The 71,718-nt window shown below is 50.1% G+C and overlaps 1 protein-coding gene across 1 annotated transcript; it reads left to right on the top strand.

The window, feature by feature from the left end:
* The first annotated feature begins 23,073 nt into the window (after nt 1-23,073).
* LOC101112483 (epididymis-specific alpha-mannosidase) lies at nt 23,074-61,452 on the top strand. Its single transcript, XM_042251090.1, is given in 25 exon segments — nt 23,074-23,131; nt 23,450-23,549; nt 25,915-26,137; nt 28,281-28,424; nt 30,828-30,933; nt 35,144-35,316; nt 36,982-37,070; nt 37,950-38,013; nt 39,940-40,029; nt 42,160-42,266; nt 42,268-42,350; nt 45,291-45,478; nt 46,568-46,706; nt 48,000-48,139; nt 49,961-50,132; nt 50,135-50,204; nt 51,518-51,521; nt 52,963-53,150; nt 53,493-53,745; nt 54,866-54,976; nt 55,053-55,245; nt 56,725-56,862; nt 59,312-59,424; nt 60,824-60,926; nt 61,355-61,452. Coding segments are annotated over 25 exon segments (3,147 nt in total).
* Nucleotides 61,453-71,718: the final 10,266 nt, after the last annotated feature.

Here is a 71,718-nt window from a genome sequence, read left to right as displayed (position 1 = left end):
ACTCCCCTATCAGAGGCCGTGTGGAGCCCAGCACTGGACCAGGTGTGGGTAAAAAGGAGTTCAGTTCAGTCGCTCAGTCGTGTTTCACTCTTTGCAACCCCATGGACTGTAGCACGCCAGGCTTCCCTGTTCATCACCAACTCCTGGAGCTTGCTCAAACTCATGTCCCTCGAGTGGATGTTGCCATCCAACCATCTCATCCTCTGTTGTCCACTTCTCCTCCTGCATTCAAACTTTCCCAGCATCAGGGTCTTTCTAATGAATCAGTTCTTTGTATCAGGGTAGCCAAAGTATTGGAGCTTCAGCATCAGCCCTTCCAGTGAATTTTCAGGACTGATTTCCTTTAGGATTGACTAGTTGGATCTCCTTGCAGTCCAAGGGTCTCTTAAGAGTCTTCTTCACCACCACAGTTCAAAGGCATCAATTCTTTGGCGCTCAGCTTTCTTTATGGTCCAACTCTCACATCTATATATGACTACTGGAAAAACCATGCTTTGACTAGACAGACCTTTGTGGCAAAGTAATGTCTCTGCTTTTTAATATGCTGTCTAGGTTGGTCATAGCTTTTCTTCCAAGGAGCAAGCGTCTTTTAATTTCATGGCTACAGTCACCATCCGCAGGGATTTTGGAGCACAAGAAAATAAAATCTGTCACTGCTTCCATTATTTACCCATCTATTTGCCATGAAATGATGGGACCAGATGCCATGATCTTCATTTTCTGAATGTTGAGTTTTAAGCCAACTTTTTCATTCTCCTCTTTCACTTTCATCAAGAGGCTCTGTAGTTCTTCTTCACTTTCTGCCATAAGGGTTGTGTCATCTGCATATCTGAGGTTATTGATATAAAGGATAAACGGCATCCAGTCCCATCACTTCATGGCAAATAGATGGGGAAACAGTGGAAACTGTGGCTGACTTTATTTTTCTGGGCTCCAAAATCACTGCAGATGGTGATTGCAACCAGGAAATTAAAAGACACTTATTCTTTGGAAGGAAAGTTATGACCAACCTAGACAGCATATTAAAAAGCAGAGACGTTACTTTGCCAACAAAGGTCCGTCTAGTCAAGGCTATGGTTTTCCAGTGGTCATGTATGGATGTGAGAGTTGGACTATAAAGAAAGCTGAGCACTGAAGAATTGATGCTTTTGAACTCTGGTGTTGGAGAAGACTCTTGAGAGTCCCTTGGATTTCAAGGAGATCCAATCAGTCCATCCTAAAGGAGATCAGTCCTGGGTGTTCATTGGAAGGACTGATGTTGAGGCTGAAACTCCAGTACTTTGGCCACCTGATGCAGAGAGCTGACTCATTTGAAAAGACCCTGATGCTGGGAAAGATTGAGGGCAGGAGGAGAAGGGGACGACAGAGGATGAGATGGTTGGATGGCGTCACTGACTCAATGGATATGGGTTTGGGTAGACTCTGGGAGTTGGTGATGGACAGGGAGGCCTGGCGTGCTGCAGTCCATAGGGTCTCAGAGTCAGACACGACTGAGCGACTGAACTGAACTAAACCTCAAGTCAGTTTAGAAATACTTCCAGGCCACTTTAGAGCCCCTGTCCTCCAGATCAGGATGGGACCCCGCCAGCTGTGGAACCTGGGCACACCCTCCACCTCTCTGAGCCCCAGTGTCACTTCCTGAGAGCAGGCAGGGGAGCCCAGGTCTCAGAATGACCTCAGGTGCTGCCTAATGAGCTTAGTGAGCACAGCTGAATTCCCCATCCAGCTTGTGTCCAGGGCTCACGCAGAAGCCAGCACCATGGGGGCAGAGTCCACCCCACTGCTGATCCTGGTGGGGAAAACTTTCACTGGCAATGACAGCCTCATGGCAATGCCAGGGCCAGAGGGGCCTGGATGAGTATCCAAGGGATGTGCCCTCAGAGGCCAACAGGGCCATAATCATAGATGCTGGCCTTTCTACTCAGGATCCCCAGAGCCACAGGCCTCTGCGTGGCTAGAGCCACTGATGGATGTCTTTCCAGCTGGAATAAGAGCAACAAGTGGCCAGACCTTCCCCCTGCCCAGAGTCCTGGCTTCACTCTGACTGGCCCCTTGGCCATAGGCAAGTCACTGGCAGGTTTCCTCTGTACGATGATGTGATGCTACTTGGCTGGCAGGTGGGGCAGAGATGGATGGAGGTGCCTGCCAGGCTCATGTTAGGTACCCAGGCCTTTGTTTCTGCTTCCCTTTCCTTCCTGTCTTTCAGCAGTCTAGTGAGGTGAGTGACCCAAAGTATAGGGGCCACTTGGACACAGCCCAGCCGGGTGGGGGGTGGCCTCTGTCACTGTAACAAACTCACCTGGCCCTGTGGGTTCCTTTTCCTTGAGTCTTCACCACCGTCGGCCAGTAAATACCAGCACTTCCTTGAGTGCACAGAAGGAAACTGAGGCTCAGAGAAGTTCAGTAACGGTCTGAGGCCACACAGCTGTCAGCGGCAGAGCCCCAGAGGTCTGTGTCCTTCTCAGGCAGCCTCCAGTTCCCCTGGGTTTGCTCCGTCCAGGCAGACATTTCTGCAGAGGCAGAGGTGGTCGGGGGGCGGGCTCTCTGGGGGCTTCAGGTGGGTTCTCAGAGCCCCGATTGGTCTGGTCGCCTCTGTCTCCCCGTGGCTCCCTCCAGCCTCACGGCCCCCGCGGGCTCCTGCCCTGACCTCTCACCTGCTCACACTGAGCTCCCTCCTGGTCCCTGGACGCATCTGTCTGCGTCTCATCTCCCTGCCCCAGCCTGAGGGTTTGCTCCCACCTCGAATCCCTTCCTCTGCTTCTCCATCCCAGGAGTCCCCCTCACCCCTAGAAACCCTCCTGACCCTCCCCTCCAGGGGCAGGACTGCACCCATCATGTCTGCAGGACCAGGACAATGCTTCCAGGAGTGACCATGCCTTCTCAGTGCAGAATCGCCGCTGAATATTGACGAGTGGGTGCGGAGTGAGGGAATCAATGAACGACACGTCGTCTTTCTCTGCTCTCCATAAAATCGGTGGGCAGGCTAGCTGTCCAACTTGCCCCATCACTCTCTGAAGCCCCTGCAGAGCCTCTGTGGGCAGGCAGGAGGTCATGGAAGGTCCTCAGCCTGGGAGTCGGACACGGGATCTGAGCCCCAGAGTGCGGGTGTGAGTGTGAGTGTGAGTGTGAATCCAACGCGGACATATTGGAAAAACACTAAACCCCAGGATGGCAACAGTTCTAGTGTATGTACAAGTCTAGGACAGGGACGTGTCCTCTCCTAATTTCTTCCAGCCCAGCTCCAGCAACTATGTGGAAGTGCAGGCGGTACTCTGGTTTGGGGGTGACCCAGTACAGGGGTTTTCTCCTTTTCAGGGACGTTCTCCCATGTGGAGTCTAAGTCAGCAGGTGAGAACTCAGAGGTCTTGAATTCTTTGGGAGAGAAAAGGACTCCTTTCAAATCGTGGGAAAGGACTCTGCTTGGCTGAGCTAGGGCCATCTTCCTATTGGCGGTCATTTCTGTCCCCATGGACAGACTCACTGATGGGCCAGAATGTGAGGGTCAGTGATTCTTCCCCAGCCTCTGAGGGTTGTTGGCAAACTTTTTCCTTCTATAGCTGGTAGGTACATCTTCCCAGCTTTGACCTTCATCTTCACACATCTTTCTACCTAGGTCTGTGCATCCAAAAAGTGTTGGTCACTCAGTCATGTCTGACTCTTTGCAACCCTATGGACAGTAGCTCACCAGGCTCCCCTGTTCATGGAATTCTCCAGGAGTGGGTTGCCATTCCCTTCTCCAAATTACCTGTCTTACAGGGACCCAATTCTTATAAGAGCAGGGTCCACCTGAATAATCTCATTCAGACTTTATCATCTGGCTAAGGACCCTCTTTCCAAACAAGGTTACATTCTGAGGATGAGGGGTTGTGATGTCAACTTAGGGAATTGGGGGAACATAGTTCAACCCATAATGCTCAACCTCATAATTACCCCCAGAAGGTTTTTGCTTCCTATCTTCTGAGTGCAGCGCACCTGCCTGATTTGGCACCAGAATTCTGGGTTGGAATCTGAAGAAGTGGAGAGCTGGTGATGTAACTCAGTCCAAGACCAAAGGTCTAGGAATTGGTGGGTGATGGTGCAAGTTCTTATCTGAGTCCAAAAGCCCCAAAAGCAGGAACACGGGTGTCTGAGGGCAGGAGAGTTTGGAGAGCTCCAGGGGACAGAGACTTCACCCTCCCCCACATTTGTTCTGAGCTTCCCTGACAGCTCAGTTGGTAAAGAATCCACCTGCTGTGCAGAAGACCTCAGTTTGATTCCTGGGTCGGGAAGATCTACTGAAGAAGGGATAGCCTACCCACTACAGTATTTTTGGGCTTCCCTTGTGGCTCAGCTGGTGAAGAATCTGCAGGCAGTGCGGGAGACCTGAGTTCGATCTCTGGGTTGGGCAGATCCCCTGGAGAAGGGAAAGGCTACCCATTCCAGTATTCTGGCCTGGAGAATTCCATGGACTGTATAATCCATGGGGTCACAAAGAGTCGGACACGACTGAATGACTTTGATTTCATTTCATTTCATACTTGTTCTATTAGGCCCTCAACAGATTGCATGAAGCAATCTGCACTGATGTCTCTGACTCAGATGCTAATCTCCTCCGAAACTCCAACTAGGAATGGGTGGATATACATAAATGTACAGGATCCCAGCAGAGGAAATTAGACCTCAAACTCTACAGCTGATTCCAAGGAATTGTTGCTTTGCCAGGTGTGATAACGGAATTGTGTGTGTAAGAAACACACATGATGTAGTGAAGAGGTGATTCCACTGAAAACCCTCAAGGCAAGGAATGTGAGCAATGGAAAGAAGTGAGAGATGAAACCAGTGAAGCAAAATCTTGATAATTTTTAAATGTGAGTGATGCCGTGGTTGAGTATGAGCCAGTGTTTTCATAATGCTAGTTCTGGGTCCCCTGTCCAGATTCTCAGATGAAGCGAGTCCTGGAGAACATTTGGAGTGACCGCTTTCCTATGATGGTGGGCGTTGTCATTCCCTCCTGCCATCTCTTCGTTTCCCCCTTCCTATGCCAACCCACTCTTTTCTAGGACGGGCTGACCAACCTGAGAGCCCGTCTCATGGCCTGCTGGTTTTCATAATGGCCACCAGAGGGCGCAGTGGCCTAAGGCAGCTGCTGGAGTAGGCCCTGAAATTTATGACAAGCAGGTGGAACTGCTTAAGTGTCCATGAGTCTTGGGGGCAGAAGCCATGTCAGCTGTTCCTTTGAAAGACATGTATTTAGGTTCAGTCAACATAGCATTTTGGGCTTCCCTGGTGGCTCAGCGGTTAAGAATATGCCCGCAGCGCAGGAGATGTGGGTTGAATCCTTGGGTCTGGAAGATCCCTGGGAGAACGAAATGGCAACCCACTCCAGTATTCTTGCCTGGGAAATCTCACGGACAGAGGAGCCTGGTGGGCTACAGTCGGTGGGGTTGCAAAGAGTCAGACATGACTTAGTGGCTAAGTGACATTAAAAAAAAAAACCCTAAACATAGGAATTTAGCTTCCTATGCTTTCGTCTTTGACCTTTGCATCTTTGAGGCTGGAAGAGGAAGGACAGTGTAAACCCACAGTGATTACCATGGCTGCCTCCACAGCTGGTCATCTGCTGTGACCCCACCTCTCACCCCGCCATCCCTGGTCCCTTACCTCACTGGATTCTGAGTCAGTGTCTGAGGCAGGTACATGGGCAGGCAGAGCTCAGGTCATGTGCCTGCACCATAGCACGGGGAGAAAGGATGTCCAGCATCCTTTTACTTCACTAGTATGGCGGTAAGAGAGCTTGGCTACATAAGGTGGAGCATTTCCCAAAGAAAGACGGTTAACTTATAGGAGGTAGAGGAGAATAGACAACTCAAAGAGGCATAGATAGTGCCCTGGGGTGGGGAGGCAAAAGGACCTTTCTCAATTGCTGACTCTGGATGGTGCTGGTCATTTCCTGGCTCCATGGAATCCTTGCAGCAATCCAGGCAGCAATGCAGGCAGGTGGGAATTATCTTCATTTCACAGATCAGGAAGCTGAGGCAATGCATCTGCACAGTCTGAGCTGCAGGCTGGGGCACAGGCCAGGATGCATGGCTAATATTTTCTCACTAGCATCAGAGTCAATCACAGTTCTCGCCAGGTAACTTCAAAAGTCTTGCGGTGCTTGTCTTTAAAGCCCCTGACTCTCTCTTTCCTGGAACACTCTGGAGGTTACCTGTATCTGCATCTCCTGAATTGCTTTCTAAAGACCAAAACTAAATGCTTTTCTTATTTGCAACCACCTGCATTAACGTTTTTAGTTGATATTAGAAGGGGAGAGGAAGGAGTAAAAGGAAGATGGAGATAGCAGGAGAGGGGAGACAGGCAGGAAGGACCCCTAATTTTAGGCTCAGGACTAGCTGTTGAGCAGTGTGAGACCCACTCCGGAACTGATGCTGTCAGACTGAAGTGGGCCTGCTATATCTGGACACAGAGACCACCAGCCTGATCCCTGAGAATGGTGGGGCTAGGTGTTTAAAGAGTACAGAGCTTCTGTTTGAAAGTGAAAATTGCTCAAGTCGTGTCTGACTCTTTGCGACCCCATGGACTATACAGTCCATGGAATTCCCCAGGCCAGTTCTGGAGTGGGTTGCCATGCCCTCCTCCAGGGGATCTTCCCAACCCAGGGATCAAACCCAGATCTTCTGCATTGGAGGGGGATTCTTTACCAACTGAGCCACAGGGAAAACCAAGAATCTCTCCAGTGGATCTTCCCAACCCAGGAATTGAACTGGGGTCTCCTGAATTGCAGGTGGATTCTTTACCATCTGAGCTACTAGGGAGCTTCTGTTCGGGAAGATAACATTTCCAGAAATGGGTACAGGGGATGGTTACACAACATTTTGAACGCACTAAATTCCACTGAACTGTTCACTTAAAAAGGTTAAAATGATGTTTCATGTCATATATGTTTTACCCCAGTTGAAAAAGGACATCTTCACATCCGTTATTCAGTTGCATCCTTCCAGGGGCCCAGGGAGTGGGCAGCCATGACCACACTTTACTCAGAGAACGCTAAAGCAGACAGGTGAATCGGGTTGTCCTGAGTTCCACGGCAGGGACATCAAATTTAGGGATCCATCCTGGATATTCCTGCTACCAAAAGGAGGGTGACTATCATTCAGAGGCGTACGCCAGTCACCTACCCTCATTGTCAGACTTGCTTTAATTGTTGCCTGAAAAGACTTGCACATCCTCCACGTGTTTCTTAGACTAAACAGTAAGATGCTTGCCCAAGTTGCTTTTCAGGAACTCGGAGTCAGTTGTGTCTAATGCATACTCCAGCCGATTAAGACGGCCCCTCTGAATATGCCCTGCAGAAGGTGGGTGAAGTCAATCGTTCAAGATTAAAAACTGAGAAAGATCACCATTCTCTGTGCTCCCCACTCATCAGACCAGATTTATCATCAGATAAACAAATGAGATTTATTTTATCTGAGCCCCTTCAGGTGGATTAGTGTGGATATAGTCTGTGTGTATGTAAAACTTTCTACTTTTATCAACACTGAATCGCCTAGAAGGCAATGGATTCCAAAAGAGATTGTAAGGTAACATTTGCATATCATATATAGATGATGTTACTCAATCATCTACAGGCTAGAGGTCAGCAGTACCCAGTTGTAGTTTCCATAAAGTGTAATTACCTTTGATGGGGAGCTACTGACGTTAAAAGATACTTCTATATCCAACTCAGATAGGAAGCTAGTCTTCAAGAAGTGGGAAGTTTTTAGAATGGGGTCACTCTTTAAGGTACCTGATCTCTTTTAAGGCAATAAGCCATTGACTATCACATTAAAGAATTCTGGAGCCCCAAGTTGAATACACTAGATAGCTTAGGCCTTTTAATTAGTAGACATACTTCTTGTAGTACTGAGTCCATACCAGATAGTACATTCTTTAACTAAGCAGCCTTTTTAAATTACACTATTTACTTTAATTTCAACTTCTGTATTGATCCATTAGGGCTTCCCAGCTGAAAGAATCTAGTGCCTTTTCAGTTCTGTTCAGCTCAGTCACTCAGTCATGTCCAACTCTTCGCGACCCCATGAACTGCAAGCATGCCAGGCCTCCCTGTCCATCACCAACTCCCAGAGTTTGCCCAAACTCGTCCATTGAGTCGGTGATGCCATCCAACCATCTTATCGTCTGTCATCCCCTTCTCCTCCCGCCATCAATTTTTCCCAGCATCAGGGTCTTTTCAAATGAGTCAGCTCTCCGCATCAGGTGGCCAAAGTATTGGAGTTTCAGCTTCAACATCAGTCCTTCCAGTGAACACTCAGGACTGATCTCCTTTAGGATGGACTGGTTGGATCCCCTTGCAGTCCAAAGGACTCTCAAGAGTCTTCTCCAACACCAGAGTTCAAAAGCATCAATTCTTCAGGGCTCAGCCTTCTTTATAGTCCAATTCTCACATCCATACATGACCACTGGAAAAACCATAGCCTTGACTAGATGGACCTTTGTTGGCAAAGTAATGTCTCTGCTTTTTAATATGCTATTTAGGTTGGTCATAACTTTTCTTCCAAGGAGTAAGCGTCTTTTAATTTCATGGCTGCAGTCACCATCTGCAGGGTTTTGGCGCCCCCCAAAATAAAGTCAGCCACTGTTTCCACTGTTTCCCCATCTATTTGCCATGAAGTGATGGGACTGGATGCCATGATCTTAGTTTTCTGAATGTTGAGCTTTAAGCCAACTTTTTCACTCTCCTTTTTTTCAATTTTTCACTTTCATCACAAGGCTCTTTAGTTCTTCTTTGCTTTCTGCCATAAGGATGGTGTTATCTGCATATCTGAGGTTATTGATATTTCTCCTGGCAGTCTTGATTCCAGCTTGTGCTTCATCCAGCCCAGCATTTCTCATGATGTACTCTGCATGTAAGTTAAATAAGCAGAGTCCCTTTTACTGGGAGGCTATGGCTTGAGTTGTCTTGTCTGTCGCTACAATTCCTAAAGTAAGAGAAAGTTTACAAGAGATCTTGGGGCCATAAGTTTAAAGACGGCAGCTTGGAGAAGATGTTTTGAGAGTGGCTGGTGATGCCCTTGAGTCTGATATAGTTCAGAAAATTCAGGTTCTCAGTAATATAGGAACATATCTGAATCTACATGCATAATGGCATGAGCTCCCTTTGGATGACTGAACCACAGTTACTCCAATTTGAATTTTAAAAATACATGCTTTTCTTTAATGATTAATACAGATGTACAATGCATGTTTACTAGGCCTTCAGTAGATGTTTTTGGTTCATTTAAAATTGAAGTTAAATCATGGATAAACTACCATGCCTTCCTCATACCACAATATGTGAACATTTCCTCCATCATTTTCTCCTATTGTTTGCAAATCTGTTGAGAGTAAGCATTGATGATCAGAGTATTTCTCCCTCGATGCTTGGGTGGTTGCCACCTGCCCTGGGTCCTTCGTGTCTCTCAGTTCTAGGCCTCCTTTTTGCTAATGTACACAACTTCCTGCTATTCACATCATGGGGGGAAAAATCAGACATAGTGGTAGAGACTGTTTCTCTTTCACGTGGCCAGTATTACCTGAAACAGACACACAGGCAGAACCAGGCAAGTCAGTGCACTGGGCTCTCTCAAGGTCACAGTGCCCTAGTGTGAAAATGGGAGACTTCCTACATGCTGTTCCAGATGGGAGGACTGATGAGCCTTAATCTAACAGGGAGTCTCCTGACTACTGTTCAGTTGGTGCTGAGGCATTCCTTGACCCAGAAGCAGCCAGGATTCAGGCCCCAGCCCTGCAAAGGGAAAAGGAGGAGACGGCTGGGTAGAAGCAGGAGACCCTCTTGGGTGAGGGGCTGCATTTCAGATGGGAGGGTCTGGGGGGGGATCCAGGGTGGGGAAAGAGCTGGTAGAGTGGGTGAGGACTCGAGGGGCGGGGGCTGCAGGGAAGGAGGCCTGAGCCAGGGCTGGAACAGCTGCCTGGCCCACTGCCTGGATGGAGACTGATCTGGTGAGAGGTGGGCCTGAGTCCAGGGTGGACCTGTCACAGCAGTCCTTGGGAAGAGTTGGGGAACCAGGGCCTGGGGCCCCGACTTACTCAGGGCCAGAGGACGTATGGTGTCTGGAACCAGGTGGCACGCTCTTTCACATTCTTTAACACATTGTTGGCATAGAATTTGATGTTTGTCTGGGTAACAGGTGCGTCCATGTTGGAATACATGCCATCACTGGGTAGATCTGGGAAGACATGCTCTCCATCCCAGTAAAACCCAAGGCTGAGACAGAGAGGAGTGCTAGGGGCCCCCATCTGGGAAGGGAGGCAGCCTGTGGTCCAGGAGCTTGCAAGTGGGGCTCAGCGAGGCCACAGAGCATCTGAGCCTGCAGCCTTTGCTCGGGGCCTCTGTCTCCCATCAGTTGGAAGGACAGGCTAGTGGCAAGCAGTGAAAGCCTTGTGGCCAGAAGGTGCCGCATCTCAGCCCTGTGGGATCTCGGGCACCCCACCCTGCAGGGCGCCCAGGGCATGATGGTAAGTCCCCACCGGGTCTCTTCTCCCAGCTGCCCCTTCATCCCGCTGACAATCTCCCCTCTTGAAAGAGGGGCGCACCCCTGCCTGTGACCTCACAGGCATAAAGGGACAGAAGGGGACTGAACCCAGGTCTTCCAGACAGCCCACAGGAGGGCTGTTCCCATGACTTGGAGGTCTTGGAGCAGCCTCCTGAGCCCAGTGTTGCTGCCCCACGGCTGCTGCCATAAGACCTTGGCTGCGTGTCTAGACCTCAGTTGTTCTTTCTGTAAGATGGGTGCTCAGTGAATCCCCTCAGGGGTGGCCATGAGGGTGGGGGCTGACGTGCTTCAGGGAGAGGGCTGGGAACAGGGTCTGGCCCAAGGCAAGAGCTCACGAGCAGTAGCCGTTCTCATCCAGGACATGCGTGAAGATTTCCTGCTGCGCCAACAGGGACCTGGATCCTCTCCTCACGAACTGCATCTCCTGCAAACCCAGAGGGAACAGTGAGGGCTCAGGAGCAACAGGGCTGCTGGGCTCCCCTCCCCAGAACCCGCCTGAGTCTCATGGCTGCTTGTGCCCCGCTCCCCTCTCAGTGGCTCATGGCCAAGGTCTCCCTCCGCTACCTCCTCCTCAAGATTCCTCCTGACCTCCCAAAGCCATGGGGGGTGGAGGAATTTGCCCTTCAGAAGGCCCCTGCCTGCATGTTCATCCCACCCCTCCTCAGGGCAAGAGCTGCTACCAGGGCCTTCCAGCCATGTTCTAACTCTACTTGAATGCCCCCAGACATGGGGAGCTCATCACCTCTCACTAATGGTACAGTCCATTTTGAAGTTCTGATAGAAAGTGCTCAGGGCTACAAAGCAAAAACATCATCCTGCTCCTAGGAGCTCTAGCTCTGGCTACAGTGTTCCTGACTCCTCTGTGATGTGGTCTCTGCACATGAATCTGGGAAGCACACCCAGCACATAGACTTCCCTGCAGGAGAATCGAGCTGCCATAGGAAATGCGTGCAGGTCTCAGTGTGGTGCCTAGTAAGCTTAAAAAGCTTACTTCTCTTGCCCACAGAGAGCCCAAAATCTTTCTTATAAATCCTGCTAGCCATGTTACCACTGTTCTCCAGAACTTTATTATCAGAGTCATCCTGCACAGAATCCTTACATTGGTGGCTTTATGTCAGTTCGCTTCAGTGGCTCAGTCATGTCCGATTCTTTGCGACCCCATGAATTGCAGCATGCCAGGCCTCCCTGTCCATCACCAATTCCCGGAGTTCACTCAGACTCACGTCCATCGAGTCAGTGATGCCATCCAGCCATCTCATCCTCTGTCGGCCCCTTCTTCTCCTGGCCCCAATCCCTCCCAGCATCAGAGTCTTTTCCAATGAGTCGACTCTTCACATGAGATGGCCAAAGTACTGGAGTTTCAGCTTTAGCATCATTCCTTCCAAAGAAATCCCAGGGCTTTGTTATCAGAGTTACCCTGCACAGAATCCTTACATTCATGGCTTTATTTACCCATCTGTAAAAGTGGATAATTTTAGTACTATCTGTTATGGGTTGAATGGCTTCCCCCAGAAAATATATGCTGAATTCTTAACATCATTAGCTCACGAGGCCTTATTTGGAAATAAAGCCTTTACAGAAATGATTGAAGAAAAAGGAGATCTTGAGGGTGGGTCCTGATCCCAATATGACTAGGGTCCTTAAAAAGGGGCAGTTTGATCCAGACACGCCCAGAGGGAGATGACATGAAGACACAGGGGGAAGTCAGCTGTCTTCAGGCCAAGGATGCCTGAGGCCACCAGAAGCAGAGAGAGGCCTGAAACGGACCCACCTGAACACTCTCGGAAGGTACGTGGCCATGTCCAGGGTTAGCATCAGCCTTCTGACCTCCAGGCCTGTTAACACATTTCTGTTGCTGGGAGTTCCCAGTTTCTGATACTTTCTTCAGACAGCCCCAGGAAATAGACTACATCATAGGCTGCTGTGAGGATTAAAGGAAACCCAGAGGCTGGTGGCTCCCACCAGGCCTGGCACTTCGTAGATGGCAAAGGCAGTGTCTGTGTGGTTGTTGAGTGTTACATTCACTCATGCTCGCTGCCCACCCATCACATGAGTTATTATGTCCCAGGTACCCTGAAACCCCCACCTCCTCCTCTCTGCATCTAGCACGGTTTACTGAGTGCAGGTCTGTGCCAGTCCCTTTAGAGACTCAAAGAAGAAGGCAGTGCCAGCCCAGCTGAAGGGGGAAGGGGACTCAGAGCCACAGGCGTCTGAGCTGGGCCTGCAGCTCAGCCAGGAGCTAGACCTGCGGGGGGAGAGAACCACTCATGCCGGAGGGCACAGCAGGGCAAAGATGGGGCTGGGACATCCTGGGGCCTGTGTAGCTGCCAGTATCCCAAATGCTTGGGAGAATAGCAGGGGCTCTGAGATGCAGGAAGGAATAGAGGGGGAGAAGCAGAGGCGGGTTGGCAGCAGTGGATGCAGCTCACTGCTCACCTGGTCCTTCTGCATGGCCTCTTTCAGGTCATAGTTGATCCGGAAGATGATGTGGCCACTGAAGCCTGCCAGGGCAAACAGGGTGGGGGTCGTGGCAGAGGCGCCAAGTGAGTCCACCTGCCAGGAGAACTGTGGCCGGATCCCAAACGTTTCGTAGAGAAACTCACATCCTTCTGCAAAGAGATCAGCCTCCTCAGTGACTGAAGGGTGGCCCCTCAGCCCCTAACTCCCTTAAGGCCCCCTGCCCTTCTCTGGGACTGGAGTGCCATCTACCAGGCCAAACAGGGTCTTGCTACTGTAGACACTAATACAGAGGGCTCCATCTCAGAATCATCTAAATATTCTTGTCTTTATTGATAATTTACAAGCCGCCACAATGACCTGAGGTCAGGGTGACTGAAGAAAGTTCCAGATTTGATAAACAATTGACTTAAACGCCCTAAGGGCTCCATCAAATATAGTCTTCTGAACACCAAGAGAGCTGGAGGCTAATGTCTGCATTTTAAGATGAGAGAACTCAAATCACTGGTGTTAAGTCAAACTGCCCTTCATTGATGAGTTGCCAGGAGTCACCAGGAGGAAGGTGATTGCTGGGAGGCTAGACTGGACCAGAGGAAGATTTAGGGTCTGGGTACACAAAAGAGGTGATGAGGGTCAGCCAGGCTGTTGGACTTGGGGTGGGGCTCTGAGCCCTCAGGGACCGCTGGGAGCAGCAGAGGGGGAGCAGGAAATAGAGGAGACCAAGGAGATGCTGGAGAGAAAGGGGAAGGCCTGGAGGGTCCAGGTTGAGGGAGGGTGGATCAATATCACCACACTGGGGGGCAGTAAACTGTGGAGGGCACACCCTCTTCCCAGAGGGGCAGCCTCAGGAGGGCAGGCTTGATGACTGCTGACTCCGTGGCCCAGAATTCATCACTCACAGGATTCTCTCTTTGCTCACTGGACACCAGCTCAGTCCCAAGGGGTGACCTTTCACTGGTCTAATCAGTCACGGCAAGATCATTCTGCTCGGCCGGATATTGTTTTCCCAGCCTGTTAGAAGCTGGAGCTGGGCTTGTACTATGGTAATAGTTTCAAAGATACGTGGGTTAAGCCTGTTTGGGTTTCAGAGTAAGGTTTCTCACTTTTTCTTAAAAATGAGAGCTAGGAAGATAACACCCCTTGCATATCTTTCCTTCCTTGAATGTCGATGTATGGTGACAAGATGACTGGAGCTGTGGCAGCCATTCTGTGATCGAGGGATGTGAGAATATTAGAAACCTTAATGGGCGGCAGAATCAGACCCTAAGTCATCCCTCTTCTTTGTAAGTAAATAGTAGATATCCTAACGATTCAAGTCACTGTTATTCAGTCTCTCTGGACTCAAGGAGAAAGAATTCCTGAGACCTAAATGAACAGGTGATTAACGAATAAAATAGCTAATTGCCCCCCATGACACATTAGTCCCCTTCCTTTTAGTAACAAAACCACAGAGTCCCTCTTAGGACAGGATAATAGACTTGGCTGGAGACTGTGTTTCCAAGCCTCATGTAGAAAATAGACCATGTGACTAAGTGATAGCCAATGGGACATGGATGTATATAAATAACGCATTCCCCAGCCTCCCATGGAAGATAGACCATGTGACTAGGCTCTGAACAATGGATATGAGCAGAAATGATGAAAGTTCTGGGTCACCTGGACAAAGATGCACCTGCCCTCTCCCCACCATTTTCTTTCCCTCTTCCCTGCTGAGATGGCATTTCAGCGGGGTGAGCCACCTGCAGCCATATAAGGAAGGCAGAGACACCCTGGGGATGCAGAGCAAGAGAGACAGCAGTTTATGCCTGGATTACTCTGTGACGCTGTGCTGCGTGCTGTGCTTAGCCGCTCAGTCGTGTCCGACTCTTTGTGACCGCATGGACTGTATCCCACCAGGCTCCTCTGTCCATGGGGATTCTCCAGACGAGAATACTGGAGAGGGTTGCCACACCCTCCGCCAGGGGATCTTCCTGACCCAGGAATCAAACCAGGGTCTCCTGCTTTGCAGGAGAATTCTTTACCAGCTGAGCCGCCAGGGAAGCCTGTGACACAGCACCCCACCAGTGGCCCAGAACAGCCTGCCATTGTAGACTTCTCCCCACCAGAGAAGTGACCTTCGCTCTTGCTTGAACCACTGTCACTCAGTCATGTTTAAGCAGCTGCACATGCGTCCTAATGAGCACAGTGATCAGGTCAAGACCTTCCTGACCAGTGCACAGTGGGCAGATCCAGAGTGCAGGGACCAAGGTGACGGAGAGGACAAGGGGACCTAGGGATGAGACTGTTGCCCCAGCTGGAAGGTTGCTTCCTTCCTTTTCAGGAGACTGTTAAACATGCTTTAGTCCTCTGCGGAGGAGTCAGAGAGAAGGAGGGAGGTGGAACAGAGGAGGAAATCCAGGAGACAGGGGATTACTGGTATTGGGAGGGGGAGGGTGGTTGAGGGCAGGCCCAGAGCTGGGGCTGGGGAACCAGGACAGCAGGGCCCTCGCAGGACTGTCCCAGGACCGTTCCAAGAGTGTCTTTCCTTCTCCAGGACATTTCACTTCTGTTGCTGCAGCTGGAGGAGCCCCGGAACCTCTGAGGCCCGATGGGGTGAGTGGAGAGCCCTCTCTCCGCGCCGCTCTCCCAGGCCTCCGCTGAGAATTCCAGCTGGGGAGCTGTCACCTCCAGGAGGGGACGAGCTTGTATCCCCAGGGGCTGCTGTCCACACTCAGCTTTTCCTGTTCACTGAGTTGCTGGGAAAAAACATGTTCCAGGGCTTCCCTCGTGGCTCAGTAGTAACGAATCTGCCTACCGATGCAGAAGACGTGGGTTTGATCCCTGATCTTGGAATATTCCATGTGCCAATGAGCTACTAAGCTTGTACACCACAACAATTGAGCCCGTGCTTTAGCGTCCAGGAGACATGACTACTGTGACCACGTCCTGTGACTACCGAAGTTTGCATGTGCTAAAGCCCGTGCTCCACAAGAGAGACCACAGCAACGAGAAGCTCTCGCACCATAACTAGAGGGCAGGCCCCACTTGCCGCAACTAGAGAAAAGCCAGCGTAGCAGCAGAGACCAAGCACAGCCAGAAATTAATTCGTTAATTCAAAAAAGAAAGACCATGTTCCCCCATAGAAGTGTCTTGTCTACTACTGAGGTGGGTGGGTGCTGGCCTGATGCAAAGAGAAGGACATGGAGGATGGAGAGGTGAGAAAGCAAGCTCCCTGGCAGGCAGCCAGAGTGGTCTTGGTTAACGAGACACCTCAGAAGACCAGCTACAGCAGCAGAAGGTCAGAGGCCTTGACATGCTTGGCCTGTAAGAACTCATCCATCCTGAGGTCTACCTGGGAAAACATTTTGACCTGAGTCCTGAGCCCACAGGGACCTTCCAGCGTCTTCCTTCCTATCCAGGGCCTGACTCTCAGCCGGGGTCTACAAAGGTGAGAAGGAGGACGGGGATCCGGGAGCAAGGAGGGTTGGTCCAGCATGTCCCACCTGACACATCTGAGGAACACCACCATAGTGGGCACAACCTACAGTCCCCGGAACTTCAGGGATGAGTGGTCTGAAAAGGGGCCCCTGAGAGTCTGATGCACACCCGCCCTCCCCTTGCACACCCTCCTGCACCTGGGCTGCAAGTTAGAGGCTGAGCAGGGCCAAGATGGACCTGGCTGGAGTCCAACTTGCCTACTAGGTGCAGGCAAACCCTTGAGCTCTCTGTGCCTCAGTTTCCTTATCTGGAAAATGGGGCTGTGAACAATATCACCTGCCACCAGGCTGTCCTGAGGCTACCAGGAGAGGATAGATGGGAAAGTACTTGGTTCAGGCACTAGGGAGAGGGGCTGAGCTAACAAGCCCCTCACTGACTGGGCTGGGCTCGGGTCAGATCTGTGACCCTTACCTGCTGGCAATGTGACTTGGGTAAGTTTCAGCAGCATTTGAGTCTCAAATTCAAGCTCTGTGAGTGATATTTTGTAAGACTCCCCATCTCCTGGACTGTCCCCAGATCTGAAGGAAATAAGTGTACGTCTTGTTCTTAGAACTGGGAGGTTATTTTGAGAGGAAATCAGTGTCCTTACTCTGCGGGTCCTGGGAGATTGGCTGGCCTTACAGATGGAGCCTCACAGAGTCCCCTGTGGAGGAACCACACTGTAGGCTTCCACAGCCCTTCCTGGTACAGCTATGAGAAGCCAAATTGGCCAAGATTCTGGGTGCTGTGCTCTAGCGCAGCCCTGCAGGGTCAGCTCTGGGGCATTCAGTGTGGTGGGCATGGTGAGACCAGAAGTGAGAGGTGTCCCTGTGTGGTTACCCACAAGGAGGGTGAACCAGCACCCACCACCTCCCTCTGCGCCCACCAGGGCTTGTCAGACCAGACCCTGGGCTGAGCCCTGGGGACCCAGAGGAGAATCAGATTATCAAGTGAGTGTGTAATTTCCTCGGTTCTGTCTTGTCGCAACAAAAATTTGAAGTGATGGACCGGTCAGCGTTACAGCTCTTGGATGGGCCAGTATTGCAGCGCTATGCTACAGCTCAGTTTTATTTAGAAAGTAAAGGAAAATACATTCTCGAGGCATGAGGGAATGACCACCCAAAAGATACGAAAAGAAGAGAGGCCCCCCAGCCCAATTTTGGCTCCTCTTTTTCTATGTTTTTTCTCCTCACCCTGGGCCTGCCCTATGTAAATCAGGCTAGCCAGGAGAGCTGTTTGTTTTACCTGAGGTTCTCACTCACTCGGACCTTCCTCTGTTCTATTTTCATGGGATTTTCCCTTCCTTATCTTTTAGCCACCACCATTCTGGACTCCTTTTCCTATTCTAACTACCTAACAAGATGGCAGTCCCTGCCAGAAGCCACTTGTAGTCTCAGGGTGAAGAGGGGAGGTGATAAGGTGCTGTGGCCCCAGTGGAGACTCCTGGACCATGAGACCCTTCAGCTGAGTCTGAGATGAGCTATTGCAATGGAAACAATAGGAAACCTTGTGACTGAAGGCACGGGAGGCCCTATGGTGGGAACAGGTCAAGTTCAGTTCAGTTCAGTTCAGTCTCTCAACTGTGTCCGACTCTTTACGACCCCATGAATCGCAGCACGCCAGGCCTCCCTGTCCATCACCATCTCCCGGAGTTCACTCAGACTCATGTCTATCGAGTCGGTGATGCCATCCAGCCATCTCATCCTCTGTCGTCCCCTTCTCCTCCTGCCCCCAATCTCTCCCAGCATCAGAGTCTTTTCCAAGGAGTCAACTCTTTGCATGAGGTGGCCAAAGTACTGGAGTTTCAGCTTTAGCATCATTCCTTCCAAAGAAATCCCAGGGCTGATCTCCTTCAGAATGGACTGGTTGGATCTCCTTGCAGTCCAAGGGACTCTCAAGAGTCTTCTCCAACACCACAGTTCAAAAGCATCAATTCTTTGGCACTCAGGCTTCTTCACAGTCCAACTCTCACATCCATACATGACCACAGGAAAAACCATAGCCTGGACTAGACGGACCTTAGTCAGCAAAGTAATGTCTCTGCTTTTGAATATGCTATCTAGGTTGGTCATAACTTTCCTTCCAAGGAGTAAGTGTCTTTTAATTTCATGGCTGCAGTCACCATCTACAGTGATTTTGGAGTCCCCAAAAATAAAGTCTGACACTGTTTCCACTGTTTCCCATCTATTTCCCATGAACTGATGGGACCAGATGCCATGATCTTCGTTTTCTGAATGTTGAGCTTTAAGCCAACTTTTTTGCTCTCCTCTTTCACTTTCATCAAGAGGCTTTTTAGCTCCTCTTCACTTTCTGCCATAAGGGTGGTGTCATCTGCATATCTGAGGTTATTGATATTTCTCCCAGCAATCTTGATTCCAGCTTGTGCTTCTTCCAGTCCAGCGTTTTTCATGATGTACTCTGCATATAAGTTAAATAAGCAGCGTGACAATATACAGCCTTGATGTACTCCTTTTCCTATTTGGAACCAGTCTGTTGTTCCATGTCCAGTTCTAACTGTTGCTTCCTGACCTGCATACAGATTTCTCAAGAGGCAGGTCAGGTGGTCTGGTATTCCCATCTCTTTCAGAATTTTCACAGTTGATTGTGATCCACACAGTCAAAGGCTTTGGCATAGTCAATAAAGCAGAAAGAGATGTTTTTCTGGAACTCTCTTGCTCTTTCCATGATCCAGCAGATGTTGGCAATTTGATCTCTGGTTCCTCTGCCTTTTCTAAAACCAGCTTGAACATCAGGGAGTTCACGGTTCACGTATTGCTGAAGCCTGGCTTGGAGAATTTTGAGCATTGCTTTACTAGCATGTGAGATGAGTGCAATTGTGTGGTAGTTTGAGCATTCTTTGGCATTGCCTTTCTTTGGAATTGGAGTGAAAACTGACCTTTTCCAGTCCTGTGGCCACTGCTGAGTTTTCCAAATTGGCTGGCATATTGAGTGCAGCACTTTCACAGCATCATCTTTCAGGATTTGAAATAGCTCAACTGGAATTCCATCACCTCCACTAGCTTTGTTTGTAGTGATGCTTTCCAAGGCCCATTTGACTTCACATTCCAAGATGTCTGGCTCTAGATTAGTGATCACATCATCATGATTATCTGGGTCATGAAGATCTTTTTCGTACAGTTCTTCCGTGTATTCTTGCCACCTCTTCTTAATATCTTCTGCTGCTGTTAGGTCCATACCATTTCTGTCCTTTCTCGAGCCCATCTTTGCATGAAATGTTCCCTTGGTATCTCTAATTTTCTTGAAGAGATCTCTAGTCTTTCCCATTCTGTTGTTTTCCTCTATTTCTTTGCATTGATCTCTGAAGAAGGATTTCTTATCTCTTCTTGCTATTCTTTGGAACTCTGCATTCAGATGCTTATATCTTTCCTTTTCTCCTTTGCTTTTCGCCTCTCTTCTTTTCACAGCTATTTGTAAGGCCTCCCCAGACAGCCATTTTGCTTTTTTGCATTTCTTTTCCATGGGGATGGTCTTGATCCCTGTCTCCTGTACAATGTCACGAACCTCATTCCATAGTTCATGAGGCACTCTATCTATCAGATCTAGACCCTTAAATCTATTTCTCACTTCCACTGTATAATCATAAGGGATTTGATTTAGGTCATATCTGAATGGTCTAGCAGTTTTCCCTACTTTCTTCAATTTAAGTCTGAATTTGGCAATAAGGAGTTCATGATCTGAGCCACAGTCAGCTCCTGGTCTTGTTTTTGTTGACTGTATAGAGCTTCTCCATCTTCGGCTGCAAAGAATATAATGAACAGTTTATATTTCCTGAACAGTAGGAAAAGGCAAAATGATAGGATACCAAAAGAGGAACTCCCCAGGTCATTAGGTGCCCAATATGCTACCGGAGATCAGTGGAGAAATAACTCCAGAAAGAATGAAGGGATGGAGCCAAAGCAAAAACAATACCCAGTTGTGCATGTGACTGGTGATAGAAGCAAGATCCGATGCTGTAAAGAGCCAGATTGCATAGGAACCTGGAATGTCAGGTCCATGAATCAAGGCAAATTGGAAGTGGTCAAACAAGAGATGGCAAGGGTGAACGTCGACATTCTAGGAATCAACGAACTAAAATGGACTGGAATGGGTGAATTTAACTCAGATGACCATTATATATACTACTGCGGGCAGGAATCCCTCAGAAGAAATGGAGTAGCCACCATGGTCAACAAAAGAGTCCGAAATGCAGTACTTGGATGCAATCTCAAAATGACAGAATGATCTCTGTTCGTCTCCAAGGCAAACCATTCAATATTCACAGTTATCCAAGTCTATGACCCAACCAGTAATGCTGAAGAAACTGAAGTTGAATGGTTTTATGAAGACCTACAAGATCTTTTAGAACTAACACCCCAAAAAGATGTCCTTTCCATTATAGGGGACTGGAATGCAAAAGTAGGAAGTCAAGAAACACCTGGAGTAACAGGAAAATTTGGCCTTGGAATGCAGAATGAAGCAGGGCAAAGGCTAATAGAGTTTTGCCAAGAAAATGCACTGGTCATAGCAAGCACCCTCTTCCAACAACACAAGAGAAGACTCTACACATGGACATCACCAGATGGTCAACACCAAAATCAGATTGATTATATTCTTTGCAGCCAAAGATGGAGAAGCTCTATATGGGAACAGGTCAAGGATGGCAGGAAGTAGAGAGAAGAGGATGAGGCCAGGAGGTGAGGCCTGAGGCTGCAATAAGGAGACTCAGAAGTTTGTATGAAGGTGGCCTACAAGATGGCCACCACATTCCCATGTTCTTGCTATGGCTTCAAACTGAAAGACCTCGCTCAGATTTTAACAGGAGAAATGAAAAAGTTTCAGATTTTTGGAGTCAGGGAACCAGGTTCAATAATGGCCCTGCAGACCTGCATGGCGGGAGAGGCTCACTCTCTCAGCTTCAGCACCTTCACAGGCATAGTGGGTGACAGCCCTCCTCCTAGATGTGAGCAAGCATGAGGGTACAGGAGCATCTCCTGGCATGCAGGAGGACTCTGTGGCAGGCATCGTGATCAAACATTAAGAGAGTAGCATGCAAATATACACTGCTGCTGCTAAGTTGCTTCAGTCGTGTCCGACTCTGTGCGACCCCACAGACGGCAGCCCACCAGGCTCCCCCATCCCTGGGATTCTCCAGGCAAGAACACTGGAGTGGGTTGCCATTTCCTTCTCCAATGCATGAAAGTGAAAGTGAAAGTGAAGTCGCTCAGTCGTGCCTGACTCTTAGAGACCCCATGGACTGCAACCTACCAGGCTTCTCCGTCCATGGGATTTTCCAGGCAAGAGTATTGGAGTGGGTTGCCATTGCCTTTTCCAAAATATACACTATCATATGTAAAATAGGTAGCTAGTGGGAATTTACTATAAGAAAAGGAGGTTCAAGAGGGAGCGGACGTATGTAAGCCTAGGGCTGATTCATGTTGATGTATGGCAGAAACCAACACCATATTGTAAAGCAATTATCCTTCAATTAGATATAAATAAATTTTTTAAAAAAGAAAGAGATGTGAGGGTCTAATAAAAAAGCGTTCTGTCAGCAGCACCACCTTCTGAATGGAAGTGGCAAATCTCAGAACTGAATCAGGTCTAGAAATCAGGACAGTAGTAACAGGAAATTAAATCAGGACAGTAGAAACTCAGATGAGGGAGGGGAGCCAGGAAGGCCTCCTGGGTCCTCCAGGAGCCCCCGAACCACCACAGTAGCTTCTCATGTGGGCAGAGTCCACCATGGCCAAGGGCTTTCTCCCCAGCAAGGGCATCCTGAAAGCAGCACATTTCCTGTTGCCTCACCTCCCAGCACAGAGCCTGAGATAGAGTGGGGTGGAGGGGTTGTGTATTGATGAAAACGTGAGAAGAGGACCCAGGCAGCCTTGCAGCCTGCAGTGGGGCAGGCCTGCTGTGTATAAGCAGTTGTTCTCTGTGGCCAGGCGTTGGGTGATCACTTTACATCCCCAACAGCTTAACATCGAAATCACCCTAAGGGCAGACCTACATATCCCCATTGCACAGGTCAGAAGCCTGAGGCTCTGAGTTAGGCTGCAGGAGTTGTATGTCACCCTGCTCCAGACTTAAGCAATTTGCCCATGAATCAGGATGAAGTGGAATTGTAGTGAGTGGCTGAGGTGAGCTTTATACACTGCACCCTGGGAATCACCCATGTCGACCAGGGTAGAAGCGAACAGGATTGTTCATAACGATTACATCCATGTGTCCACACAAGAGATAAAGAGCTCCTGCTTTGTCCCAGGTGCTGATACAGTAGAGAACAGAATGAAGCCTGTCTAGTGAGTGAGGAGGGTGTTACCGAAACACACAGATTAATGTAGAGTTATATTTATCAGTAAATGCTATGGAGGAGTGGGTGGGAGGTCCATGGAAGATCTCTCGTAGAGGGACAAGACATACAGGAGAACTAACAACCTGCCCATCAGAAAGTGGAGGAAGATGCTTCCCAGTGGAGGCAACAGCACCTGCAAAGAGCCTGAGGTCGCAAAGGGCTCGACCTTGTAGGGAGGATTTGGTCATGCTGAGGTGGTGCTGGAAGTGTGAATCCTTGCAGGTGGAGGGGACACAAGAGGACAGGAAAGAGCAGAGGAAAGGGGTTGTGGGGATGGTGGGCAGTGGGCCTTCCAGCAGCTTCTGGAATGGAGCAGAAGAGGGTGTGGGAGGTGAGGCCAGAGGGGCAGGTGGGACAAGCCCTAAGGGTTTGAGATGCAAGCTGAGAGCCAACCGCTTGGAGGGCAGACACTGGGAGCGATGGAGGGTTGGAAGCAAGAGGATGCTGGGTCCAAGCTGCTGTGGGTACACGTGCAGCCCCAGGCAATCTGCCCATCAAGGCAAGCCTGAGCCCAGAGGCCAGTCCACTCGCCCTTGAGGACAGAGAGCACTGATTTGTTCTTACAAAGAACAAATGGAAATGGTGCCAACATGTCCATCCTACAAGCTCCTACGCACCATAACGTAGGGTTGGGCTGTCCTTTCGCTAGATCACCCAGAACAAGTCACGCTTCACACTCTCATGTGCAGCTATGACCTGGATCAAGAAGAGGTCACAGGCCACACGCCCACATGTGACGATGGGAACAAGTTGGCATTTCTGCGGGGAAAGCTGGCAGCACCCTGCGTTCTCCTCATGGTGCCTGGATCCAATGTGGTGCATCTCATGGGAGCAGCCAAAACATGTGGCACTAGCCCTTTTGCTTGACAACAGTTTGCTGTTGGTCACAGAACCCAAGACCTCAAATAGCCCCTTCAGGCTGGACATGCAGAACCTGTCCTAGAAAAGCTGCTCCTGTGCCGTAGCCTGTCCCTGTAGGGACGTGCCAACCCCCGAGGGAAGGACAGTGAGCCCTTGAGGCTGTCACAGAAACGTCACCCGCCGCCACCCTGCCGGGGGTCTTGCAGCCTCGAGAACTGTGAGAAAATACATGCCTGCTGTTTAAGCCCCTCTGTTTCCTGTTGTGACAGCCGAAGTAGAATAAATACCAGCCAGAGAGGACTTAGCAGCAGGAGGCAGGCTGACAGGCCGCAGAGACGCTCTGAAGCTGGTCAGTGTTGGTCCACATGCGTGAAGAAGAGATGCCAGCTCTACATGGCGGACGGAGGGGGAAGGGATTAAAGATGCAGAGATGTAGGAAGGGGCTTCAGTGAAGGTGGTAGGTGGGCTCCGTGTTTCTCCAGGAGGCCCAGAGGATACTCGGTTTACAAAGCACAGGCATCACCAAGCTCAGAGTTGGGGCTGCCCCTGTAGGCTGGGGAGGATGAGAGCTCTGCCATTATAGAAGGGGTTCCCTGGTGGCACTGGAAGTAATATGAGGAGGAAAGGAGAGGCCAGGTACCTGCATGTGGCAGGCAAGTTAATGCCGGCTGTGGGGAGGATGCCATCATTTCCAGCCCAGGTGCTCGCTGGAAGTGAGAGGCATGGAGGGGTGGTAGGTGGGGGTATGAGTATCAGATCCAACCTTGAGAGAGCTGCAGCAAGAACAGCTAATGCACAGGCCTGGAGGAAAGGACAAGAACGGACACATGTGTGACACGTGTGGTCACGTGGGGCTGGAGCAGCGGGGCTGGCCTGCCTTTCCCTCTTGAAGGGCTCTCAGGGCTTCGCCATGTCTCCTTCCCACGTGGCCTGGTTTGGGCTTCCTCACAGCATGGCGGCCCCACCTCCACACATGAGTGCCCCGGGGACCAAGGCAAAGTCTGCCTTGCCATTTCTGACAGCCTCCAAGTCACACAGGGCACCTTATCCACATTCTGTTGGTTACTAGTGAGTCACGTGCCCGCCAGCAACAAAGGGAGAAGAAACTAGACCCTGTTCTCAACAGGAGGAAAGCCAAGGTCAAATCATGTCAGATGTGGGCCAAGGAAGGGAGATGGGACAGAGAGGATGAAGACTTGCTTGGAGACCATATTCTCCAGTTGTATTTGATGAATGGGTGGGCAAGTTGGCCAGAAGGGAGAATGAGTCTCAGCTCTGGTCATGATAGAAAATGCCAAGAAGGCATTTGGATCTCAGGCAGAAGAGCCCACCCCATGGATCTCCTGCTCCTCGGTCAAGGGGCACAGAGACAATGTCAGGCAGCACTCAGCTGCACCACGTGACCAGCCTTCCCCCAGCAAGGAGACCCTGAGGTTGTTATCGCTTGTGCATTTTGTCCCTGATCCCCGGCTCCTCTATGGCCATCCCATGTTACAGATGGGAGGCTGAGGCCCAGAGAGATTAGGCATCTCGTCAAGGTCACTATCGATTACCCAGATCCTATTTAGAAAGTTTCAGGTAGTCTTGCTCCTCTACTAGCTATGTGATCTCGGGCAAGTCAGGTACTATTTGTGAAAGCCTGTTTTCCTCCTTAAAATGGAGATTACACTCCTTACGGAGAAGGGAATGGCAACCCACTCCAGTATTCTTGCCCAGAGAATCCCATGGACAGAGGAGCCTGGCGGGCTACAGTCCACAGGGTCGCAAAGAGTCGGACATGACTGAGTGACTAACACTATACCATACAGGTGGAGATAAACTGCAATCCTTATTGCAAGGCCCCGATTGGGGGTTCCATGTGACAGAGAGTTTATCAAGGCAGGCTTCCAGGTGGTGGCACTCCCCGGATGGAGTGTTGAGTTTTTAGGGCAGCTTCTGAGTCAATCGGCCAGTCAGAGGGCTGCAAGTAGAGATGGGCAGGGAAGCCCAGCAGGAAAAGCTTGGAGAGGCACAAAGGAGGGGCACAGGCATTGGAGTGAGGAGTAGCATTCCTGGCAGGAGTGAAGTCTGGCAGGCTTCCCTGGGGAGGTGGCATTCAGTATTTGGCCTGAAAGTGAACAGAGTTTGCCAGGAAACTGCAGATGGGCGTGGACGTCAGAAGGGCAGTGAGCGAGTGTCTCCAGCCTGCACTGCTCAGGTGACGGCATCTATGTGGACGTCTCTCCTCTTTTTCTTCCTCCGTCCTCCCCTGAGGGGTGGTAGCCCAATCAGCTCCAAGGAAGCCGGGCCCTGTAAGCAGAGTAAAGTCCTCCACTCCTGCCTGCAGGCCAGTGGGATGGAGTCACCCAGCTGGCTGCCTGTGTTCATGCAACAGGTGCTGCTGAGGCCCCAGGAGGCCCTGGTCCCATCACAAATCAGGGTCTTCGTGGTGCCCCACCACCACGTGGACATAGGCTGGCTCCGCACCTCCAGGTGGGTGTCCTCAGTGATCCCTGCTCATCTCTTGGAGCTGCAGTTCCTTTTTTTCCCCCATTGGAATCCAGTGTGGGTTTGTGCCCTGGGTCTGCACCACTGGGAGAGTCAGCCTGGGCTCTGGTTCTGCCTCGGTTATGGACATTCTGTGAGGCAGAGCTTGGGCCGGTCACTTCCTATCTCTGTGGTTTAGTTTCCCGGCCTGTACTGGGGAAAATTACAGGCAGCAGAGATCAGATGAAGTGTGCACGGGCCTGAGGAAGGGCATGGTCACAGGCCCGGTCTGGGGACCCGCTCTGCATCCTGAGGTTCACTTCTGTAGGGAACAGGGGCCTCAGGGCCTTTGCACTACCTGTTTCCTCTGCCCCGAAGTCTTTCATCCAGATGCCTGAGGGATTCAGTCCTCTCTCTCCTGGTTGTTCCTGAAAAGGGTTTTCACAGTGAGGCCTTCCTGGCACCCCTGCCCACTCTCCTGTATGTGCTGTGCTCAGTCACTTCAGTCGGGTCTGACCCTTTGTGATCCTGGGTCTGACTCTTTGTGATCCTGTGGACTGTAGCCTGCTGGGCTCCTCTGTCCATGGGATTCTCCAGGCAAGAATACTGGGGTGAATTGCCATTTCCTTCTCCAGGGGATCTTCCCGGCCCAGGGACCCTGCATCTCCTGCATTGCAGACAGATTCTTTACTGCTGGGCCACTGGAAAGCCCTTACTCCCCTGTATATGTTCCGCCTACTCCCTTCGTTATGTTACTTACCAGCTTGTGAATCTCTGGTTTCCAAACTAGAACATCAGCTTCCTGGGTAGGGGCTTCATCCACTGTGTCTATGAACATATCCCCAACCCGCCTGATGAATGGAGTAGAGGCTCCATGAGTAGAGGGTGAATGAATGAATGATGCCAGGAAGGAGAGCGGGGAAAGACTCTGATTTCTTTAGGTTTCCGGGCAGGTGACTTTAAATTGTTAGACATGCCTCCTTGAGCTCTATTCTGGAAGAAAGAAGGAAATAAATAAACATACAAACCTGCTCTGTGATGATGGATATAATTCATTACATGAGATGTTAACAAGTGAGGAGCTCATTGTAAAGAGACAGGGGCAGCAAGAGCCTTGAGGCTGAGTGTTAAGTCTGGTCCTGGGCCCACTGGGTAGCCTCTGTGGGGGGCCACCCTCCTGGGTGTGCAGCTGCTGACCTGTCACCCCCAGTTTATAGAAGGGGAAACTGAGGCCCAGAGAAGGTTGGTGCTGCTCAAGTTCACCAGAAATAGCCGCCAGGCCTGCTGACTCCCTGCCCGGTGCTCTTTGCATTCCTTTACCAGCGTCTCCGGGCTCCGTGGTGAGCCAGGATGACCCGGATGTGAAGCAGCTGTGGCTCCATCCTGGGGGCTCCCTGCCTGGGGGGAGGCAGGTAGATCCACAGGGGGTCAGCTCCTCTTAGCTCCATCTCCCAGCACCCGCACCCCCATCATTCCAGCCCAAGGAAGCCCTTCCGAGTTCCTGGACCTCTCCCCTGGGGCCCCTGGGTTTGACTGGCGTGTCCCCCCATGGCAGCCTCGGGGCCACCCAGCATGTCCTTCTGGGAGGCTGTCCCTGACCCTGGGCCTGGCTGGTGTGTCCCTCTGGGAGGCTGCCCCTGACCCTGGGCCTGGCTGGTGTGTCCCTCTGGGAGGCTGCCCTGACCCTGGGCCTGGCCGGCGTGTCCCTCTGGGAGGCTGCCCTGACCCTGGGCCTGGCCGGCATATCCCTCTGGGAGGCTGCCCCTGACCCTGGGCCTGGCCGGCGTGTCCCTCTGGGAGGCTGCCCTGACCCTGGGCCTGGCCGGCGTGTCCCTCTGTCACATACAGTGCCACGATCTGTTTCACAGGCATCTCCCCAGGAGAGCACCTTCCTTCCCATCAAGGAGTGTCTGCCCGTGACCTTCCCCCTGTGCACCGTTTATCGTGCATCTGGCACAGAGTGGGCACAGAGTGGGCACAGAGGCTCCCTTGTTGGAACAGCAGTGAGAGCAGAGGGCAGGGTCCGGGGCAGATGGTGTGAGTGCCAGGGGCCCCCCAACACTGTGGGTCCCTGGATTTTACTCCTTGGCCTCCGCGATTCCTGATGGAGCTGGTGTGATGATGTCCCCCTTCCCCGCCCCCCGGTCTAGGAGAGCATGCAGGCTTATGTCACCAAAGTCCACACCTCGGTGGTGGAGGAGCTGACCCGTAATAAGCAGCACAGGTTCATCATCCTGGACCAGGAGTTCTTGCGGCTGTGGTGGGATGGCGTCGCATCAGCCAAGCAGAAACTCCAGGTAACGCTGCCCTCCAGGGTGGTCCTCGCCAGGGAGCTGAGAGAGGAGTGGCCTGGGGGTCCCAGTGATGACCCTTCAGGAAGCTCCTGGGGCAGTGCTATCTGTGGCCAGGGCTGTGCTGTGTAAACCAGGAGGCCCTAAACTCTCTGGGGCTGCTCTCAGAGTTTAGATGAGAGTTGTGGTCAGCCCCATGCCCAGGAGATAGGTTTGTGTTTAATCCTGCCTTTCTGGCTACTCATTGCAGCTGCGGCAACCCCACTGGCGCTCAGCTGGCGTGAATGGGGTCACCTCTGACACTGGGCACTCCAGGGGGACCCTGTGTCCACACTCTCTTCCTTCATTTACCCATCTGTGTGGCCCCCGTGGGGACGGGAGCTGGTGACCCAGCCAGGGGCGTGCCCTAGTCCCTGTGGTTTCACGGCTGGCTGCGGATTGTCTTCATTCATCATGGGGAGTGAGAGGCCCCGCTCCACGGAGGGCAGCCTGGGACCAGGGCCTGCTCCCCTCCTCCCTGGGTGATCACAGGTGGCCAGTGGCCTCTGTCAGCCGCATCTACAGTGGGAGTGACCTCCCTCCTCAGAGAGGCTGTACTTGGAGTAACCACATGATGGAAGCGCCTGGGATGCCTCTCTGGAGCTTGGCCCCTCCAGGCTTCCCTTTCCCTCAGAACAGTCCCTGGTGGTGAGACTCAGAGGCCCAGCGACCTGGTCAGGGTAGCAAAACTCAGATGGTGAAGCAGGGTGTCCACAAGTTCCCCCCAGAGGAGATGGGAACCTGCAACCTTAGAGCTTAGAGGACCAGCCTCCCGTTTGATGGGCTCTGTGGCATTCCAGGTGCTGGCCTACGACTTTCTATACATTATTTCATTGACTCCTTCCAACAGCCTCACTGTACAGAGAAGGTTCAGGTTCAGAGAGGGCAGGTAACTGGCTGCCCACCAGCTAGGTGGGATTCTGGGTCAGATATCCTGACTCGAAGCATAACTCTCCAAGGTCTTCAGTAGAAAGTCCCCATTTCTTTACACGGATGACCCCAAACACAACTATATGCTTCCTCCCCCAGAGAGAGGTGTGGCCTGGCTACTGATGCTGCTAAGTCACTTCAGTCATGTCCGACTCTGTGCGACTCCAGAGACGGCAGCCCACCAGGCTCCCCCGTCCCTGGGATTCTCCAGGCAAGAACACTGGAGTGGGTTGCCATTTCCTCCTCCAATGCATGAAAGTGAAAAGTGAAAGTGAAGTCGCTTAGTCATGTCCAACTCCTAGTGACCCCATGGACTGCAGCCTACCAGGCTCCTCCGTCAATGGGATTTGCCAGGCTAAGGTAACTCAAAGGCACAGCCCATAAAGAGAGAGTTCTTCTCTGCTTTATTTTGGCTGAATCCTCAGCACCTGGACGATGCCCAGAATGTAGTCGATGTTTTTTTGAAACAGTACGTGTAGGTGTCATTCAGTATATTTTCAGTGAATGAGCTTCAAATACTGTACCTTCAGAAATCAAATCAAACTACAGTCTGTCCAGTGCACGGCACCTTACTGCCGTAGCCTTTGCCCTTATATGTCCAGGGACATCCCCAGCGGTCATCTCCTCTCAGCTTCATCTCCCATCTTCCATCCTCCCCTTCTTTCATATATATTAAAATTTGTCATCCAATCATGTGACAAACCCAATTTGAAGGACAGTCTACAAAATAACTACCCTGAAATCTTTGAAATTATCAGTCACATGGAGGAAAAAGAAAGGCTCGTGAAGTGTCGTGAATTAAAGGATAATAAAAAGAAATGACATTAAAACCAATTCACGATCCTAGATTGAATCTTGCACCAGAGGAAGGACATTAGTGGAGAAAGTGGCAGAGTTTGTGACTAAAGTTCCTTAATTCCATAGTAGCGTTTTTAACATTAAATTTCTTGATTTTGATAAGTATACAAAAGTTACAGTAATCTTGTTCTTGCCAAACTTATACTGAAGTATTCTAAAGGCTAACTTGTGCTTTCAAATGGTTTTGAAGAAACAAAGTATGTGTGTAAGGATACGGGAGAGTACTCAAGGAAACAGGCAAAAATAATGATGAGATAATCTGGGGGAAGTACTTATGAGAGCTCTTGATACAATTCTAGTAAGTGTTCTTTAAGTTTGAAATTATTCCAAAAGCAAAATTTCAAAATATAGACTTATATATTGTATATGTGTTTGATGAAGCTGCAGTCATGGGCCAGGTGCTGGTCTAGGTACTGGACACAGTGCTGACCAGGACAGACAGGGTCCTGCTTTTGCAGAATAAGTCAGGTAAGGAGTTAGAAGGAAGGACCATGAGACTCTGTAGGCATGTCCCCAACAAACACAACCAGGATCAGCTTGGGAGCTGTAACCTGGCTATTTCTTTCTGCCTCCAATGCCAAGGTCCATGAGATTGTGGCCCAAAGACTCCTGGAGTTTGTCCTTGGAGGCCAGGTCATGCGTGATGAGGTCGTGACCCATGTCAATGACCAGACCTTCCAGCTCACAGGTTTGATTACCCCTTCCCAGACCCAGGGTCCCTTGAGTCTCCTGTTAGGCTGGGACTGGGTATCTGAGCCCTGGTCTAGCCTCCATGTTCACCTCTCACCAGGAGACTGTGATCCACAAAAACTGTGACTGGCTGATGCCACACCCTTCCCTGTGCCCTTGAGTGCAGGGGTTGAGTGTGAATTTTAGACCAGATGGGCTAGCTATATCCTGGCTCTCAACCCTCTGAACAGGGGGCAAGTGATGTAACCCCATTAAGTCTCAACTTCCTCCTCTATAAAAAGGTTTGATAATGAGGTACCTCAAAGCATTGTTATTGAGATTAAATTGGGATAATTCAAACAGAGCACATTGAATGTAGTGTGTGGATCTCCAGTGAATGGTCAGTAAAGGTTAGATCCCATCTCTGTTATCACTCCACCCACCACATACTCCACCATTATTCACACCATTACCATCATCGTCACCATCTGCATCACCTCCAACACCCCCACCACCTCCAATAACAGCACATACTCTACCATCACCACCACCATAATTACTACCACCACCACTATCTTGATCATTACATCTACACCATCACCACCACCACCACAATTACTAACAGCACCACTATCTTGATCATTACATCTACACCATCACCACCACCACCACAATTACTAACAGTATCACTATCTTGATCATTACATCTACACCATCACCACCACCACCACAATTACTAACAGCACCGCTATCTTGATCATTACATCTACACCATCACCACCACCACCACAATTACTAACAGTATCACTATCTTGATCATTACATCTACACCATCACCACCACCACCACAATTACTAACAGCACCACTATCTTGATCATTACATCTACACCATCACCATCACCACCACAATTACTAACACAACCATCTCGATCATTAAATTGACATTGTCACCACCACCACAATCACTAACACCACCACCTTAATCATTACATCTACACCACCACCACCACCATAATTACTAATACCATGACCACCTCGATCATTACATCTACACCACCACCACCATAATCACTAACACCACCACCTCAATCATTACATCTACACCACCACCACCACCACCATAATTACTAACACCACCACCACCTCGATCATTACATTTACACCACCACCACCATAATCACTAACACCACGACCACCTCGATCATTACATCTACACCACCACCACCACCACCATAATCACTAACACCACCACCTCAGTCGTTACATATACACCATCACCACCACCACCACCATTACTAACACCACCACCACCTCGATCATCACATCTGCACCACCACCACCACCACCACCATTGCTAACACCACCACCTCGATCATTACATCTACACCATCACCACCACCACCACCATTGCTAACACCGCCACCGCAATCATTATGTCCACCATCAACCACCACATCTCCATCAGCAGCAGCAGCAGCTCTGCCACTGTCATCAGGGCCCACACCACCTTGAGGACCACCAGCAGCACCACTGGCATCACATCCACCATCAGCTCAGACACCTCAGCCACCTCACACACCACCACTACTTCATTGCCGCCACCACCGTCTCATCAGACACTGCCTGTACAACTACCTAAACCACACCGCTCATGAAGACCTCTAGCACCACCAGTTTCTGCATCATCTTCACCACCGACAAAACCTCTACCACCATCATCACCAGCTCCACTAGCATTATCACGACTGCCACTACAAACAGAAGGGCCACCTCCACCAGCACATCACCTCCCCATCCCAACGGCCTCTGACGCCATGACCACCAGTGCCACAAACAGCAAAAACAACATCTCCAGTGTCAGCTCTACCACCACCACCTAAACCACCACCACTGATGCTAACACCATCATGAGCAGTTCAAAAACTCCATCACCACCTCTACCATCCTCACCCCCAGCACCACCTCCATCATCATTATCTCTGCCATGGCCATTACTACCGCAACCACTGCCTCACCCACCATCACCTCCACCGCCATCATCACCTCCATCCCCTCTATCACCACTATTCTCCATCCCCTTGCACAGTTTGCACCGAACACCCATTCCTAGCTATGTAACACATGTTTCTTCACAAGAAATAGCTTCACCCATCCCTAAAGGCAGGGTGACATTACTTTGTCAACAAAGGTCCATCTAGTCAAGGCTATGGTTTTTCCAGTAGTCATGTATGGATGTGAGAGCCGGACTATAAAGAAAGCTGAGTGCAGAAGAATTTGATACTTTTCAACTGTGGTGTTGGAGAAGACTCTTGAGAGTCCCTTGGTCTGCAAGGAGATCCAACCAGTCCATGCTAAAGGAAACCAGTCCCGGGTGTTCATTGGAAGGACTGATGTTGAAGCTGAAACTCCAATATTTTGGCCACCTGATGCAAAGAGCTGACTCATTTGAAAAGACCCTGATGTTGGGAAGGATTGAAGGCAGGAGGAGAAGGGGACAACAGAGGATGAGATGGTTAGATGGTATCACTGACTCAATGGACATAAGTTTGGGTAAACTCTGGGAGTTGGTGATGGACAGGGAGGCCTGGTGTGCTGTGGTTCATGGAGTTGCAAAGAGTTGGATGCGACTGAACTGAAAGGCAGGGTGCTAAGGGAGCACCATTGTTCTAAGTTTCATTTTGTGGAACAGACACATAGGCTGAGGCCAAGGGAAGATCAAAGAGGCAGTGGATGAGCCAGAATTGACTACAGCTCTAGCCCATTTTCACCCCCCTAAGAGTGATCCCAGTTATACCAAGTGTCGAACATCAAGATGGCACTGGATTTTTTTCTGAGAATTTTCTTTACAGTGTCTCTCCTTTCACCCTTTTAATCTGTGGTTCCTTCCTTCTGAGTTTCTACTGACTTATTTCTAGGTGTAAAGAGGAATGTGATGGGAATGTTTAAGTTTTGTTAAATAAACTCATAGTCTGCAAAGTGCAGTCACAGACCTCACCTCCTGGCCTCCACCTCATCCTTCTGCCCCCTGCTGCTCTTAAGCTGCTCCTACAACAGGGCCTCCTGTGCTTTCAATCACAAGCTTTCCTGTTGTCTCCACCCGAACAGCTCATCTCAGACTCAGCTGAGGGGTCTCACGGTCCAGGAACCTCCGTTAAACCCACAGGACCTTATCATCTCCACTCTCCACCTGGAAGCTACAGGTTGTCTGTGGCAGTGACTGGTGTCTGATCCTTCTCTGGGTCCCCAGAGCTCAGTCCAGAATCTGGTCAGACAAGTGCTGCTGAGCTTGGAAGGAGGGGATAGGTGCGGACCCCTTCCCCTCCTTGGGGGTGACCACGGCAGGGACAGCCCTCACCTCTGGTCTCAGCCCACCATGCCCACTGTCCTGGATGCCCCAGAGATGACCCTACAGGCCTGGCCTAGACCATGGCAACCAGAATCCCAGCACACGTGTGTCCCCATCACCCTGGGGTAGGAAAGGACATGGACCTCCGGACACTGGTTCCTCCCCAGGGGATTTCATGGGGCTCCATTTCCAAGACCAGCCAAGCTCCCCGGAGGATGGACATTGATTTTCCTCTCCCAATAAACTTCATGTTCTAAGTACAAGACGTACACTTGGTCCCTTCAGTCCTTGAGGCAGTCCTGGATACGGGGAGTCTTATAAGACTCCACTAGTAGGTATAAACGTCCAGGCTCAAATGCTACTAAAACTTACCCGCGTCACACTGCCACCAGGTGAGAGTCATGGATCTGACCTGAGCCCAGCCCGGTCAGTGAGCGGCTTCTTAGCCCCTCTCCCTGGAGGCTGGACCAAGTGCTTTTCCATCTCTTCTCTCTGATGGCCTCAGAACAGCCTGGCTCAATATCAGTTCAGTTCAGTTCAGTTCAGTTCAGTTGCTTAGTCGTGTCCAACTCTTCACAATCCCGTGGACTGCAGCATGCCAGGCCTCCCTGTCCATCACCAACTCCTGGAGCTTGCTCAAACCCAAGTCCATCAAATCAGTAATGCTGATGTGGCTCAATATAGCAGCTTGTAAATCAGAATTGAGTAAGTGAGTGGTTGGATGATTCTGAGATGGAGCCCTCTGTATTAGTGTCTAGAGCAGCAAGACCGTGCTTGGCCTGGTAGATGGCACTCCAGTCCCAGAGAAGGGCAGGGGGCCTTGAGGGAGTTAGGGGCTGAGGGGCCACCCTTCAGTCACTGAGGAGGCTGATCTTTTTGCAGAAGGACACGGATTTCTCTACAAAACATTTGGGATCCGGCCACAGTTCTCCTGGCAGGTGGACTCACTTGGCACCTCTGCCACAACCCCCACCCTGTTTGCCCTGGCGGGCTTCAGTGGCCACATCATCTCCCGGATAGACTATGACCTGAAAGAGGCCATGCAGAAGGACCAGGTGAGCAGTGAGCTGCATCCGCTGCTGCCAACCCGCCTCTGCTTCTCCCCCTCTATTCCTTCCTGCATCTCAGAGCCCCTGCTATTCTCCCGAGCATTTGGGATACTGGCAGCTACACAGGCCCCGGGATGTCCGAGCCCCATCTTTGCCCTGCTGTGCCCTCCGGCATGAGTGGTTCTCTGCCCCCGCAGGTCTAGCTCCTGGCTGAGCTGCAGGCCCAGCTCAAATGCCTGTGGTTCTGAGTCCCCTTCCCCCTTCAGCTGGGCTGGCGCTGCCTTCTTCTTTGAGTCTCCAAAGGGACTGGCACAGACCTGCACTCAGTAAACCGTGCTAGATGCAAAGAGGAGGAGGTGGGGGGTTCAGGGTACCCGGGACATAATAACTCATCTGATGGGTGGGCAGCGAGCATGAGTGAATGTAACACTCAACAACCACACAGACACTGCCTTTGCCATCTACGAAGTCCAGGCCTGATGGGAGCCACTGCCCTCTGGGTTTCCTTTAATCCTCACAGCAGCCTATGATGTAGTTTCTCTATTTCCTGGGGCTGTCTGAAGAAACTGTCAGAAACTGGGAAATTCCAGCAACAGAAATGTGTTGTTAACAGGCCTGGAGGTCAGAAGGCTGAGGTCAATCCTGGACAGGGCATTGCGTCTTCTGAGAGTGTTCAGATGGGTCAGCTCTGGGCCTCTCTCTACTTCTGGGGGCCTCAGGCATCCCTAGCCTACAGACTGCTGACTTCTCCCTATGTTTGCCCATCATCCTCCTTTGCTCATGTTTGGGTCCAACTCCTCCTTTTATGAGGACTCTAGTCATGTGGGATCAGGAGCTACCCTTGTTACATAGAGAACCAACGTTTGAGGCACTGGGGTTAAGATTTCAATATATATTTTCTAGGACATTATTCACACAGTTACAGATAGGAGTCGTATAATTTACTCCATTTCATATATGGGAAAATTAGGCCAAAATGCAAGGATTCTGTGCAGGATGACTCAGGTAATAAAGTTTTGGAGAACAGTGGTAGCATGGCCAGCAGGAGTTATCAAAGAGGATTTGGGCTCTCGGTGGGCGAGAGAAATAAACTTTACAATGACCCCACTGAGTGCCGCAGTTAGCACTGCGCATGCTTCCCATAGCAGCTTGATTCTCCTGCAGGTAAGTCTGTGCGCTGGGTGTGATTCCCAGAGATTCATGTTCAGAGACCAAATCACATAGGAGTTGGTGAACTGTGTATGAATCGGAGGGAGTACTCACAGAAATAGGATTTTATCCTTGCTTTGTAGCTCTGAGCTCTTTCTAGGCATCTGAACTTGAAAAATGAACTGCACCCTCAGTGAGAGGTGATGAGCCCCCCGTGTCTGGGGGCATTCAAGCAGAGTTAGTGAGAAAATGACTGGCAGGTTCTGACAGCATGTCCTGCCCTGAGGAGGGGTGGGATGAACATGCAGGCAGATGCCTTCTGAAGGGGAAATTCCTCCACCCCCCATGGCTTTGGGAGGTCAGGAGGAATCTTGAGGAGGAGGCAGCAGAGGGAGACGTTGGCCATGAGCCACTGAGAGGGGAGCGGGGTGCAGGCAGCCATGAGACTCAGGCGGGCTCTGGGGAGGGGAGCCCGGCAGCCCTGTTGCTCCTGAGCCCTCACTGTTCCCTCTGGGTTTTCAGGAGATGCAGTTCGTGAGGAGAGGATCCAGGTCCCTGTTGGCGCAGCAGGAAATCTTCACGCACGTCCTGGATGAGAACGGCTACTGCTCGTGAGCTCTTGCCTTGGGCCAGACCCTGTTCCCAGCCCTCTCCCTGAAGCACGTCAGCCCCGACCCTCACGGCCACCCCTGAGGGGACTCACCAAGCACCCATCTTACAGAAAGAATAACTGAGGTCTAGACACCCAGCCAAGGTCCTGCAGTAACAGCCGGGAGGGCAGCAACATTGGGCTCAGGAGGCGGCTCCAAGGATCCAAGTCATGGGAACAGCCCTCCTGTGGGCTGTCTGGTTGGAAGACCTGGGTTCAGTCCCCTTCTGTCCCTTTGAACCTGTGAGGCCACAGGCAGGGGAGTGAACCCCTCTTTGAAGAGGGGAGATTGTCTGCAGGATGAAGGGGCAGCTGGGAGGAGAAGAGGGTGGGTAGGGGCTCACTACCAGTGATGTCAGCCTCCATTCTGTGCCTAACATTGTTTCTTGGTGTTTTCCGTCAACTATTGTCTTTTAATTATCATCACAATCTTTAGTATACCTTAACCCCACTCCACTACTCTTGCCTGGAAAATCCCATGGATGGAGGAGCCTGGTGGGCTGCAGTCCATGGGGTCACTAAGAGTCAGACACGACTAAGAGACTTCACTTTCACTTTTCACTTTCATGCATTGGAGAAGGAAATGGCAACCCACTCCAGTGTTCTTGCCTGGAGAATCCCAGGGACAGGGGAGCCTGGTGGGCTGCCATCTATGGGGTCGCACAGAGTTGGACATGACTGAAGTGACTTAGCAGCAGCAGCAGCAGCAGCAGTGATCAGCAAACTGAGATTCGCAGAGATTCAGAGTGCTCATTCCTGGAGCCTGGTTGAGATGTCACCTCTATGCTGCCTGGCATGAGTGGCAAAGAGGCAAGTGGCCCCCTTGCTGTGGGCTATCCAGACCCCAGAAGGTCACTTTTGGTGCCTCCCAAACCATATTAGTGCCTGTGGATGCCAGCATGTTGGCCTGTCTTTATACAGAATTTTGAGATTCTGCTCATCGAGAAGGTTTCAGATTCATTTTTACTTTAAAAATATTGTTCAGTTCAGTTCAGTCGCTCAGTCATGTCCAACTTTTTGTGACGCCATGAATCGCAGCACGCCAGGCCTCCCTGTCCATCACCAACTCCTGGAGTTCACTCAAACTCATGTCCTTCAAGTCGGTGATGCCATCCAGCCATCTCATCCTCTGTCGGCCCCTTCTCCTCCTGCCCCAAATCCCTCCCAGCATCACAGTCTTTTCTAATGAGTCAACTCTTCACATGAGGTGGCCAGAGTACTGGAGTTTCAGCTTTAGCATCATTCCTTCCAAAGAACACCGAGGACTGATCTCCTTTAGAATGGACTGGTTGGATCTCCTTGTAGTCCAAGGGACTCTCAAGAGTCTTCTCCAATACCACAGTTCAAAAGCATCAATTCTTCAGCGCTCAGCTTTCTTCACAGTCCAACTCTCACATCCATACATGACCACAGGAAAAACCATAGTCTTGACTAGACAGAGCTTTGTGGGCAAAGTAATGTCTCTGCTTTTGAATATGTTATTGAGGTTGGTCATAACTTTCCTTCCAAGAGGTAAGCGTCTTTAAATTTCATGGCTGCAATCACCATCTGCAGTGATTTTTGAGCCGAAAAATAAAGTCTAATGCTGTTTCCACTGTTTCCCCATCTATTTCCCATGAACTGATGGGACTGGATGGCATGATCTTCATTTTCTGAATGTTGAGCTTTAAGCCAACTTTTACTCTCCTTTTTTACTTTTATCAAGAAGCTTTTTAGTTCCTCTTCACTTTCTGCCATAAGGGTGGTATCATCTGCATATCTGAGGTTATTGATATTTCTCTGGCAATCTTGATTCCAGCTTGTGCTTCTTCCAGTCCAGCGTTTCTCACGATGTACTCTGCATAGAAGTTAAATAAGCAGGGTGACAATATACAGCCTTGACGTACTCCTTTTCCTATTTGAAACCAGTCTGTTGTTCCATGTCCAGTTCTAACTGTTGCTTCCTGACCTGCATACAGATTTCTCAAGAGGCAGGTCAGGTGGTCTGTATTCCCATCTCTTTCAGAATTTTCCACAGTTTATTGTGATCCACACAGTCAAAGGCTTTGGCATAGTCAATAAAGCAGAAATAGATGTTTTTCTGGAACTCTCTTGCTCTTTCCATGATCCAGCAGATGTTGGCAATTTGATCTCTGGTTCCTCTGCCTTTTCTAAAACCAGCTTGAACATCAGGGAGTTCACGGTTCACGTATTGCTGAAGCCTGGCTTGGAGAATTTTGAGCATTACTTTACTAACATGTGAGATTAGTGCAATTGTGCGGTAGTTTGAGCGTTCTTTGGCATTGCCTTTCTTTAAAATACCATAATTTAGGTATCAAGATTTTTATACCCCCGAAGTCTGGTGCCCACGGTGCCTGCATTCCTTGCTTACCCTTGACCCCAGCCCTCTTTGCATCCTTGGGGGTGGATCTGATGAGCGTGGAGCTGACATAAGGAAGGAGGAATCAAGACAATCCTCACTTAATCCGTATGGTAGAAGTGGGGCCCAGAGGTTGTGGGCTTCACTTGGTGGCAGAAGGAACACAGGACCTGTAAGGAGATGTGCTTGAGGTGCCCCACAGGGCTGAAATATGGCCCCTCTGTCCACAAAGCTCTCATCTGCCCACCACTGACCTGCCTGTCTGACTGATGGATGATGGAGGCCAGCAGAGGGGTCTGCTGGCCCACATGCACTCTGGCCTCATGGAGTTCTTCTGGTCCACCTGGACCCCAGGTTGCCTTCCTTTTCAGGGTGCAGCCCCCTAACACTCCTCCCTGTCTCTCAGTGAAGGGTTTTTCTTCCAAGATCAATGCACAGATGAGATGTTTACCCCCAGTGACATGCCTGTAAGGACAACATTCAAATGTATACCAAGAAACTGTTGAACAATGCGCGGGAACGATTCATCTGGTTCCAGATAGGACATGTTCTCTGGCCATGGGTAAGGGGGGACATCCCTGGCCCTGATTCCTCAATCACACCCAGAGATTGCCATGATGGGTCTGGCCTCTGTACCTGCTAATACCCTCGACCTGTTTGCAGCTCTAACCAAGCTGGTCTTCATCCAGGCAGTTTTACTGCCTTGGGAGTTCAGAATGTGATGTTTGTCAAAGGAAAATAGAAACGCCTGCCTAAAGTAAATTGGGTCCGGGTCACAAAAGTTTATAAAAATCTACCTGTAACCTCCTACTTCTTACTCGTTATGATGACTGTCAAAGTGGGGTGCTAGAGGATATATAAATCTAGGCTTGCTTCATCAACATATTATTGCTCTGGCATTTCTTTCTGGAGATGGTTCTGAACACACTCGGAAGCCCCTGTGAGATCCAATCATGACCTTCTTTCCCCTCTGATCAAAGACGGGGAAGGAAGGGGAAGTTAAGCTGTTTGTTGTGCTATACACTCTCATGAGTTTTTGTGGTGAGCTCATCACAGAATTCATGAGAGAGAGAAGATGAGAATAGATTTTATGAAATATCTCTTTGGCCAGACTGAGAGCAATAAATTCTGAAGGTTTCATCACTCTGGCCACTCACAGGACTAATTTTGCCTGGACTCACCTGTCAAAACCTAAAGAGAACTTTCTTTGTCCTGACCTTGTTGTGCCCACTAGAGTCTTCCCAGGTGGTTCAGTGGTAAAGAATGTGCCTCCCAACGCCATGAGGCTTGGGAGATGTGAGTTCGATCCCTGGGCCAGGAAGATCCCCTGGAGGAGGAAATGGCAATCCACTCCTGTATTTTTGCCTGAAAACTCCCATGAACAGAGGATCCTGGTGGGCTGCAGTCCAAGGGGCGGCAAAAGAGTCGAATGAGCACGCACACACCCACGAGAGCCAGATAATCTCCTCTGCAAGATTTCTGTGAGCCAGGAATTGCAGATTTTAATAAAGATGCATTCAGAGGTGGCTGGACATTCAATTGAGTCCAACATTTGAGATACGCATGAAATGCCTCTGAACAACTTTATCCATTACATGATTTCATCTCAGTCAAAGGAAGACTTTCACTCCTGTGAGCCCTGCCTCTTACATATATTCTCACTATAATTCTATTTTATGTACTTTTCCCAAAGCCAAATTTCAACAAGGAAAACATAGAATACTGTGACTATTGGAGGGGTACTTTTTTTTAGAACTGTAGCTCTCTCCTTCTTTATTGCATATGACATTATATTAGTCACATGAATACAACATATTGACCCCATATATGAATATATTGCAAAATGATCACCACAATAGATCTAGTTAATATCTGTCACCACAGAGAGTTACAAAATTTTTTCTTGCGATGTGAGCTTTTAAGATCTACTCTTTTAGCAACTTTCAAATACATGATAGAGTATCATTAGCCATAGTTACCATGATGTTCTCTGCATCCCCAAGACTTATGTGTTTTGGCGAAGGAAATTTGTACCTTTTGACTTCCATCAGTCATTTAAGCAATCACCAATCTGTTCTCTCCAGGCATAAGCTTATTTTTTATATTACCTCCATTAAAAAAATTCACGTGTGAGATCATATGGCATTCATGTTTCCCTGTCTGACTTACTTCACTTAGCATAATGATTTCAAAGTCCCATCCATGTTGCTGCAAATGGCAAGATTTCCTGTTTTTTATTGATGATGTTATTGGTGAATAACTATATATATATTTATATATATATACACACACATTTATAAATATTTATATAACATTTTCTTTATCTGTTCATCCACTGATGCACACATAGGCTGACTCCATATATTGTTTTAAATAATGCAACAGTGAACCTGGGAGGGAGGTGGGAGGGGGGTTCAGGATTGGGAACACGTGTACACCCGTGGCGGATTCATGTTGATGTATGGCAAAACCAATACAATACTGTAAAGTAAAAAAATAAAATAAAATCTGAAAAAAAAAAAGGAGAGAGAAAGAGAGAGGGGCAGAGAGAAGCATCTAGAGCACAGGGCCTGGGAACTGGTTTGGGAACTTGTGGCCCACCAAGGAGAATGGGAGAGAGTTGAAGAGGAACTCACTCTGTTTAGTCTGGGCTCTGCTTCCAGGAGTGCAGGATGTTGCTTCTGGCCCACAGCGATGCAACAGGCAGTTCTTCAATGCCTCAGTGCAATTTGCCAACATGGACCGTCTGATGAACTACATCAACAGCCTCACACCCAAGACTGGTATCTTCTTGGAGTATGAGCAACTACTTCCAAGCCATACACTCTAAACATATGTCAGGGCCTGTCTGAAACCAGTGCGACTTCCTGCCCTATACCTCAGGTATGTGACTCTGGGGACTGAGGTGGTGATTTGGTGCCTGGTAGGTATAAGACTCCCCCAACTCAGTGTCTGTTCAGCACAGTGCTGGGAACCTACTAGAGGCACTGGGGCAGAGATGGTCCCTGCCCCACCTACCTGACTCATAGAGACACACAGCCTGCTTTCCACCACATTGAGCCTCTCACCATTGTCCACACACAGCGGGTTCCTGCCTCTATGCCTTTAACTACAGGGATGCCTGAAGGAGTGCCCTATTGGCACCTTCTCTTCCTGCAAATCCTAATTGTCTTGCAGCGTCACCTCCTCCAGGAAGCCTTTCCTGACTTTAAGGCTAGATCACTTGGCCCCTCCTTGCCCCAGAGCCCCAATTTTCTTCTATTACCACCTACTCATTTTGGGGGGACCTTGTCTCCCTCCAGCCTGTGTCCCAGAGGCCAGGACTGTTCTGGCTGCAGACAGCACGGTCTAAGTCATTTCAAGGTTGTGGGGTGAGCCTTCTGCCTGGGTACATGCATGACATGGCACTGTCCCGTGTCAGTAAGACAGGGGGGACATTAATCTTGCTTAGTCCATCACGTGTCAAAACAAAGTGGAACAATAAGAGGTTTTAGCCTAGTAAGTGGTCCAGAAGAAGTGCCCAGCAGATGTAGCTTCTGGTGTCAACTCTGTCTTGTGTTGCTGGGTCAAAACCTAGACGTGATCCAGGCACTGTCTGCTGAGGAAGCCAGTTCAGGGCCTTAGGTGGCCCCTGGGAAGCCCATTAACACCCCTCCCAGGACAAGCCACACTCACACCGCTTGCTGACCCATCCCCGCTGCTGACCCAGCTCCTCTGTCTGTAAGCCAGGCAGGAATTATCCACACACAGCGTCACACTGAGCTGGGGAGGCAGAAATACCCTCCACACCCCAGCTCAGGCCCTGCTCACGGCATCAGTGGGGAATGGGGCTGTCCAAATTGTTGAACCATCTAATACCTTCATACATAAAATATGAGAGCCCTTGAAGAATCCTGTTGCCTTGCTCCCCATTTTCCCAGAAGGAGAAGCCGAGGTCTGGGGAGTGAGAGAGGAAAGGACCCAGGTCAGCTTTAGCCAGGACATCCCAGGGACACGAAATCAGGCCCTGCCTCCAGCCAGTTTTGCCCAGCCGAGGGTCCATGCTGGGTCACTCAGGTGGAGAGGCCCTTGCGGAAGGGAGAGAGGAGATGTGAGGCTATCCACACGGGACAGGTTAGGTAAGCTCACAGGGGCATCCTCGAGCTGAACATTCACCATGGGGCCAGGGTCCCTGGAGCTAGGTCTGTCCCGGGCCTGTCCCCTGCCTGCCCTCATCATTCGGCAGTCACAGTGCCTCAGGAGGGCTGGCCCCACACGGTGACTCGGATGCTCACCTGGGTTTAGATCACAGCTCCTCGCCTCGCAAGCTGAGTTGCTTCCAGTAAGTGACATCACCTCTCTAAGCCCCCACTTCGTTATCAGTGAAGTGGGTTCCAGGAGGACTGGAGGGACACCCACATGGCAGTTCAACCATAAATACTTCTCTTCTCATTTCCTTCCCTTGCAAAGAGATACCAGGATGGGCCCCCACTGGCAGGGTTAGTTCCGGGCTGGCCGCTGCCCTGACTCCCCCAGACCTGGGTTGGTCGTGCCTCTTGAGCCTTGGCCTCTCATCTGAGTGGCGAGAAGGGGAAGCTGTTTAGTTCTCAGGACACTTCCCGGGAACCTCAGATTAGGGGAGGACTGGCTTCTGATGTGGCTTCCCTGGTAGCTCAGCTGGTAAAGAATTTACACACAGCAATGTGTGACTTGAACACACACACACACACACACACACACACACACCTGCGATGCAGGAGACCCTGGTTCAATTCCTGGGTTGGGCAGATCCCCTGGAGAAGGGATAGGCTACCCACTCCAGTATTCCTGGGCTTCCCTGGTGGCTCAGACAGTAAAGAATGAGCCTGCAGTACAGGAGACCTGGGTTCGATTCCTGGGTCAGGAAGATCTCCTGGAGAAGGAAATGGCAACCCACTCCAGTATTCTTGCCTGGAGAATTCCATGGGTACAGAGGAGCCTGGTAGGCTCCATGGGGTTGCAAGAGTCAGGCATGACTTAGCAACTAAACCACCAAACCACCCCCAGCCTGGGGAGGAGGCAGGAAGCAGAAATAGTAGGGAACACTGAGCCACCTGCTGAGACAGCTTGTCCCCAAGGAGCTCAGCCTCCGTCCTCCCACCCCCAACTTGTCCTCTCAGGCGGAGTCAGGACAGTGTCTACTGGGCTCTCTCAGCTGCCACCACCTCTCCTGGCCCTCCCTGCAGGCAGCCAGAGGGACCCCCCTGATACGCAGGCCTGTCCAGGCTCCTATTCACCCTAGAAGTGACACACACAGGGGGACTGCCAGCACTCCAGGCCCCTCCCCTCTGGGTCTTGTCCTCTTGGCCTTCATCCCACTCCCTCCTCCCCTGATGTCCTCCAAGACCTTTGCTCACAGACTTTCCCAGGGTCCTAGGCTCACACTGAGGAGGGCAGGACAACTCACTCCAGTATCCTTGCCTGGAGAATCCCATGGACAGAGGAGCCTGGCGGGCTGCAGTCCATAGCGTTGTATAGGGTTGGACACTACTGAAATGGCTTAGCACCCGCAGGCTCACAGTGGGATTCATGGCTCCATCGTTCCTGTCACCTCAGTATCCAGGCCTCTCCAGGCCTGGCCCAGACCAGCCAGGCCTTCCCATCTACCCAGGCCTTTCAGGGATCTTGGGCTTTTGCTGGCCTAGTTGGGGTAGGAGGCCTGAGATCAATGCCTATCCTGGGTTGTCTCCCGGGTTATCCACGAAGACCTTTCACTGGCCAAATCTTCCTCAGCCCTTCCCAGACTAGGGCTCAGGGGCCTCCACAGGCAGGACCTCACACCCACTACTGGCCTTTTTCTCCTAGATACGTTTCACTCCTGGACCGGGTTCTACGCCTCCCGCAGCGGGCTCAAGGGGCTGGCGTGGCGAGCCAGCGCTCTGCTCTACGCCGGGGAGTCCATGTTCACACAATTCATGTTGGCTCCACACCGGTTCCTGGACCGGGCCTGGGCCCTGCAGCAGCTCCAGAAGCTCTGCTGGGCGGTCTCCGAGGTAACATCACACCTCTCAGTGGCAGGAGCAGGATCGGACCCTCCTAGGTGTGTGCTTCCCCCTCCCTAGGCCACCAAATCCTCCCGGTCCCTGGTCACTACAGGTCCACTTGACAGATGAGAACACTGAGGTCACCTTGGGTCCCAGGACCCACACATGATGAAGCTACATCAAGGCTGCGTCCCCAGATTTCCACCTGTGGCTTCATTGAGCTTTAGAACCAGATTCACCCAGAGGGTAAAGGGCAAAGTGGAGCAGTATTGGTGCCCCACAGTCCTGTCCAGGTTCAAATCCCAGTTGAGCTGTGTGGCCTCAGGCAAGTGACTTTCCCTCTCTGAGCCCAATTCACTCCCTGGACAATGAGAACCACATGTCTGCCTAGGAAGGCAGCCAGTTGAATGGGATAATATACCTAATACATAACCCTGTGGGCTTTGTGGCTGCTACAAAGGAAGTTGTTCACTAATTTCCATCTCACTTGTCTCCCACTGTACAGACAGAGAAACTGAGGTCTAAGACGTTCTGTAACTTGTGTCCTCACCCAATCAGAAATGGGCCTCACTGACCATGACTTTCATTGTCACCCAAAGGGAATTAACGGCTGGAAGGACTAGTCACTGTGTGGAGGGGGGTGAAGCAGATTGACTTATGCCTCCACTGGAGCGGCCAGAGATGTCACTTCACCCCATGGTGACTCAGTTTCACTTCAGGGAAAAAGAGGTAATCCCACCCCTACTCAGTGCAGACAAGTTCAAGGTCATGTATGGAGTGTGTCTGAGGAGATTAGCAGCACTTATGGGATGACTAGGTCTGGGAGGTGAAGCTGGGGATGGTAGTGGATGGGGGTTGCTTCTAGAAGTCGGTTTTTTGTCCTAGGTCAGAGATTCAGATCAAGGTAAACAAAAGCTGGGCAAGTCCATCAGTCTATCTGACCTGTTTCCTCTTCTGTAAAGTGGGAGGAACCCCCACCTTCTCCATTAGCACCTGCTGAAAAGGAAGGAGAACCAGTGCCCAGTGGGCGCCAGGAGAGCAGGTGCTGAGCAGGGGCAGGTCCTGACCCCACTCCTTCCAGCTCTGGGGGGGCCCCAGGTCCAGCACCATTACGCCATCACAGGGATTCACACCCCCAACGTGAGAGACATGTTTGTGGAGCACCTGAGCACTGGGATGCAGGGGGTACGCAAGCTGATGGCCTCCATCATCCAGGACAGGTCCCCGGCCCTCTCTGGTAAGCATGCCCCCAGTGGTGGATCCTGAGGCCTGGCAGGGTCCCCATCCCTTTCTAAGAAGAGAACCTCGAGGTCTGTGGAGATGCCTGTTCCACTGGGCTTCAAACGCCGAGTCCCAATCCCAGATGCGGTTCTTACTTTCATCAGGAAGTTGGCAAGGGGCAGTCACTTCTCTGAGCCTCTGTTTCTTCTCTGTGAACAAGGAAGGGGTGATGTGACAGCTAGAGGGAGGAGTAAATGCTAACATGGTCCCTCCCGAGCTCAGCTTGGGGCCACATCCTGTCAGGCCCACCATCTGACCAGCCTGTGTGACTATGACAGTTTCACACAGGAAAAGTGACTAATCAGGCCATTTGCCTGAAACTGACGGGCTTCACCCCTGCAAATCCTGGGCAAAGACAAGTTGGTCTCCCTGGGCAGGGGTCCACACTCAGCCTGCTGTCTGTCACCATGCCCTTCCCCCTCTGACCTCACTGTGCACCTAACCTGCTCCGCCCTCCCCTCTGTGTCTGTGTACAATCCCATCCTACCTTCACACCTGGGAAAGGTCCTGGGGACCAAGGGTGCAGCAGACGGGCTCCTGCCCACAGAGACTGGGATTGGAAGGGGAAGACAGTCTCAGAAAGAGAGCTAGATTCAGTGCCGATTCAGTGCTGGTGGGACCTTCCATTGCCATGGGCTCAGGAAGGCAGCTCCCCAGGCAAGGGGTAGGTGGGGACCCCAGAAAGGCATCCTGCCATGGGAGCTGCCTGGGCAGAGGCCAGGGGCTGGAAAGTGTGGGTGTTCAGGGATCAGGGAGTCATTGGAAAGGACAGACGGTGTGGGGGCAGGGCATGGTGTATGGAGTGGATGGAGTATCCAGGTCAGTATCGCAGGGGCCTCCAGTGCTGAACTAGGTGATTGAACTTGACCCTCCAAGCTCCAGAGAGTTCTCCACCCCTCCTTTGCCAAGTGCTTTGGAGCCAGGCCTTGGGAGATGGGTCCCTTGTGCAGGTGATGCTACCTCTCATGGCCTCACCGTCCTCACCAGGAAAGTGGGCTGACAGGGAGAGATGCGTGAGGAGGGCTCAGCTTCTGGAGGGCTGCTCCCCCTACCCCCGCGCTTGGGAATCAGGACGATAGTATGAACAGTGTAGAGGGGGCTGCATGTCTGATCCCAAGTTTCAGCCTGTCCCACTCACCTAGGGTCTGCAGGGCCGGGCTCACCTGCCTCAGTTTCCCTTGTTCCAAGGGGCATCCAGATGTGTGGAGTATGTCAGGTGTCAGCAGTAAAACCTCTTGTCCGTGTGCAGGCCCAGAGCCTGGGGGGCATTTTGCCGTGGTCTATAATCCCCTGGCCTGGACAGTCACCACCATCGTCACCCTGACTGTGAACTTCCCTGAGGTCAACCTCACAGATGAGACAGGCAACCCCGTGCCTGCACAGGTATGGGTGGGAATCCTGCCTCAGCCGCACTTGTGGTTGCTGTCTCTGATCCAGGCGGGGACCCCTAGAAGTGGGAGACTTTGACGTGATCATGAAATAACTGCTATCACCATAATGAGGCACTTGTCAATTAGGATCAGTGAGATCCACCCAGGGGACTGACCTTGGGCTTTAGGCATCTGACATGACCAGAAGTCCCTTCTGTCGCCTCCTTGGAATGTCTCAGGGTGATCTAAGCTGCATGGGAAGCTTCACCTCCTGCCTCTCTTTTGGGAATATATATATTCTCTTATAAATTTCTGGGCTTCCCCGGTGCCTCAGCAGTAAAGAATCTGCCTGCAGTGCAGGAGCCTCAGAAGACGTGGGTTCAATCCCTGGGTTGGGAAGATCCCCTGGAGGAGGGCATGACAGCCTATTCCAGTATTCTTGCCTGGAGAATCCTATGGACAGTGGAGCCTGGCTGGCTACAGTCCATAGGGTTGCAAAGAGATGGACATAATTGAAATGAATTAGCACACAGGCTCGTAAATTTCCACCTTGTGTGGAAAGGCACAAAGGATCTTAAAGGTGGATCATTATGGATGTGCCATGTTAGGGGCTGGGCCCAAGCTGCCTCTTTCTGCAACACCCACATCCAGTGTAAGTGTGTGGTCCCTCCTCATCTCTGTCCACAACCAGGACCTGAAAGTGATTTCAGAGGTGCCCTACTTATCCCCAGATGATCCTTCCTTGCGGAGACAATAGAGGTACTGCCATCACCTGGCCATTCAGTAAACACTTCCAAACGCCTATCTGGGATGTGGCCTCAAGCTGAGTACTGGACATTGGAGTCACTTGGGGTTCAGGGAGCAGACACAGAAATGGACAGTTAAGATACGGAGTGATGACCAGGAACCAGCACTTAGCTGAGACACAGGAGAAAGATTCTCTCACGTCGATGGAGGAGGGAAGGATATTGTTTGAGAAGACCCAACACACAACACCCCCTCTCCCCACCCAAAGGCAATACCCACTAAGAATAAATGTATTTAATATTATTGAACACTTACTGCATGTCAGGGTTACGCTAGGTGCTGGAGAAACTTTAATAAGCAAGCAGACAAAAGTCCCTGCCCTCAGGGGGCTAGTATTCTAGCAGGGGGATCCAAGTAGGCAACAAAATTAGAAAGTAGAGAATGTGACAGATGGTAACTGCAGTGGAGCTAAGCCTTCAGGACAATTTGAGGGGTATGCATGGGACATTGTGTCCACTTTCGTTCAGAGAACAACCAGGCTGGAGGTGGTGAGAAGCAACATGAGCTCGTTAATTGGCCCCCTCCACAAAACTCTCAAGAGCCCAGAGATGGGACCCGTTCTCTGGAGAATGAGGGGTTCCCTACATGGATCCAGAGTCCTCATCCCATCCCTAAATCAGATAACTTGGAGATGGGGAAAATCCTGAAAACCTCTCTCCTCTGGGAAATTGGAGGATGAAGAGATAAGAGAGCTCCCTCCAAAGAGGAGGCCCTCCAGGTCGAGGGAACAGTGTGAGCAAAAGTTCAGAGTCAGGAAACAGCAGGGAGAGTTGGAAAGGAGGGACGTTGGTTTTTCAGCCCCAAAGGGGAAAGGAAGGAGGAGGAATTAGGGCCTGGGCTAGGACCCTGTTGAGCAGAGAGGATACAGGAAGGGAGGCCAGCTCAGCCCCATGATGGATGACCCTGCTGCCCCTGTGGGGAGGGAGCTCTCCATCCAGGAGGTGTGTAAGCCCAGGGTTGCTAAGGAGACTGAGATGTCTTCCCCCTGTGACATCCATCATGTGATCCTGTCCCTCTGGACTCGCGGGTCCAGAACTCAAAGAAGACGCCATCTGCCTATGACCTGCTTGTGCTGACCACAATCCCAGGACTGTGCTACCAGTATTACTTCATCAGGCCCATGAGGAGGGCCCAGAAGGACACTCTGGACAGCACCAACCAGTTTGGCTGAAGACCCAGGACAAATCGTAGGCAAGTGGGCAGACGCATGTGGGGAATGACTGCTACACCATGTTCCTGGGCAAGGACACCAACCTGATGCACAGCCCCTGGGAGAGGTGAGGTGCAGCCATTGCTGACTCTGAGACCAGGAGTGTCCTAGGACCTGTGCAGGTAATACCTCACCTGGGTCTCCATTTCCTCATTTGTATGTCAAGGATGTGATGGTGGTGAAGCCTCTTGCTGTGTAACCAGCTCTGTTTCTAGGCGTGTGAGTCTTGTTGTTGCTGTTCAATTGCTTAGTCATGTCCAGCTCTTTATGACCCTGTGGACTACAACACACCAGGCCTCCCTTCACTCTCTCCCAGAGTTTGCTCAAATTCATGTCTGTTGAGTAGATGATGCCATCCAACCATCTCTTCCTCTGCCATCCCCTTCTCTTCCTGCCTTGAATCTTTCCCAGCATCAGGGTTTTTTCTAATGAGTCAGCTCTTTGCATCACGTGGCTGAAGTCTTGGAGCTTCAACTTCAGCATCCAGTGAATATTCAGGGCTGACTTCCTTTAGGATTGACTGGTTTGATCTCTGACAAACCTAGACAGCCTATTAAACAGCAGAGACACCATTTGGCCAACAAAGGTCTGTAGAGTCAAAGCTATGTTTTTTCGAGTAACCATGTACTGGATGTAAGAGTTGGACTATAAAGAAGGCTGAGTGCTGAAGAATTGATGCTTTTGAACTGTGGCGCTGGAGAAGTGTGTGAGACTGGGCCAGGTCAAGAAAACCTTTTGTGAACTTGTTCATTCCAAAGATGTTGTTCCACAGGAAAAGAAACGGGGGGTAGGGCGGGGGCGCTGAAAAGTTCACCATGGAAAAAGTGTAGCCATTGCAAATTTTTTTAAAATTGAGAGACACAAAAAATCCATCCGTCCACCAACCCTCCCATCTATCCATCCATTCACCATACATTCATCCTTGCACCCACCCCTCCACATCTCCATCCATCCTTCCATCTATCTATCCATTCACTCATGTAGTCACTTATTGGGGGAAAGTTGGCTCCCAGAGTCTGGAGCCACCCTTGTCCACCCTCAGTTCCCATCCCAGGCTGTTTTCGTTGCTCCTCCGCTGCCTCTTCCAACACACCCACTTCCGTTTTCTCCTGTGACCTCCTCATAGGAAGAAGACTCAGGAGAACAGGTAGCTTGGGAGGAGCACAGGCTAGAAAGTGAGGTGAAGGAAAGAGAGGAAAGGGGGCAGACTGCAGGGGAGGGAGACGGGGTGTTGACGTGAGAAAGACGAGCGTCACCTGGAGCTCAGCCCCATCAGTTGCCAGCAGCTCTGTAAGCTCAGACCAGGACTGCCCCCCAGTGGGGCTCATGGGAAGTTCTGTCCTTCAGTCAGTCCACAGGGACGTCTTGGGAGAGCATGAGGCAGGTAGGGAGGGCCGACTGCAGCCCACATGAGAGGTCAGCAGCGGGTGTGGGGGAGCCGGAGAAGTGGGGTACAACCCCAGCACATGTGAGCCTCCCTGGTCCGGCAGGGAAAGGTGAAGCCTGCAGGCCGGCGTTGGGCTCCATCATCACTCAGGCCCCACGCCCCTTCTGGGACTCCCCTGAAGGGCCGGCTCCAGCTCGCCATCCCTTTCTGCCCACCCACAGGTGCCCCACACCCAAGCCACCTCCCCACCCAGCCCTTCCCAGGAGTGTCCTGCCGTCCATCTGCCTGCCCTCTGTGTGTCTTCAGGTGCTTTGGGCTCAGGTGAGGGAAGGTGTGCTTCTTACTGGGCTCCCTCACCTCCCAGTAGGGGTACAACCAGCACCTGCCACACAGTCAGAGAGGGAAGCCTGTTGGAATAGAGAGAGGGTGGCTCGGAGGAGGCTTGGCAGGGACGAGACACCCAGAGCCAGGCCTGAGGCCTTGCATTCTGGAGGGAGTCCGTGGGAGAGACGAGCGGACAGTGGTTCCTTAGAAGGAGCTGCCTGTGCAGAGACCTGAGGGGGGCAGCCACCTTGTGCGCAGACCACCCCAGGGCGTTTGCTGGAGGAGGACCTTTGTTCTTTCATATATGACAAGCATGTTGATATATTTCACATACCATACAAGTCACCACGTTATACGCTGTACATGTATATGCTATTTTGTGTGCCCACAGAGTTGTGCCATAAGGGTGGTGTCATCTGCATATCTGAGGTTATTGATATTTCTCCTGGCAATCTTGATTCCAGCTTGTGCTTCAGCGTTTCTCATGATGTACTCTGCATAGAAGTTAAATAAGCAGGGTGACAATATACAGCCTTGACATACTCCTTTTCCTATTTGGAACCAGTCTGTTGTTCCATGTCCAGTTCTAACTGTTGCTTCTTGACCTGCATACAGGTTTCTCAAGAGGCGGGTCAGGTGGTCTGGTATCCCCATTTCTTTCAGAATTTTCCACAGTTTATTGTGATCCCCACAGTCAAAGGCTTTGGCGCAGTCAATAAAGCAGAAATAGATAAATAAATATTTAACTCAATAAAGCAGTGGGAGCAGAGCCTCTGAAACCGTGGTACACCCTCTGCTTATGCTCTCGGGAGCGTGTTTGGCAGCGTCTCTCCCCTCCTCCTGTGGGATTCTTTCCTGGATAGGGAGGAAATCTGTACCTCCTGGGCTCTTGGTGAGTCCACGGAGCTTTTATCCAAGCTGAGTGCATGAGCGTCATTGAGGGTCCTTGTGACAGTCACAGGCTCTGAGGAAGTTATTTTTGTTCACTCCTGGTTCCGTGTTGGTGTCTTAATATTAAATAGAGGCCTTCTGAGCCTGGATCCCATCACAAGGAGAATTCCTGGAAGAAACTGTCCATAACAATCATACTCTTTTCTCTTTTCCACCTCTGCAGAGTAACCAAACCATCCAGGTGACCCAGGAGTTCATGGAATACCACGATAACAGCGATGAGGGTCAGGTATCCATTTCCGATAACTACGTGTTTGCTCCTAATGGTACAGTGAAGCCAGCCTGGGCGGCTGTGGAAATGGAGATCCTGGAGGGGCAGCTCTTGACCGAGATCCGGCAATGTTTCTACAGGTGAGGTTGGCCCTCTGCTTGTGCACAGCACACAGTAGGTGGTCACAGGCAGGTGGGGGACTTACCCACTGAGCCACCTGGGAAACCAGCAATGATATACACACAAGAGCTGTTCCTGTGTTTTCATTAATGCAGAGAAATAAGCCATCCAGAACCGGCCAGGTCCTCAGTGCCTCTGGTGAAGTGGGCTCCTCCTGTTCTTTTGCCCAAAAGGCCCCTCTGCCTGCCCTGCCTGGCAGGAAGGAGGCAGGGAGGGAAACAGGAAGAGAGGAAGGAAAGAAGCAGGGACAGGCGTCCGGAAGTTTCCCCCAGCTTGACATATCTCTTCTGCTCCTCCTCCAGGACGGTGAATGACAGGGACCCCGCGTACACCATCTACTCCCGGCTGGCCCGCGGGCCCCCGGGCACTGACGGGGAGCTGCTGGGTCATCGCATACAGCAGGAGTACACTGTGGGCCCCTTGGAGCTGAACCGTGAGGCCATCTTGAGGACCAGCACCAATCTCATCACCGGGTAGGTCCTTTACTCCGACAACAACGGGTACCAGACGCAGCGCAGAGCCTACAAGCAGTACATGGCGAACACTATAGCTCGGGTACATCCTATGGTGCCCCATGGGAACAGTGGCCACAGAGCAGAAAAGAGAGGCAGCCTCTCAAAAGAGGCTGGAGACACCCCTTAAGCTCCAGCAGCAGAGGCCTCCAGAGCATCTTCCAGAACCTCTGTTGCCCATGTGTGCTGTTAGGGGCTGAGACCCGGGCTTGTTCAGCCCTGGGGTCGGAGCTCTGGCGCCCCCACATATGAGGAAAGTCCCTAGGTCCACTGAGGGCACCGCGTGTCCTCCTCTGTCAGATGACTGGCCCGCTGGGACTGCTCTGAGGATGAAGCAGATGGCGCCTGTCCAGGCCTGAACGGGTGTGACCCTCCTTTGCTGCTCTTACTCGAGCCACTGCCTGGTTGCCTGGGAAACAGCACAGGCTGATTTCTGAAATCAGTTCAGCTCTGAGATGCTTTGCCCTCCGCAGCATGACCTGGGGCAAGTCCCTTGGCTTCCCTGGGCCTCAGTGCTCTCCTGGGAAAGGGGGTAACCTCCCCCCAGCGCCGTGCGATCAGCTGGGATGATCCAGGAGCAGTGCCAGGCTGGGCACCTCCTGAGCCTCAATCCATGTTAGTTCTTTCTCCTTCCAGTGGGGAATGTGGCCCCTCCCTGCTCTGTCTTCCTTGAGTTTCTGGTCCCTCTCATCCCTGTTGACTGGTTCTCACCCCCTGTGGCCTGGGCTCCAGAGAGTCCAAGGCGCTCAGCCCAGGACATCTTGCTCCAACAGAGCAAAGAGTGTGGACTGTGTGACCGCTTTCCAGCCCAGACTTGAGCCCTTTACTATTGGGCAACCATTAGCCTACCTCAGACTGGACTGACACACAAGCCTTCGTTCCCTTCCTGCGACAGTTTTTCAGGGATGGTTTGGGAGCCCCTTTTACAGGTTGGGAAACTGAGGCTTGGGCAGCCTGAGTCCCCCAGCTCGTAAGGTCAGGAAGCAGTGGAGCTGGATTTGAATCCCAGGGAATCCACCTCACAAGTGAGAGCGCCTCCCTGCTGCTACCAGTGCCGCCCTGAGCTGCCTCTGTGCCTGTGGGGGCCCGAGGGAGATGCCTGATCAGGTGGCCCACTTGTCCCATGACCTTCACCACCAGTCTGGCAATATTTCTGCCCACAGAATTACTACCCCACGACTCAGTCCGCCTTCATCCAGGACAGACAGAGCAGGCTGGTGCTGCTGTCGGAGCAGGCACACGGAGTCTCCAGCCAAGGGAGCGGGCAGATGGAGGTAGGAGGAGGCCCCTCTGGTCACCACACGTCCGCCAGGGGCCAGGCGGGGCCTGTCAGATGACTCTTCCCTGCAGGTCATGCTCCATCGGCGGCTGTTGATCAAACAGCCATGGGCCCTGTCTGTCAACGTCACGCTGAACGACACCTCAGTTGTCCACTCGGTGCTCTGGCTCCTGCTGGGACCCTTGACCCTCACCAGGGACTTTGGCTAGAGGAGCGGGGTGGCGCTGCAGCACAGACCCGTAGTGCTGCTTTGAGAGCTGAGCGGTAAAAGGGCCTCCTCTCAGAGCAGCTGTCATCCCTGCCCCAAGGTGAGCCGGCCTGTATGGGTGAGATGAGCTCAGGCAGAAACCGATTCAGCAGGAGAGGGATTGATGCCAAAGAGAGGGCCTGGTGCCCTGTAGGTCTGGTGGAGATGGGATCCTGAACCAGGGTGAGTTCAGCAATCAACATCAAGGGCTATCAATTGATGTTCTCTTGTTTGGAAGAAAAGAATCCCAAGGGGCAACCAGGCCCAGAGATTCTTGTGGAACAGAAGGAGGAGCTGGAGAAGAGGCCAGGGCAGGAGGGAGACACAGCAGCTCAGGGCCTCTCGGGAACGGGTGTTCATGTCCATCTCTCTCAGGACTGCCAAGAGCTGCCTTCCCAGCCACCTCCTGGTCCAGGGGCAGATTCCCAGGAGACGGGATGTGATGGACCAGCAGGGTCGGGTCTGCTCCTGGGTCAGTCAGTGGTTCCTTCCTAGCACCTGGGAGCCCTTCCTGCAGAACAGATGTTGCCATGGTGAGCAAGTTCCGTGGCTGTGGTCAGCTCCATCAACGGGTCCCACCCTAGGCGCCTCCGGTGGCACATGAGAGAAACTGAAGCTGATCCGACCGAGCCACAAGGAGACTTTATTCAGAGGCCAACGCACCCCAGAGAAGGGCTGGGGTGTAATTGTGCCTTGGGCGCTGGATGCTTCATGAGGCCACTTCTCTCCTTTCTGTCACCTGAGCTTTGCTTTGACTGCAGACCTTCTTTCTCCTCCTACCTGAGACGTAGCTGTGAACAGCTCTGGGACTGTGTGTCTCCCCACCCAAAAGGAACTGAGACTCGCTCAGGTCTTAAGAGCCAAGATCCCAGGAAAAGAATCCGATTGGTCTGATCAAATCACATGACCTGAGACTGACCAATCGCTGTCAGTTCAGTTCAGTGCAGCTGCTCAGTTGTGTCCGACTCTGCAATCCCATGGACGCAGCACAGCAGGCCTCCCTGTCCATCACCAACTCCCGGAGTTTACCCAAACTCATGTCCGTTGAGTCAGTGATGCCATCCAACCATCTCATCCTCTGTTGTCCCTGCCTTCAATCTTTCTCAGCATCAGGGTCTTTTCCAATGAGTCAGTTATTTGCATCAGGTGGCCAAAGTATTGGAGTTTCAGCTTCAGCATCTGTCCTTCCAATGAATATTCAGGACTGATTTCCTTTAGGATGGACTGGTTGGATCTCCTTGCTGTCTAAGGGACTCTCAAGAGTCTTCTCCAGCACCACAGTTCAAAAGCGTCAGTCACTGTAGCCCCAGGTATTGTGAGGAGATGGCATTTGCACCAGCAGATGCTTCGGGCTGCCTGTGGTGTGGGCCACAGGTTGGAGGGGTGTGAGATTGGATGAAATGTGTGTGGAAAGCTCCACTTAATGTGGAGGGCTCTGAATGCCAGGAGGAGAAGCTTGGCCCAGACTCTCTCCTTGTTGTCCATCTGCCTTGCAGAGACTACCCGGGTTCACCCGGACTTCCAGCAGCAAGAAGCTGTGACGCTGCCTCCAAGTCTCCACCTGCAGATCCTCAGCATCCCAGGCTGGATGTACAACTCAAACCACACAAAGCACCTGCAGAATCTTCAGAAAGGTGAGGCAGGTGTTCAGGCGTCCAGACTTGCTCTTGCCTCTTTGTTGTCAACCAGATCCTCAAACCCATCACCAGACAAAGGTGCTCTCTCAGAGTCATCCAGGCTCTGTGAGGTCATCTGGTTTCCTTATCTGCCAAATGAGGAGATGGAGGCCCACTGAGAGGCAGGTCACTCAGCAAGCCAGGGGCAGGTGGGGCCCAGGTGCCATCTAGACTGCAGTGACTGTGTACAGAGGGGAGCCCCCAGCAGGGCATCTGGGAGGACCTCCTGGTGGAGGAAACAACTGTCAGGAAACAGCTTATCATATTGCCAAAGCACCTGGGAGCCCAGGTACACCTTATGTGTCCCTTTACACTCAGAGCATCTCAAACGCGGGGCTGACCCTGCCTCAGCCACCCCCCTGTTCCCGGAGACGCTCCAAGAGCTGGCACACTCCAGTGTGAGGTCTGCAGGATGAAGATCAAGAGGGAAAGGAAGAGGCAGAGGCCAAATACGACCTTTGTGGCTAATAAAGTGGGTGTTGGAGGCTGTGGCTCAGTCCTGTAGCCACATGGCTTCTTCACGCTGACCTCTCGCACCTCGCTCCACGTGTCACAGAAGAGGAGGTGGGGATCATCTCTTACAGCAGCAGTCATGCTTACCTGTGTTGGAGGCAAAGTCCACTGAGAACCCACCTCCTGGAGGCAACCTGTACCAAAGATGAGGAGAGATGAACCTGGGCTAAGCAAGCAAGTCCCTCCTACTAGAGAAAAGTAAGTGACCGAGCGAGGGGAGCAGCAGCAGATGGCTAGAGGGCCCCCTGCTCTCCCAGACTCTTACAACCACCATGTTATCATCACCGCCATCATCGACAGGGTCCTCATTATCACCAGCATCACCATCATCACTGTCTCCACCATCACCATCACCATCATCACTGTCATGTTCTGGACCCAGAGGTCTTCGCCTGTTTCTGTTGCTCCTGTCCTTAACCACAGCATTAGGAAGGGGGGAAAGAGAGTCTATGAACTCTTCTGCTGAAATAACAAAGATCCCAAACTCTCAGGGCCCTAACACAGCATAAGGTTGTTTCACCCCTATGCCATGTGTCTAGTGGGGTCCAGCAGGAAGGCCATACTCCTTTGTTCACGAGGAACCAGCAAGAGACTCTTTTCTTTCTTTCTTTTTTTTTTTTGAACCCCCCTCCCACCTCCCTCCCCATAACATCTTTCTGGGTCATCCCCATGCACCAGCCCCAAGCATGCTGCATCCTGCGTCAGACATAGACTGGCGATTCAATTCACATGATAGTATACATGTTAGAATGTCATTCTCCCAAATCATCCCACCCTCTCCCTCTCCCTCTGTGTCCAAAAGTCCGTTATACACATCTGTGTCTCTTTCCCTGTCTTGCATACAGGGTCGTCATTGCCATCTTCCTAAATTCCATATATATGTGTTAGTATACTGTATTGGTGTTTTTCTTTCTGGCTTACTTCACTCTGTATAATCGGCTCCAGTTTCATCCATCTCATCAGAACTGATTCAAATGAATTCTTTTTAACGGCTGAGTAATACTCCATTGTGTATATGTACCACAGCTTTCTTATCCATTCATCTGCTGATGGACATCTAGGTTGTTTCCATGTCCTGGCTATTATAAACAGTGCTGCAATGAACATTGGGGTACATGTGTCTCTTTCAATTCTGGTTTCCTCGGTGTGTATGCCCAGAAGTGGGATTGCTGGGTCATAAGGTAGTTCTATTTGCAATTTTTTAAGGAATCTCCACACTGTTCTCCATAGTGGCTGTACTAGTTTGCATTCCCACCAACAGTGTAGGAGGGTTCCCTTTTCTCCACACCCTCTCCAGCATTTATTGCTTGCAGATTTTTGGATCGCAGCCATTCTGACTGGTGTGAAGTGGTACCTCATTGTGGTTTTGATTTGCATTTCTCTAATAATGAGTGATGTTGAGCATCTTTTCATGTGTTTGTTAGCCATCCGTATGAAGAGACTCTTTTCTAACACAGGCTTCCTCAATTAGAGGGACAGGATAAAGCATCTGTGCGACATGACACATCACTTTTGTGTTGGCCTCAGAGTCAAGAAGCCACACCACTGTTCACTGGGGCAGAGGCAGAAAGACTATACCCGAGAACTGGCAGGTTGGAGGGCAGGCCCAGTGAAGACCACAATAGTGAATGAGGCCAAGACTTTCTAGGCATCCGCATTGGCCCCTGTGTGCATGGTGGGAGCGTTAACATCGGCTGGACCTGGTTGGAATCCTCACTCCTTCTTTTGTTGCAGACCAAGCACCTACCCCTCTCTGAGCCTTGGTTTTCTTGTCTGTGAAGTAGGGGTTGTGTTAGCTGCTTCTGCGGGAGGTTGAAGATGGGAAAGGGAGGTGTGTGTAAAGTACCAGGCACAGACCAGGGGTCCTCACTGCCACCTTCCTTCTGTCCCTAAGGCCATCAAGGACAGGCCAAAGTGGACTTCTGCCGAGTCCTGCTGCTGCTTCACCACCTGTATGAGAAGGGACAGCACCCTGTCCTGTCTCAGCCTGTGACGGTGAATCTGCAGGTAACCTGCCCCACCCCACGTCCCACTCCCAGATGGCTGAGTCAGGAACCCCCACTCCACGTCCCACTCCTGGATCACTGAGTCAGGACACCCAAGCAGATGCTCATTTGTGTGACCCCAAGTCAAACCCCAAGTGTGACCATCCTGACTCAGATGCCACCTTGGCTAAAAGATGCATTATGGTAGTCTTGAAAAAAAAAACCATGAGATTTGATCTCTGGGGTGCATAAGGGCACCCCAACCCCTCCGACTCATGTTCTTCTAGACTTTTTGATTCTTACCACATGCCTGTATTTTGTGTGTTTATTGTTTTATTCTTGTGATAAATCTTTTTACACAACACAGATGTTATTTGTGGGATCAGAAAACAAAACATTCTCACACGGATTATTGAGTAGGTGATCAGAGTCACTCAGTCCCAGGTGTGAGTCTGGGCATTTCTGCTCCCCGCCCCCCACCCCACCCCAGGTTCTGGCCCTTCATGTCCTCACCTGTAAATGGAGAAGCAAGGATCTTTCCCCACAAGGATGTTGATGCTTTCAGCTGATAAAGCACACACGGCGCCTGACACCCTGATGGATGTCAGCGCCCCCAGATTCCTGCCTGTGTCCTCCCTCCCCTCCTGACCCCTGGATCACCCTCTGACCCCCACTACAAGTGAGGCTGCTGCTGCACCAGCCCAACCACATCCTCCCCGCCACACCACCGTGATGTATGGAGACCCCTCCTTTATCCCCAGTCTGCCCTCTTCATGGGGGATCTGAGCTCTTTACCTGTCTCCTGCTCATGGAGAATTTCTCTAAATCTCTCTCTTGTTGCTTTGGCTTCAGGGATGCTTGCAATCTGAGAGAATCCCAACAACCCAACCCGGAGCCCTCCCTGTGGCATCTTCCCGATGCCCTCCTTTCACAGCCATGAATATAGGGGTGGGGAGTGGTCTCTTTCCTCACTGACTCCCAGCCCACTGTCATCAGAGACACTGTCAGCTTCACCTTCCCACCTGGCTTCAGCAGCGCACTGGCTTCATTACTTCCTCCTTGTCACCTCTTGCTCACAAGCTGGCACCAGTCTCGGGAGCAGACGTAAATGCAGAAGAGGGGCATGGTGGCAGCACAGAGCGCCTCGCCCTCCATCCTCCTCCTTCCACCCTCTCAGGGAAGCTCCTGCAGAAGAGCCCCCAGCCTACCAATCAGCACTGTCCTTCCTCCTCAGGGATGGAGCTACCCCCTGCCTTTCCTCCCCTCTCTCCCAGTCTGAACATTATGGGGAGAGGGGGTGGGTAACATGACTGACGCCATCTTGCAGCAAGGCAGGGCTCCACCTGAGCAGCACGGGGAGGAGGGGACTCACAGCTGGGAGCAGCTCCATGTGCCTACCCCCTGTTGGTGTGCTCCTCCAGCTCGGCACCTGGGGAGACCAGCTCCTCCTCGGCCTCAGTTCCCTCATCTGTAAAATGGGGCTGCCCATCCTGTCTATCCTGTCCATCCCTGGTGGCTCAGCTGGTAAAGAATCCGCCTGCAATGTGGGAGACCTGGGTTCAATCCCTGGGTTGGGAAGATCCCCTGGAGAAGGGAAAGGCTGCCCACTCCAGTATTCTGGCCTAGAGAATTCCATGGACCGTATAGTCCGTGGGGTCGCAAAGAGTTGGACAGGACTGAGCAGCTTTCACTTTCATCCTGTCCTTGGGGATTTGCTCTGGCAATGAAAGGTAGGGGGATGCTGTCCCCTGAGCTGTCAGGGGATGCCATAAATGAAAGAGGCCCATGGGCAGTGACATCCGGTCAGGAAGGGGACAAATGAAAACCATTACCACAGAGTGAGGCCCAAGAATGCAGACAGAAGGAGTGTTCTGAGGGGGCTGCAGGGATGTGGTGACCTGGGGCAGCAGGCAGCTCCAAAAGGGAGTGACAGACCGCCTCTGCTCCCCCAGGTGGCGCACATCGTCCCTTGGCCCCCCACAGAGACCCCGACATCACCATCCACCCAAAGGAGATCCAGACATTCTTCATTCACTTTCAAGAGCAGTGAGCCCTTGGCAGATTCTGTGGGCCCCAGACACGGAAAAGCAGCCTGGAGAGATGAGGGGAACAGCTGCCCATCTGGTGGGCTAAGGGCAGGAAATGGACGGAATTGGGGTGTTCTGATTTCTTGAATAAAAATTGTGTAAGGACCTGTTTCTTGCCCTGCCCACTAGAACCTGCCCTCTCTCTCCTCTCCTCCCATGGATGGTAGCTTCACACAAGCTCATACTTCCTCCTTCATTTGCAAAAGTCAAAGATAGAAGATTCTCTTAAAGACAGAGGGGATACCCACATTGATACCAAAATGCATCTGCCTGCAGGTCCTGCCAGATCTCTCCAGGCTCCCGGCTTAAGAGTGGCCCTTCTGTGTGCTGGGCGCCTTCACAGGCTCATCTCAGACCGGTGACAGCCCTGCAGCAGGGAGGCTGTACACACCATTCAGGGCAGGGAGCTGCAGCCCGGAACTTGTGTTTGAAGCCAAACTGTGAGTCTAACTCCAGACTCCCCCTGTGCCCCAGGGGCACACCTGCCGAGCAAGAGGGCCTCCCACTGCAAGGCACTGAGTGATGAAAAACCCACAGCAGGTGGAACAGGGGATATCCAATATAAGAACTATTAACAACAAGAAAAGGGTAACTTCTACTCCGAGGTGTGCCCGAAGGATTGAAACCTTCACCCACGAGGAACTATTTCATGCATATTCACAGTGATCAAAAGTGGACACCACATTTGGGTACCTGGATGCACAAAGCATGCCGTATCCTCAGAATGGACTATTACTCTGCCATAGAAAAGGATGTAGAACATCCCAAAGATTATACTTAGTCAAGGAAGGCAGCGCTTCCCCGGTGGTCAGTGGTAGAGAATCTACCTGCCAATGCAGGAGATGCAGGTTCGATCCCTGGGCCAGGAAGATCCCCTGCAGAAGGGAATGGCAACCCACTCCAGTATTTTTGCCTGGAGAATCCCATGGATAGTGTTGCAAAGAGTCGGACACGATGTCACAACTAAACAACAACAACAAACAAAGGCAGATACAGATGCCACATACTGTACTTTCCCATTCACATAAAATGTCTAGAATAGACAAATCCACACAGGTTGAAGATAGATTTGTACTTGCCAGGGGCTGTGCGAGGAGAGAATGGTGTGACTGCTCACTGTCCTGTCACCACTCCATGCACCCCAGCCTGAGACACACATCTGCTGTACAGGCAGGGAATGGGTGCTGAAGCATGGGGGTTTAGAAGAGAAGGAGAGGGCTGGAGTTGGCTGCATGGAAACAGCCTCAAGGGGCTGGAGTGTGTTACTGTCGCAATTAAGGTTGTTCATGGAAAAAGCCTAAGCCTGCCGTAGTAGATAAGCGCCATTGTTAAATGCTGCATAAAGGGAGGAGGGGACCCACCATAGCAGCCTCTTTCTCCCCACACTCACAGATACTCTCAGTGAACAGGGCACCACCTCAGTGGACTCTCAGAGTGTAAACACCAGCCGCTGCCTAGGCAGGCTCTGGGCACAGGCATTGGTGGGTTGTCTACATGCAGAAGCAGGGTTGAAACCATAGCTGAGCCCCAGGGGCCCCAGTTCTTAAGAAACTGGGTTGAAATCTCTCCCTGTGGCTAGGGATGTACACCACTGCCGCTGGCTTTGTAAACTCAGGGTGTGTGAGATATCTGAGTAGACATGGGTGCTACTGTGGCTGGGATGGATCCAGTCTTGGTATCCGTGGGCTTTTGGGTGCGTGTACATGGAGGCAAGGCTGGGCTGCCTCCATAGCTCCTATGACTGGTCCAGGTGCACAGCAACTGTGGACCTGGGACCTGAATTCTGTGGGTCTGCACTGGTGCTTTTGCAAAAACAATGCTTGAGGGACACCGGGGCTGACTGCTGACATTCTCTTGGCTGAGGCAGGGCCAAGGGCAGTGCCAACAGTACATTTTGTGATCCTGCACACCGGGTGACAGGTAACACCACAAACTGTGTTCCCCAGTGGACAGCTCTGAATATTCAGTGGCTCCTCTCCTAAGTCATGTCCAACTCTGCAACCCCACGGACTGCAGCACATCAGACTTCCCTGTCCATCACCATCTCCCAGAGCTTGCTCAAACTCATGTCCATTGCGTTGATGATGCCATCCAACCATCCCATCCTCTGGTGTCCCCTTCTCCTCCTGCCCTCAATCTTTCCCAGCATCAGGTTCTTTTCCAATGAGTCAGCTCTTTGCATCAGGTGGCCCATGTTTTGGAACTTCAGCATCAGTCCTTCCAACAAATACTCAGGGTTGATTTCCTTTAGGGTTGACTAGTTTGATCTCCTTGCAGTCCAAGGGACTCTCAAAAGCCGTTTCCAGCACCACAGTTAGAAAGCATCAATTCTTTGGTGCTCAGTCTTCTTTATGGTCCAACTCTCACATCCAGGAACACTCAAGTTCAGTCTGCCTCATGCCACAACCCAGAAATGGATCTGGGAACCTCTACTCCATCAGCTAGGAAGCAGATCCTGCCCTTGAAAGGACTGTGACAACCACAGAGCAAAGAGGAGCCCCCACTCAACAGCCAGCGCAGACTCTGGTCATCACAACACTAGTCACACCTTCTATCACAGGGATAACGGCTAGGACACACTGAGGAAAGAGGCAGCAGGCATCCGCACTAGAAACAGCCTCACACCGAAAACATTAAACCCACACAGGCTACACAGGGGCACTCCTACATAAAAAACAGCCTTTCAGGACCACAGGAGACAACTGTTTCTCTTAAATTCCCAGAGTAAGAGAAACACAAGTAAAATGAAGAAGCAGAGGGACTATTTCCAGTTAAAAGATCAAGAGAACCCCCTTCACCAAAAGAATAATAAAACAGACTGCTTCTGTTTGATAGACACCAAGTTCAAAAAGGAGATAATGAAAATTCATTACTGAAGGAATTCAGATAGGCTATCAGTAGAAATGAAGATTACTATAAAAAGGAATTAGAAACTTTAAAGAGGAGCCAAGAAAACTTAGAAAACTCATTTACCAAGATGAAAACTGTGCTAAAGGCAATGATTAGCAGATTGAGTAATGCCAAAGAGCAAATAAGTGATCTAGAAGATAAAGCAATGGAAATCCCCCAATCAGAACAGTAGACAGAAAGTCAAAAAAAAAAAAAAAAAGAAAGCAATATGAGAGACCTATGGGATACTGCAAAGGGTGCCAATCTACACATAATAGGGATTCCAGAGAGAGAGAAGGAAAAGTGGGTCAAAAATATATTTGAAGAAATTATGGCTGAAAGCTTTCCAAACCTAAAGAAGAAAACAGATATCCAGGCACAGGAAGCACGTGTGTGTACCCAGTTTCTCAGTGGTGTCCGACTCTTTGTGACCCCATGGACTGTGGCCCACCAGGCTCCTCTGTCCATGGAATTTTCTAGACAAGAATACTGCAGTGGGTTGCCATTTCCTACTCCAGGGGATCTTCCCAATCCAGGGATCAAACCTGTGTGTCCTGCACTGCAGGTTCTTTACCACCTGTGAAGCCTCCACTCTGCATTTGATCCTAGCCAAAAGGCCAGGAAATCATATACTTGTCAACACATGTGCACCCAATACAGGAGCACCCAAATACATAAATATTAACAGACATAAAGGGAGCAATTGATGGGACTACAATAATAGTAGGAGACTTTTATGCCCCACCCACATCAATGGATGGGGCCTTCTAGACAGAAAATCAGTAAGGCAACAGAGATCCTAAATAATACAACAGAACAGTTAGACCTAAATATTTTCCAGACATTACATTTAAAAATCCCCAGAATACACTTTCTTTTGAAGTGCACATGCTCTAGGATTGACCATGATATCCAATAAGATAACTGTATTTTTATTTAGTTTAGCCCTGTCTTGTTACTATAAAAAGAATTTGCAAAAACTTACAAAAATACACAAATGGGAAAAAGCTAGATATGCAAATCTGAGTGAAGGGGAACTAAGGATAGGAAAATAAAACAAAGCTAACTGAAAGGTTAGTACATAAAAAAAATCCAACTCATAAATTATGCATTTTTGAAAGTCAAACCACAGGTATGTCTCTAAACTTTCTGGTAGCTGAAAAGGAGAAAAACATTATTGGTTACAGGATCCACAGAGAAGATAAGTTTAAAATAAATCAGCTGCCCAAGAGATACTGTATTTCCTAGTAATAACAACTTAGAGAAATTTCTTTTTAATATAAATTTATTTATTTTAATTGGAGGCTAATTACAATATTGTATTGGTTTTGCCATAAATCAACATGAATCCTCCATGAGGGTACATGTGTTTCCCATCCTGAACCCCCCTCCCTCTTCCCTCCCCATACCATCCCTCTGGGTCATCCCAGTGCACCAGCCCCAAGCATCCTGTATCCTACATTGAACCTGGACTGGTGATTCGTTTCTTATATGATATTATACATGTTTCAATGCCATTCTCCCAAATCATCCCACCCTCTCCCTCTCCCACAGAGTCCAAAAGACTGTTCTATACATCTGTGTCTCTTTTGCTGTCTCACATACAGGGTTGTCATTACCATCTTTCTAAATTCCATATATATGTGTTAGTATACTGTATTGGTGTTTTTCTTTCCGGCTTACTTCACTCTGTATAGTAGGCTCCAGTTTCATCCACCTCATTAGAACTGATTCAAATGTATTCTTTTTAATGGCGAGTAATACTCCATTGTGTATATATACCACAGCTTTCTTATCCATTCATCTGCTGATGGACATCTAGGTTGCTTCCATGTCCTGGCTATTATAAACAGTGCTGCGATGAACATTGGGGTACACATGTCTCTTTCAATTCTGGTTTCCTTGGTGTGTGTGCCCAGCAGTGGGATTGCTGGGTCATAAGGCAGTTCTATTTCCAGTTTTTAAGGAATCTCCACACTGTTCTCCATAGTGGCTGTACTAGTTTGCATTCCCACCAACAGTGTAGGAGGGTTCCCTTTTCTCCACACCCTCTCCAGCATTTATTGCTGGTAGACTTTTGGATATTGGCGTGAAATGGTACCTCATTGTGGTTTTGATTTGCATTTCTTTATGGAGCAACATAAGGGAGACCGCAGGAGATTATGTCCTTCACAGCATTATCTAGTAATACAATTAATATAATAGTGAGTGTCATCTCAGATAACTATTCCGTGTAACTTAAATGTATTCAGTAAAAGTTATTCTATGAAAGTCAAATGGTCCAGTTAAAGTTCCTAAGATATATATGGTCTTATTTGGAAGGAGAGTAAAAGTAGAACACTTGGTGGGGGGTGGGGGGGGCAGAAATGAACTATTTACCCACTGCTAAGACTTAGCAGAGAATTCAAGTTGATATTCTTAAGATCGAAGATATTTGGTGTTACTAAAGACAGATCCATAAACCTTGATCATCAATTAAATGGTAGAACATAGGTTTACCTCCATTGAAGAAAGTTAAGAGCCCAAATAAGTCCATAGCTGATCACCTGACCATCCTACCTTTATAAGAGGTAGACTGAGGATTTGCAAGGAAAAACAATGATTTAACATAAGAAATCCTGTAATTGAATAACTGGCTTTCCTGATGGCTCATTGGTAAAGAATCTGCCTGCCAATGCTGGAGAAGTGGTTTCAATCCCTGGGTCAGGGAGATCCCCTGGAGAAGGAAATGGCAACCCCCTCCAGTATTCTTGCCTGGGAAATTGCATGGACAGAGGAGCCTAGTCCATGGTGCTGAAAAAGAATAGAACATGACTTAGCAACTAAAGAATAAATATTCTGTTGCTCTTCTCCATTTATTTCCAGTTTGTACTCTTTAAGAAGCCTTTTGATTAGAGGCTGAACTGAAACAATATGTTTCCAAAGTATGAGGTATTTCCTTTCTTCATTCTTTCCTCTGACATTGATTGCTCTCCTGTTACAGGTCAAGCACGTATAGTGGGAACACAGTGTTGAAGACGTCATTATTTGCAGTAAAAGCCCTGATGGATAGACATATGTAAACGGCAGTTCCAGCAGAGTTCACCATACTGTAGGAGTAAACCAAAAGATTGGCTAGTTTTCGTTGAGTAATTAGAATGACTAGTTTTCTGTGAGTATGGCTGACTCACAGAAAACTAGTCAGTCTAATCACACTAGGACCACAGCCTTGGGGGTCCTCAATGAAACCAAGCCATGCCTGCGGGGCAACCCAAGATGGACGGGTCATGGTGGAGAGGTCTGATAGAATGTGGTCCACTGGAGAAAGGAATGGCAAGCCACTTCAGTATTCTTGCCTTGAGAACCCCATGAACAGTAGGAGAAGGCAAAATGATAGGATACCAATAGAGGAACTCCCCAGGTCATTAGGTGCCCAATATGCTACTGGAGATCAGGGGAGAAATAACTCCAGAAAGAATCAAGGGATGGAGCCAAAGCAAAAACAATACCCAGTTGTGGATGTGACTGGTGAGAGAAGCAAGGTCTGATGCTGTAAAGAGCAATATTGCATGGGAACCTGGAATGTCAGGTCCATGAATCAAGGCAAATTGGAAGTGGTCAATCAAGAGATGGCAAGGGTGAACATCGACATTCTAGGAATCAGCGAACTAAAATGGACTGGAATGGGTGAATTTAACTCAGATGACCATTACATCTACTACTGCAGGCAGGATTCCCTCAGAAGAAATGGAGTAGCCATCATGGTCGAGAAAACAGTCCAAAATGCAGTACTTGGATGCAATCTCAAAAACGACAGCATGATCTCTGTTCGTCTCCAAGGAAAACCATTCAATATCACAGTGATCCAAGTCTATGACCCAACCAGTAATGCTGAAGAAACTGAAGTTGAATGGTTTTATGAAGACCTACAAGACCTTTTAGAACTAACACCCAAAAAAAGATGTCCTTTTCATTATAGGGGACTGGAATGCTAAAGTAGGAAGTCAAGAAACACCTGGAGTAACAGGCAAATTTGGCCTTGGAATGCGGAATGAAGCAGGGCAAAGACTAATAGAGTCCTGCCAAGAAAATGCACTGGTCATAGCAAACACCCTCTTGCAACAACACAAGAGAAGACTCTACACATGGACATCACCAGATGGTCAACACCGAAATCAGATTGATTATATTCTTTGCAGCCAAAGATGGAGAAGCTCTATACAGTCAACAAAAACAAGACCAGGAGCTGACTGTGGCTCAGATGATGAACCCCTTATTACCAAATTCAGACTCAAATTGAAGAAAGTGGGGAAAACCGCTAGACCATTCAGGTACGACCTAAATCAACTCCTTTATGATTATACAGTGGAAGTGAGAAATAGATTTAAAGGCCTAGATCTGATAGATAGAGTGCCTGATGAACTATGGAATGAGGTTCATGACATTGTACAGGAGACAGGGATCAAGACCATCCCCATGGAAAAGAAATGCAAAAAAGCAAAATGGCTGTCTGGGAGGCCTTACAAATAGCTGTGAAAAGAAGAGAGGCGAAAAGGAAAGGAAAAAAGGAAAGATATAAGCATCTGAATGCAGAGTTCCAAAGAATATCAAGAAGAGATAAGAAAGCCTTCTTCAGTGATCAATGCAAAGAAATAGAGGAAAACAACAGAATGGGAAAGACTAGAGATCTCTTGAAGAAAATTAGAGATACCAATGGAACATTTCATGCAAAGATGGGCTCAATAAAGGACAGAAATTGTATGGACCTGAAGAGGTGGCAAGAATACACAGAAGAAGTGTACAAAAAATATCTTCACGACCCAGATAATCATGATGATGTGATCACTAATCTAGAGCCAGACATCTTGGAATGTGAAGTCAAGTGGGCCTTGGAAAGCATCACTACGAACAAAGCTAGTGGAGGTGATGGAATTCCAGTTGAGCTATTTCAAATCCTGAAAGATGATGCTGTGAAAGTGCTGCACTCAATATGCCAGCAAATTTGGAAAACTCAGCAGTGGCCACAGGACTGGAAAAGGTCAGTTTTCATTCCAATTCCAAAGAAAGACAATGCCAAAGAATGCTCAAACTACCGCACAATTGCACTCATCTCACATGCTAGTAAAGCAATGCTCAAAATTCTCCAAGCCAGGCTTCAGCAATACGTGAACCGTGAACTCCCTGATGTTCAAGCTGGTTTTAGAAAAGGCAGAGGAACCAGAGATCAAATTGCCAACATCTGCTGGATCATGGAAAAAGCAAGAGAGTTCCAGAAAAACATCTCTTTCTACTTTCTTGACTATGCCAAAGCCTTTGACTGTGTGGATCACAATAAGCATGGAAAATTCTGAAAGAAATGGGAATACCAGACTACCTAACCTGCCTCTTGAGAAATCTGTATGCAGGTCAGGAAGCAACAGTTAGAAGTGGACATGGAACAATAGACTGGTTCCAAATAGGAAAAGGAGTACGTCAAGGCTGTATATTGTCACCCTGCTTATTTAACTTCTATGCAGAGTACATCATGAGAAATGCTGGACTGGAAGAAGCACAAGCTGGAATCAAGATTGCCGGGAGAAATATCAATAACCTCAGATATGCAGATGGCACCACCCTTATGGAAGAAAGTGAAGAGGAACTAAAGAGCCTCTTGATGAAAGTGAAAGAGGAGAGCGAAAAAGTTGGCTTAAAGCTCAACATTCAGAAAACGAAGATCAAGGCATCCTGTCCCATCACGTCATGGGAAATAGATCGGGAAACAGTGGAAACTATGTCAGACTTTATTTGGGGGGGTTCCCAAATCACTGCAGATGGTGACTGCAGCCATGAAATTAAAAGACGCTTACTCCTTGGAAGAAAAGTTATGACCAACCTAGATAGCATATTCAAAAGCAGAGACGTTACTTTGCCGACTAAGGTCCGTCTAGTCAAGGCTATGGTTTTTCTAGTGGTCATGTATGGATGTGAGAGTTGGACTGTGAAGAAGGCTGAGCGCCAAAGAATTGATGCTTTTGAACTGTGGTATTGGAGAAGACTCTTGCGAGTCCCTTGGACTGCAAGGAGATCCAACCAGTCCATTCTGAAGGAGATCAGCCCTGGGATTTCTTTGGAAGGAATGATGCTGAAGCTGAAGCTCCAGTACTTTGGCCACCTCATGCGAAGAGTTGACTCCTTGGAAAAGACTGTGATGCTGGGAGGGATTGGGAGCAGGTGGAGAAGAGGACAACAGAGGATGAGATGGCTGGATGACATCACGGACTCGATGGACGTGAATCTGAGTGAACTCCGGGAGATGGTGATGGACAGGGAGGCCTGGCGTGCTGCGATTCATGGGGTCGCAAAGAGTCGGACACGACTGAGCGACTGAACTGAACTGAAACCAAAAAAACACTTAGCTTTCCTTGATAATGAAATTCAGGGAATACTTCACAGAAGAAGAGATGACTAAGATGAATTCTGAAACTCACAGATGAAAGTTTGCTGACTAAAGAGGAGGAACTGTGCTTCAAATACAGAGAACAGCCCATGAAAAAGCGAAAGTGAGATACAGTTTTTCAAGTACAGAATGGAACAGAGCTTATTAAAAGGCACCAACTTATACACATATGGACACAAAAATAGCAATATACAGATTTCTCTCTTAATATGATTTCTCAAACATCCCATTAGAATCCTAATCTCCTTTTCTTTTTTATGTTATAAAAGTCAGTTTATTTTCCCTTTCTGTGTTTCATAGTTTTCCTTTTGGTCAGTATTGAGCAGTTAACTGATTGGAAATCTGCTTGATTAAATAACATTAACAAGTTTATAAATACACATTTGAGAGTATTAAAGCAAAAATTGAAAAATTTTCCCTAACTCCATGTAAATTAGGCAACCATAAAATTTCACATTTTTCACCTGCTCACTTCCATATTTAAAATATATATAAGGATAACCTTAAAATATTTGATAATTAGTATAGAATTCACAGCCTTGAAGACATATATTCTATAGACTTCTAAAGAATAGATACCACTCAGGCCCTAGTAATCCACTGTGATTCAACGTCACATACTTAATGCATAGAGGGCCAAAAGGTCTTTCCTTTTTCTCTGATTTTAGTCTTCTGCTGAGGTAACGCATGGAACCCAGTTATGACCGAGATCGAGCCTCTGAAAATAGGGCTAAGCTTACTGGCTTCCTAGTGGATCCTAAAAAGTTCCCAGAGAACAAGCCTGGGGTTGAGTACTTCCAGTATAAATTGCATACTGGAACGTCCACAACTGAGGTATCTCATGGTCCTTGAAAGGAAGACAAAAGACTTCCAGGCATTGAAGGTAATTCTGAATGAAGACAGAGGAGAAGATTTGACGATCACT

This window comes from Ovis aries, chromosome 6, assembly GCF_016772045.2.
Source record: "Ovis aries strain OAR_USU_Benz2616 breed Rambouillet chromosome 6, ARS-UI_Ramb_v3.0, whole genome shotgun sequence".
NCBI classification, from domain to species: domain Eukaryota; kingdom Metazoa; phylum Chordata; class Mammalia; order Artiodactyla; family Bovidae; genus Ovis; species Ovis aries.
The sequence above is the reverse complement of the archived record's forward strand: the minus strand, read 5'-3'. Positions and strand labels throughout refer to the sequence as shown.